Source organism: Lithobates pipiens, unplaced genomic scaffold, assembly GCF_037356315.1.
Source record: "Lithobates pipiens isolate NorthernLeopardFrog02 unplaced genomic scaffold, aLitPip1_a1.2 Scaffold_28, whole genome shotgun sequence".
NCBI classification, from domain to species: domain Eukaryota; kingdom Metazoa; phylum Chordata; class Amphibia; order Anura; family Ranidae; genus Lithobates; species Lithobates pipiens.
In genome coordinates this window covers 20,133,714-20,201,259 of record NW_027507789.1, presented here as the reverse complement: position 1 = coordinate 20,201,259, position 67,546 = coordinate 20,133,714, and the positions used below count along the sequence as shown (strand labels likewise).

General features: G+C 46.4%; 3 protein-coding genes across 5 annotated transcripts; 1 reads left to right on the top strand and 2 right to left on the bottom strand.

The window, feature by feature from the left end:
• Positions 1–635: 635 nt before the first annotated feature.
• NPB (neuropeptide B) lies at positions 636–10,753 on the bottom strand. The gene is made up of 2 exons (XM_077458857.1): positions 10,368–10,753; positions 636–933 (listed from the first exon to the last, which is right to left on the bottom strand). The coding sequence occupies exons 1-2, from the start codon at positions 10,647–10,649 to the stop codon at positions 805–807; spliced, it is 411 nt and encodes a 136-aa protein (XP_077314983.1). The 5' UTR covers positions 10,650–10,753; the 3' UTR covers positions 636–804.
• Positions 10,754–34,504: 23,751 nt separating this feature from the next.
• ANAPC11 (anaphase promoting complex subunit 11) lies at positions 34,505–67,184 on the bottom strand. 3 transcript variants are annotated; one of them, XM_077458856.1, is made up of 3 exons: positions 67,089–67,184; positions 40,724–40,842; positions 34,505–34,997 (listed from the first exon to the last, which is right to left on the bottom strand). In XM_077458856.1, the coding sequence occupies exons 2-3, from the start codon at positions 40,830–40,832 to the stop codon at positions 34,852–34,854; spliced, it is 255 nt and encodes an 84-aa protein (XP_077314982.1). In that variant the 5' UTR covers positions 40,833–40,842; positions 67,089–67,184; the 3' UTR covers positions 34,505–34,851. The 3 variants fall into 3 exon arrangements, with proteins under 3 accessions (XP_077314982.1, XP_077314980.1, XP_077314979.1); XM_077458854.1 differs by lacking the exon at positions 67,089–67,184 and adding an exon at positions 40,936–41,086 and having other exon boundaries at positions 40,724–40,839; XM_077458853.1 differs by lacking the exon at positions 67,089–67,184 and adding an exon at positions 40,936–41,084.
• Positions 54,835–64,560, top strand: ALYREF (Aly/REF export factor). The gene is made up of 5 exons (XM_077458851.1): positions 54,835–55,202; positions 60,296–60,427; positions 61,558–61,769; positions 61,860–62,034; positions 64,114–64,560. Exons 1-5 carry the CDS (start codon positions 54,957–54,959, stop codon positions 64,126–64,128), a joined length of 780 nt encoding a protein of 259 aa, XP_077314977.1. The 5' UTR covers positions 54,835–54,956; the 3' UTR covers positions 64,129–64,560.
• Positions 67,185–67,546: the final 362 nt, after the last annotated feature.

Genomic DNA, 67,546 nt, shown 5'->3' with positions numbered 1-67,546 from the left:
AATACTGCAGCTGCTGACTTTTAATAAATGGACACTCACCTGTCCCGGTGTCCAGCGATGCCGGCAGCCGAGGCCGATCGATCGCTCGGCTCTCGGCTGCTGCCGTCACCATTCTAGGTGAGGGAATCAGGAAGTGAAGCGAATCGGCTTCACTTCCCGGTTCCCTACGGCGGGAGTCGCGCAGCGCAATAGGAATTCTCTGCGCTGTCTCTGAGACCCGTGTGTGTCCCAGCAGACAGCGCGGCAGGACAGGATATGACATAGACTCCCACAGGAGTCTATGCCCGGAAGTGGGTGAAAATACCTGTCTTTAACAGGCATCTCCACCCCCCTCCCCCCTGAAAGGTGCCAATTGTGACACCGGAGGGGGGGAGGGTTCCGATCAGCGGAGGTTCCACTTTAGGGTGGAACCCCGCTTTAAGTATTGATATTGCATCGACAATTGTCATTTTGACCAATTTTTGACCTGTCTGCAAAAAAATTGTCTCTGTCAGTAAATTTTTCTGTGTTGTGTCAGTAAATTTTACTTCAGGAGGTTGGCAGCCCTGATCGTATGGGGTGTGGCCATTTTCAGTTTAGTACCACCCCCTCTCCCCCCCCCCCCCCCTCACATTGAAGCACACAAACACAGGAAAGCAAGTCAATCGGTTGTTTAGTTTTATTAAACGAACAAATATGTGTTCTAAAGCAGCAGATACAGGATTGAGTACAAATCTACACAAGTGTCTGGAGTAAACGTTGGTGGATCTGTGTTTTTTGGGGATGTGGGGGAAGGGGAGGGGGGCAGTGTCTCTGGGTCAGGGGTTACGGGGTGAGACAGTCCGTGCTGTCCAGTGATAGATAGATCTGAGCTTTGCACTGGAAGGTGCTGGATGTGTCCGGGATGAGCTCACAGCTGTGCAGGTTGGGAGAGACGTCTTTCACACACAGCGCCTGCAGGGGGAGAAAAAGAGATATAAATTTATACGGAATCAAACAAAAGCTGCATTAGAGGGCAGTGCATTTATTTATGAAAAATCATGCTTGCTGCAATTTTCAATGCGTTTTGGTAAAAACTGTTAACCATCAATGTGTAAAGAGAGTCGTGTTCTGCTGCAGGCTTTACCTTCTTCTCCAGCCAACCAGCATCAGAATGCTGGTTGGCATCTCCACTTACATCAGGCTCCACAGAGTTCCCCCTTACATCGGGGTCCACAGAGTTCCCCCTTACATCGGGGTCCACAGAGTTCCCCCTTACGTCAGGCTCCACAGAGTTCCCCCTTACGTCAGGCTCCACAGAGTTCCCCCCCTTACGTCAGGCTCCACAGAGTCCCCCCCCTTACGTCAGGCTCCACAGAGTCCCCCCCTTACGTCAGGCTCCACAGAGTCCCCCCCTTACGTCAGGCTCCACAGAGTCCCCCCCTTACGTCAGGCTCCACAGAGTCCCCCCCTTACGTCAGGCTCCACAGAGTCCCCCCCCCTTACGTCAGGCTCCACAGAGTCCCCCCCCTTACGTCAGGCTCCACAGAGTCCCCCCCTTACGTCAGGCTCCACAGAGTCCCCCCCCTTACGTCAGGCTCCACAGAGTCCCCCCCTTACGTCAGGCTCCACAGAGTCCCCCCCTTACGTCAGGCTCCACAGAGTCCCCCCCTTACGTCAGGCTCCACAGAGTCCCCCCCTTACGTCAGGCTCCACAGAGTCCCCCCCTTACGTCAGGCTCCACAGAGTCCCCCCCTTACGTCAGGCTCCACAGAGTCCCCCCCTTACGTCAGGCTCCACAGAGTCCCCCCCTTACGTCAGGCTCCACAGAGTCCCCCCCCTTACGTCAGGCTCCACAGAGTCCCCCCCTTACGTCAGGCTCCACAGAGTCCCCCCCTTACGTCAGGCTCCACAGAGTCCCCCCCTTACGTCAGGCTTCACAGAATCCCCCCCTTACATCAGGCTCCACAGAGTCCCCCCTTATGTCAGGGTCCACAGTGTTCCCCCCTTACATCAGGCTCCACAGAGTTCCCCCTTACGTCAGGCTCCACAGAGTTCCCCCTTACATCAGGCTCCACAGAGTTCCCCCTTACATCAGAATCCACAGAGAAGCACACCACATCCAACACATTGGACCTCAGAAGAAAAGGGGGAAGAAGCTGCTTACTGTGAAATCTGAGGTTGAAGCAAATGCATAGACAAGTCCACTAGGTACAACCAAGCCCAACGCGTTTCACTCTTAACTGGCACTTATTGTACAGACTTCAATTAAGCTCCAGTAGGCTCCAGTTAGGAGTGAAATGTCTAAGGGTCGGTTCACACTGGGACGACTTGTCAGGCGACTTATCCAGCTGACAAGTCGCGTCCCGTTCTGTACAATGGAACTGTTCTAATCGGAGCGACACAAGTCACTCCGACTTAGAAAAAGGTTCCTGTACGACTTCGGGGGCGACTTGAGGCGACTTGCATTGACTTCTATAGAGAAGTCGTTTTGCAGGACGCTGCAGCGGTCGTGTCCAGTCGCCTGAGGCAGTTGCGCTGCAAGTCGTGCTGCCTCAGTGTGAACCAACACTTTGAGTTGGTTGCACAGACAAATCCACCAGGGGCAACCAGCACCAATGCATTTCACTCCTAACTGGAGCTTGATTGTAGCATCTACGACTAGGCTCTAGTTGGAAGTGAAACACATTGGAGTTGCCTGCACAGTCGGTTGCACAGAAAAGTCCACCAGAGGCAACCAACACTATTACATTTCACTTCTAACTGGAGCTTGATCGTGTTGGAGTCGGTTGCACAGACAAATCCACCAGGTGCAACCAACTCCAACGCGTTTCACTTGCAACTGAAGCTTAAATGTAGAGACTACAATTAAGCTTCAGTTAGTAATGAAATGTGATAGAGCTGACTGGGGGGGCTTGTCTGTGCAACCATCCCCAACATGTTTCATTTCTAATCAGCTCCAGTTAGGAGTGAAACGCGCTGTAGTTGGTTGCACAGACAAGTCCACCAGCTGCAACCAACACTAATGCCTTTCACTTGTAACTGGAGCTTAATTGTAGAGTCTACGAATAGGCTACAGTGAGCTCCATTCAGGAGTGAAATGTGTTGGAGTTGGTTGCACGGTTGGTTGCATAGAGGGGTCCACCAGGTGCAACCAAGCTAATGCGTTTCATTCCTCATTCTTGCTTAATCGTAGCATCTACAACTAAGCTCTGGTTAGGAGTAAAATGTGTTAGCGTTTTTTTGCACAGACAAGTCTACCAGGTACAACCAATACTAAGGGGTTTCAATTCCACCTGCTGCTTGCTCATACCATCTGCAACTAGGCTCCAGTTGGGAGTGAAACACGTTGGACATCTTGTACAGATAAGTCCACCGGGTGCAACCAATCCCAACACATTTCACTCCTAACTGAAACATACTCGTAGCATCTACGATTACTCTCCAGTTAGGAGGAATGTGTTGGGGTTGCTTGCACAGACAAGTCCACCAGGTACAACCAATGCTTACGCGTTTCATTCTTAATTGGTGCTTCAGCGTAACATCTACAACTAGGCTACAGTTAGAAATGAAATGTGTTAAAATTGGGTTGCATGACTGGCTGCACAGTCAAGTTCCCCAGGTGCCAATAATCCAACGCAGTTCATTCCTAATTGGCACTTAATTGTAGCAGCTACAACTAGACTCCAGTTGGGAGTGAAACTCCAAGGTTTACGTTTTCACTTCTGACTGAAGCTTAGTGGGGCTTACTTAATCATAGACTCTACAATTAAGCTCCAGATAGGAGTGAAATGCGTTGGTGTTGGTTGCACCTGGTGGTCACACACACCAACGCGTTTCACTCCTATCTGAAGCTTAATTGTAGAGTCTATGATTAAGTAAGCCCCATTAAGCTTCAGTCAGTATTCAAAAAAGTAACCTTGGATTTTGCGATGAGTGGTGTTGGTAAAAAAAAAAAAAAAAAAAAAAAAATTACAATATATTCAATGGCAACGTATGGGGGGAAAATAAAAACTGTAAAAACTCACTAAAAAATAATATTCATTTTAAATTTTCATTTTAATTAATGTGTTTTCCAAAAAAAAAACACACACGCCCCTCATAATGGAAATTTTGCGTTACATTTAAACGCAATGCATTACAAAAAAAATGTAAAAAAAATGTAAAAAAAATGAATTTGCATGGGCTGCCCCACCAGCGAAAAATGCTTCAAAAAAGTCCCCGACTCCGCCCAGCTAAAGAAGAACATCCACTCCAGGCTTTACAAATGCCGAGGTCTCGCTGCTTCGATTTGCCTGTGTGGCAAAGAATAAGCCCCTCCCCCTCCTCTGCTGCGTTCAAAGTGAATGGGGCCCCGACGCAGCCAGCTTCAGCTGTGTGTAATGCAACCTACAGCAACAGTTTGACCTTTCAGAGTCAAAACATTCAGTAAGGAGGTGACAAAGCACTTATCAACCAACTGCCAGAGTCCCCATCAGAGTCCCCTTACATCAGAGTTTCCCCTTACACAAGAGTCCCTATCAGAGTCCTCATCAAAGTCTCCATTTCATTAGCATTTATAGCAGAATCCCCATCAAAGTCTCTTACATTAGAGTCCCTATCAGAGCCCTCTTATATTACAGTTCCCCTTACATTGGAGTTCCTATTAGATCAGGGTCCCCCTCACGCATCAGAGCCCCCTTTTATAAGAGTCCCTATCAAAGCCACCCTTACATCAGAGTCCCCATCAGAGCCCCATTTTATCAGAATCCCCATAAAAGCCCCCCTTACCTCAGAGTTCCCCTTATATGAGAGTCCCCATCAGAGTCCTCCTCACATCAGTCCCTCGTAAGAGTCTCCATCAGATCAGTCTCATATCAGAGTCCACATCAAAGTCTCCCTTACATCAGAGTCCCTATCAGTGGCTCCTTTGATCAGAGTCCAAATCAAACTCTCCTTGACATTAGAATTCCCACCACAGTACCATTATATCACAGTTCCATCAAAGTCTCTGTTATATCATCAGAGTCCCCCAATATCACAGTTCCCATCAAAGCCCCCCTTACATGAGAGTCCCTCCCTGTAAGAGTCCCCATCAGAGCCCTCCTATATCAGAGCACCCTTATATCAAAGTTCCCCTTACATTATAGTCCCCCTTACACATCAGAGCCCCCTTTTATTAGAGCCCCCCCTTACATCAGTGTGCCTCCCCGTAAGAGTCCCCATCAGTGCCCTCCTATATCAGACTCCCCCTCATAGTCTCCCTTACATCAGGGTCCCTATCAGAGCGCCCTTATACCAAAGTTCCCCTTACATTGGAGTTCCTTTTACATCAGAGTCCCCCTTACACATCAGAGCCCCCTTTTATTAGAGTCCCCCTTACATCAGAGCCCCCCTTGCATCAGAGTCCCTCCCCGTAAGAGTCCCCATCAGTGCCCTCCTATATCAGAGTCCCCCTCATAGTCTCCCTTACATCAGAGTCCCTACCAGAGCCCCCTTATATCAAATTTCCCCTTACATTGGAGTTCCTATTACATCAGAGTCCCCCATACACATCAGAGTCCCCTTACATCAGAGTCCCTCCCCGTAAGATTTTTCATCAGAGCCCTCCTATATCAGAATTCCCATCAACATCTCCCTTACATCAGAGCCCTCATTACGTCAAAGCCCTCCTTACATTAGAGTCTCCAAAGTCCCCCCATTACATCAGAGCTTTCCCTTACACAAGAGCCCCTATCAGAGTCCCCATCAAAGTCTCATCAAAGATTTCATCTGCATTTCCATCAGAGTCCCCTTATATCACAGTTCCCATCAAAGCCCCCCTTACATTAAGGCCTCGTACACACGATACGAAAATTGGATGAAAAATTTCGTAGGACGAGCTGTCTGCCGGATCGTTAGTACGGTGCTTTCGACAGCCGGTTTTGCTTTTTCATCAGACAAAAGCTGGATGTGCAGACTATAACATGTCGTACGTGAGCTCAACATCCGATTCTCGTTTCATTAGTACGGTTTTCGTCTGGAAAAAATCGTAAGAGCAAGACTAGGCATGCTCAGAAATAAAAGAATACAAACTATTCAATGCGTTACGTCACTTCTGACATTGTATTCTGTCATACGAGAATTTTCGTATTGTTGGTAACCTCTTCACTTTCGACACGTGACTAGCATGCCACAAAAAACGGACGTTCGGTCCTCCGAAAATCTGATCGTGTGTACGAAGCTTTAGAGTTTCCCTTACATGAGGGTCCCCTTTAGAGCCCCCCCATATCAGAATCCCCATCAAAGCTTCTCATAAAGTGGAGTCCCTATCAGAGCCCCCTTATATTCCCCTTACATTTAAGTTCCTTTTACATCATAGTCCCCCTTTACACATTAGACTCCCCAGCAAAGTCCCACTTACACACGAGTCCCTATCAGTGTCTCCCTTACATGATGTTCCCCATTAGAATCCCCCTTACATGATGTTCCTCATTAGAATTCCCCCTTACATGATGTTCCCCATTAGAATCCCCCTTACATGATGTTCCCCATTAGAATCCCCCTTACATGATGTTCCTCATTAGAATTCCCCCTTACATGATGTTCCCCATTAGAATCCCCCTTACATGATGTTCCCCATTAGAATCCCCCTTACATGATGTTCCCCATTAGAATCCCCCTTACATGATGTTCCCCATTAGAATCCCCCTTACATGATGTTCCCCATTAGAATCCCCCTTACATCAGGTTCCCCATTAGAATCCCCCTTACATGATGTTCCCCATTAGAATCCCCCTTACATGATGTTCCCCATTAGAATCCCCCTTACATGATGTTCCCCATTAGAATCCCCCTTACATGATGTTCCCCATTAGAATCCCCCTTACATCAGGTTCCCCATTAGAATCCCCCTTACATCACGTTCCCCATTACAATCCGCTTTACATCAGGGTCCTCTTATATTAGAGTCCCCATCAAAGCCCCCCTTAAATTTGAGTCCCCCTTACCCAAGAGTCCCTCCTGACCTAAGAGTCTGTCCTTACATCAGGCTCCCTATCAAAGTCCTGCTTACATCGAACGACCATATAAAATCTTGCAGCAGACCAGATTAGGCCCACAGGCCATAGTCTGGAGACCCCCTGCTCTCCTTTATTAAGGTGGTCATACACATAGTGATTTGCGATCGATCTTGATATGGGTGATCGCAACAAACAAGTTCATTAAAAATCTAAACATTGAATGACGTAAAACATATGTTATCAATGTAAAATATGATCTATTAGAAAAACGATTGAAAATGATCAAGGGCTCAATCTCCTCTGATAGGAATAATCGATCTGTGACCAAAAACTGATACTTGATCGATATGTCATACATGGGGGGGGGGAGGGAGTCAGTTTTATAACTTATGTTCGCAAGTTATTGATCACGTTTCTGTTTCTACCATGCAATATCATAATCAAAATACCATCATATTTAGAAACAAAAGTATTTCACCCATTGATGCAAAAAAAGATCGATCATTTTATGCCCTGCACGATGGGCTCGCTTTGTTCAAATCCGATTGAAATCGAGTCGAAATCGATCAGAAAAGGGGAATTATGGCTATTATATTGTTTTCAGATTTGATCATTTTAACACCGCTTGCTGACCTGCCGCTGTACTTTTCACGTACATGTACGATCGAGGCTTTCCTTTCTGGGGACCCAGAAAACTGTGCTGCCATTCGCTGCAGCACAAGCTGATAGACAGGCTCTGGCCAATGAGAGCTCTGTGCCGTTTTTTTTTTTCTCCCTGCAAAGGGATTACAAACCGGCAGATTGCACCACACATTGCATGTGGTTGGGCACACAGTTAACTCTTTGCCCCTGATGTTAACCCCTTCCCAGCCAGTGTCATTGGTACAGTGACAGTGCATATTATCACTGATCACTGTATTAGTGTCACTTGAGATGTCAGTGCCAGTTAGTCAGTCCCCCCAGCGTCAGTTAGTATCAGTTTGTCTGCTGCACTATTACAGTACCATTATAAGTCGCTGCCCATTACTAATATTTAAAAAATTAAAAAATTTAATAAAAATTCCAGTATATATATATCTCATAGTTTGTAGACGCTATAACTCATGTACAAACCAATCAATATACAATTATTGGGATTTTTTTTATCATAAACATGTAGAAGAATACATATTGGTCAAAAATGTGATTTTTAAAAAAAAAATTATTGGATGTTTTATAGCGAAAAGTAGAATTTTTTTTTTTTCTTTTGTGTCTTTTTCATTTATATCGCAAAAAAATAAAAAATAAAACAGATGTGATCAAATACCACCAAAAAGCAAGTTCTATTGCTGTGATAAAAATTATATAAATGTAATTTGGGTACAGCGTTGCACGACCGCACAGTCGCCATGTAAAATAGCCAAAAAAGGGTCTGGTTACGGGGGGGGGTAAAATCTTCCGGAGCTGAAGTGGTTAAACAAATTGCACATCAATTGACTGAAAAAAAATCAAATAAAAAATCAAAGCATGTATGGCCACCATAAATTGATGTGTTATTCGATTGTTTGCAAAGCCTATCAATTTAATCGAATTGCATATCAATCAGGTGATAAAAATCGAAGTGCCACCATTAGAAAGAGTTCCCCCTTTTATCCCAGTGATACGCATATCGATATGATCATTCAATCGATCAGTTGATGCCATTTGGGCTTTATTCACACCTAGGTGACTTGAATCGCGGGAAGCGTTTGCGGTGCCACTACTTCTTAATGGCACCCTAAACACAATTGTTCCACAATAAATCACCCTAAACGCGCTTGCGGTGCCTAAACACGGTGCGATTTTTTTTTTTGGCCATGGTTGTTGCGAGCTAAATCGCGCTGCAATCGTGGCAAATTGCAGTGTGCAGCAGAAGCTTCTTTTTTTTTGGGGGGGGGGGGGGCGACAGCGCTATGATTTCCCACTTTGCAACCGCGGCAAAACAAAATCGCACCGCGTTCCCTCTAATGGCATCGCAAACGCATTTAGGGTGATTTATCGCTTGGCAAAAATTGCACTGTGTTTAGGGTGCAATTAAGAAGTAGTGGCACCGCAAGAGCGTTTCCCCCCCCCCCCCCGTTTTGTCGCGATTTGGAATTTGCGGGCAAAATTGCGCCCATTCTACCCGCAATTCAAATCACCTAGGTGTGAATGGAGCCTTATGGTAGCCATACACACTTTGATTTTATCATCCGATCGATGTGCGGTTTGAATTAAAGCAATCGCATCTGCAAAAGAATTGAAAAGCCATCGTGTTCCTTCCGATCAGCTTAAACCCCCCCCCATTTCGATTGAATTTGTTCAGACCGAGTTGATCGGAATATTATCAATCATTATGCATCGATTGGCAGCACTGAGATACTTTGTTCATAAATAGGACTGTGTTTCAATTGATCAGATTATGAGATTACAACGGTGAAATACAGGAGGTACGATCGATAAATCCTGCATATTAGTAATAATATTAATAGTTTGCAGCCATAAGTTGCGATCGTATTTAAACCACCAATCAAAATCCACTTGTGTGGGCATATTGATCAAACAGGGTGTCGATTTTAAGATTGATTATTCCCATTGGAAGTTTTTACCCTCTTCCTGACCAGAGCACTTTTTTGCGATTCGGCACTGCGTCGCTTTAACTGACAATTGCGCGGTCGTGCGTCGCTGCACCCAAACAAAATTGAAAAGTTGTGATCGTATTTAAACCACCAATCAAAATCCACTTGTGCGGGCATATTGATCAAAAAGGGTGTCGATTTTTAGATTGATTATTCCCATTGGAAGAGATCGATTGGTAAAAAGGAAAAAAAAAAAAATAATATTAATAGTTTGCAGCAATAAGTTGCGATCGTATTTAAACCACCAATCAAAATCCACTTGTGCGGGCATATTGATCAAACAGGGTGTCGATTTTAAGATTGATTATTCCCATTGGAAGTTTTTACCCCCTTCCTGACCAGAGCACTTTTTTGCGATTCGGCACTGCGTCGCTTTAACTGACAATTGCGCGGTCGTGCGTCGCTGCACCCAAACAAAATTGAAAAGTTGTGATCGTATTTAAACCACCAATCAAAATCTACTTGTGTGGGCATATTGATCAAAAAGGGTGTCGATTTTTAGATTGATTATTCCCATTGGGAAAAAATAAAAATAAAAGTCGATTATTTATCAAAGCACGTATGGCCACCATAACAGAGCAGTAAAAACCTGACAGGGGTTATAATCCTTCCATACATAACTGAACACACACACACACACAGTCTCCCCAACCCAAAAATCGATCATTTATCAAAGCATGTATGGCCACCATAACAGAGCAGTAAAAACCTGACAGGGGTTCCAATCCTTCCATACATAACTGAACACACACACACACACAGTCTCCCCAACCCACCCCTGTTGCATACTCACCATGTTCTTGAGCACGGCTCCCTGCCGCTGGCTCCCGAAGGCGCTCAGGAAACTGTCGTCGGCGGCGTCGGCGCCCTCCACCGCGTTCTCGGGCTCGGAGCGGCGTATGTCGGGCGACCGCCGGATGCCGGAGAGCAGCCCGGACGCCCTGCCCACGGAGTAGTAGCTGGGGCCGGTGGACTGCTTGTACCAGGCGGCGGTGCGCTGGCAGGAGAGCAGGAGAGCCAGGGCGCTGCACAGCAGGGTGAGTCGCAGGGAGGAACGGGGGCTCACACACGCCATGGCGAAGGTACTGCAAGCCACGGGTTCTTGTTAATGAGATCTGGAGGAGAGAACGGCAGGCTGGCTTATAAAGAGCAGAGAGAGCAGGGGGGGGGGCATGCTGGGCTCAGGAGGGGAAGATGGAGAGGGGCTGTAGGTGGGTGGTGATGATGGGGGTGGGGGGGGGGATGTTATGATGTTATATCTCCTATTAAACCGGTGACAGCTCCCGAATCACTAAATCAACGCAGAACCCCGGAGCAAAGTATATGGAGATATCTAACCGAGTGACAGATAAATTGACTGCTTAGCAAGTGATAAAGAATGCGAAATTCTGATTACACGGTGACAACTGACCCGAAAAACGCAGAGATGCCCCCCCCCCCCCGTGGCTCCCAGCTACCGACCGCCGATACAAATCTCAGAGTGTTTCCATGTTTCAGACTTTGATATCTAAATCTGTGAAATGTTCTAAAAATTGGAGAAAAAAAAAAAAAAAAAAATCAATAAAAAAAAAAAAAATCAAAAGAGTCACTTAAAGGGGGAATCCACCCGCAGCTGAAGTTGAATCCGCTTATATTTTGCCTTCCCTGGTTCCTCTTTCCCACCACCCCCCCCCCTCTACATGATAATAAATTGTTAAATATTATTATTATTATTTAACCGCTTCATCCCCCGGAAGATTTTACCCCCTTCCTGACCAGAGCACTTTTTGCGAATTCGGCACTGCGTCGCTTTAACTGACAATTGCGCGGTCGTGCGACGTTGCACCCAAACAAAATTGACGTCCTTTTTTTACCCCACAAATAGAGCTTTCTTTTGGTGGTATTTGATCGCCTCTGCAGTTTTTTTTTTTTTTTGCGCTATAAACAAAAAAAAAGAGCGACAATTTTGAAAAAAAATAAATAAATACATTTTTTTACTTTTTTGCTATAATAAATATCCCCCAAAAATATATAAAAAAAAAATTTATTCCACAGTTTAGGCCGATATGTATTCTTCCACATATTTTTGCTAAAAAAACAAACAAAAAAACGCAATAAGCGTATATTGATTGGTTTGTGCAAAAGTTATGGCGTCTACAAAATAGGGGGTAGATTTATGGCATTTTTATTATACATTATTTTAATTAGTAATGGCGGCGATCTGCGATTTTTATCAGGACTGCGACATTATGGGGGACACATCGGAGACTTTTGATACTACTTTGGGACCATTTATTATTATTCATTTATACAGAGATCAGCACACTGCACTGATTACTGTGTAAATTACACTGGCAGGGAAGGGGTTAAACACTATGGGACGATGAAGGGGTTAAATGTGTCCTAGGGAGTGATTCTAACTGTGGCGGGGGGGGGGGGGGGGGCTATGTGTGACGGGACACTGATCCAATTTAGACAGAAGCCAATTCACCTCCCAGCATGTCTGGAGTGTGGGAGGAAACCGGAGTACCCGGAGGAAACCCACACAGGCACAGGGAGAACATGCAAACTCCAAGCAGGTAGTGTCGTGGTTGGGATTCTAACCAGCGACCCTTTTTGCTGCTAGGGAAGAGCCTTTCCTTGTTACTTACCTTACTTTAAAGCCAGTGATGCCACCACTGGGTCTCTGTGTGTCTCTATGCAGTGCAGGCAGATCGTGGCTGGTGGGAGGTGTGGACTTGTGGCTGGTGGGAGGGACCAGATCATGGCTGGTGGGAGGGGCTGGCAGGGTGCTGTACATAGCTTCCAGAAAACATCCCAGTGCTTCCTTTAAAAGGTTATCTGAAGGTTCATTTGTTTAAACAAACATGTCATACTTACCTCCTCTGTGCAGTTGGCCCCCGGTCCTCCTCTTCTGGGGTCCCTCGTCGGTGCTCCTGGCTCCTCCTCTTCTCTAGTGCCCCATTGGGGGAGCTGCTCTCCCTTTGGGCCACTTGTGCGGATGCGCTCCTATGTCCTGCTGCTGCATTCATTGACACAGACAGCAGGACTCGGCCCCCGCCCCCCACATTACTGAATTCGATTGACAGCCAATGACTGCGCTGCTATCAATCAGGAAACGAGACACTGGATGGAGCTGGCGTGCTCGTCCCCGTCACTGGAAAGACCGGGTTCAGGGAAGTAAAAGGGGGGAAGCTGCACTACAAGAGGTTTTTCACCCTAATGCATAGAATGTATTAAGGTGAAAAAACACGAGAGTTTACAATCCCTTTAAAACCCCTTGCCACCCAGGCCAATTCTGACACTTCTCTCCTACATGTAAAAATTATAATTTTTTTCCTTGAAAATTACTCAGAACCCCCAAACATATATGTGTGTTTTTTTTTTTTTTTAGCAGAGCATCAGGACCTCTGATGTGATGGAGAGACCTCTGATGTGATGGAGAGACCTCTGATGTGATGGAAGGACCTCTGATGTGGTGGGGGGACCTCTGAAGTGATGAGGAGCCTCTGATGTGATGGGGGGACCTCTGATGTGATGGAGAGACCTCTGATGTGATGGGGGGACCTCTGATGTGATGGAGAGACCTCTGATGTGATGGGGAGACCTCTGATGTGATGGGGGGACCTCTGATGTGATGGAGAGACCTCTGAAGTGATGAGGAGCCTCTGATGTGATGGGGGGACCTCTGATGTGATGGAGAGACCTCTGATGTGATGGAGAGACCTCTGATGTGATGGGGGACCTCTGATGTGATGGAGAGACCTCTGATGTGATGGAGAGACCTCTGATGTGATGGAGAGACCTCTGATGTGATGGAGAGACCTCTGATGTGATGGGAGGACCTCTGATGTGATGGGAGGACCTCTGAAGTGATGAGGAGCCTCTGATGTGATGGGAGGACCTCTGTTGTGATGGAAGGACCTCTGATGTGATGAGGAGCCTCTGATGTGATGGGGGGACCTCTGATGTGATGGGAGGACCTCTGATGTGATGGGAGGACCTCTGTTGTGATGGGGGGACCTCTGATGTGATGGAGAGACCTCTGATGTGATGGGAGGACCTCTGATGTGATGGGGGGACCTCTGATGTGATGAGGAGCCTCTGATGTGATGGGGGGACCTCTGTTGTGATGGAAGGACTGGGGAGCCTCTGATGTGATGGAAGGACCTCTGTTGTGATGGAAGGACCTCTGATGTGATGGGAGGACCTCTGATGTGATGGGGGGACCTCTGATGTGATGAGGAGCCTCTGATGTGATGGGAGGACCTCTGTTGTGATGGAAGGACCTCTGATGTGATGGGAGGACCTCTGATGTGATGGGAGGACCTCTGATGTGATGGGAGGACCTCTGATGTGATGGGAGGACCTCTGTTGTGATGAAAGGACCTCTGTTGTGATGGGAGGACGTCTGATGTTTTGGAGGGATCTCTTATGTGATGAGGAGCCTCTGGTGTGATGGGAGGACCTCTGATGTGATGGGAGGACCTCTGATGTGATGGGGTGCCTCTGATGTGATGGAGGACCTCTGAAGAGATGGAGGGACCTCTGAAGAGATGGAGGGACCTCTGAAGAGATGGAGGGACCTCTGATGTGATGGGGGGACCTCTGATGTGATGGGGGGACCTCTGATGTGATGGGGGGACCTCTGATGTGATGGGGGGACCTCTGATGTGATGGAAGGACCTCTGATGAGATGGAAGGACCTCTGATGAGATGGAGGATCTCTGATGTGATGGAAGGACCTCTGATGAGATGGAGGATCTCTGGTGTGATGGGAGGACCTCTGATGTGATGGGAGGACCTCTGATGTGATGGGGGGACCTCTGATGTGATGGGGGGACCTCTGATGTGATGGGAGGACCTCTGATGTGATGGAAGGACCTCTGATGAGATGGAGGATCTCTGATGTGATGGGAGGACCTCTGATGTGATGGGAGGACCTCTGATGTGATGGGGGGACCTCTGATGTGATGGGGGGACCTCTGATGTGATGGGAGGACCTCTGATGTGATGGGAGGACCTCTGATGTGATGGAAGGACCTCTGATGTGATGGAAGGACCTCTGATGAGATGGAGGATCTCTGATGTGATGGGAGGACCTCTGATGTGATGGGAGGACCTCTGATGTGATGGGGGGACCTCTGATGTGATGGGAGGACCTCTGATGTGATGGAAGGACCTCTGATGTGATGGAAGGACCTCTGATGTGATGGAAGGACCTCTGATGTGATGGGGGGACCTCTGATGTGATGGGGGGACCTCTGATGTGATGGGGTGCCTCTGATGTGATGGAGGACCTCTGAAGAGATGGAGGGACCTCTGAAGAGATGGAGGGACCTCTGAAGAGATGGAGGGACCTCTGATGTGATGGGGGGACCTCTGATGTGATGGGGGGACCTCTGATGTGATGGGGGGACCTCTGATGTGATGGGGGGACCTCTGATGTGATGGAAGGACCTCTGATGAGATGGAAGGACCTCTGATGAGATGGAGGATCTCTGATGTGATGGAAGGACCTCTGATGAGATGGAGGATCTCTGGTGTGATGGGAGGACCTCTGATGTGATGGGAGGACCTCTGATGTGATGGGGGGACCTCTGATGTGATGGGGGGACCTCTGATGTGATGGGAGGACCTCTGATGTGATGGAAGGACCTCTGATGAGATGGAGGATCTCTGATGTGATGGGAGGACCTCTGATGTGATGGGAGGACCTCTGATGTGATGGGGGGACCTCTGATGTGATGGGGGGACCTCTGATGTGATGGGAGGACCTCTGATGTGATGGGAGGACCTCTGATGTGATGGAAGGACCTCTGATGTGATGGAAGGACCTCTGATGAGATGGAGGATCTCTGATGTGATGGGAGGACCTCTGATGTGATGGGAGGACCTCTGATGTGATGGGGGGACCTCTGATGTGATGGGAGGACCTCTGATGTGATGGAAGGACCTCTGATGTGATGGAAGGACCTCTGATGTGATGGAAGGACCTCTGATGTGATGGGGGGACCTCTGATGAGATGGAGGACCTCTGATGTGATGGGAGGACCTCTGATGTGATGGAAGGACCTCTGATGAGATGGAGGACCTCTGATGTGATGGGGGGACCTCTGATGTGATGGAAGGACCTCTGATGTGATGGGAGGACCTCTGATGTGATGGGAGGACCTCTGATGTGATGGGAGGACCTCTGATGTGATGGGGGGACCTCTGATGTGATGGGAGGACCTCTGATGTGATGGAAGGACCTCTGATGTGATGGAAGGACCTCTGATGAGATGGAGGACCTCTGATGTGATGGTAGGACCTCTGATGTGATGGAAGGACCTCTGATGAGATGGAGGACCTCTGATGTGATGGAAGGACCTCTGATGAGATGGAGGACCTCTGATGTGATGGGAGGACCTCTGATGAGATGGAGGATCTCTGATGTGATGGGAGGACCTCTGATGTGATGGAAGGACCTCTGATGAGATGGAGGACCTCTGATGTGATGGGAGGACCTCTGATGTGATGGAAGGACCTCTGATGAGATGGAGGACCTCTGATGTGATGGAAGGACCTCTGATGAGATGGAGGACCTCTGATGTGATGGGAGGACCTCTGATGTGATGGAAGGACCTCTGATGAGATGGAGGATCTCTGATGTGATGGGAGGACCTCTGATGTGATGGAAGGACCTCTGATGAGATGGAGGACCTCTGATGTGATGGGAGGACCTCTGATGTGATGGAAGGACCTCTGATGAGATGGAGGACCTCTGATGTGATGGGAGGACCTCTGATGTGATGGGAGGACCTCTGATGTGATGGAAGGACCTCTGATGAGATGGAGGATCTCTGATGTGATGGGAGGACCTCTGATGTGGTGGAGGGACAGCTGAAGAGATGGAGAGACCTCTAAAGTCATGGAGGGACCTCTGGAGCGATGGAGGGACCTCTGATGTGAAAAGAGGCTTCTGGCTAAGTCAATTTCAGTCAACAGACGGTTGTGTGCATTGTCCCAGGCTCAGGTATTTCACTGATAAGGAACATTTACGTTTCATACATCTTGGTCAGGGATGCCTCCAGATTTTGATTATTTGAATAGGGTAGTAGAGTGTTGGGACTGAAAGAAAAAGGTCAAGTAAAATGGGTCTAGATCAGTGATGGCGAAGCTTGTCTCCCCAGAAGTTTTGGAACTACATTTCCCATGATGCTCACCTACACTGCAAAGTGCATGAGAATCATAGGAAATGTAGTTGCAAAACATCTGGGGTGCCAAGGTTTGCCATCACTGGTCTAGATGATGATGTGCTCTTACTATGGACGGCTCTGTGATCTTGAATGAAGGTGAATAAAAAAAAATGAACATATAAGGACAGATTTAATTACAGACACACCTCTCGATTAAATTAAATGAATTGGTTGCAATCTGATGCACATAAATGTATCTAAATCACGGATGGTTTGAACTCTTACTCGCCTTTTTCTTTTTCCATCCCAAAGACACAACAAGAGGAAATCTCTCTAATAAAAGGGAAAATCCTCTTTGTTGCAAGATCAAGTGTCCCCGTTAGAAGATCTCCCCTCTATTCCTGTCACAGTGACAACAAATACATCTTGAATGTCCCATCCCTCTCTCTTCTGGTGACAATGGTGACCACTCACTTTGCTCAGCTACGTGAGTCACCTTCGGGACTTCTAAATATTCATGCTGGGGGGGGGGGGGGGAGGGGGGGTCCGGTGTTGTCAGTCACATTAACTGTCGTGCGTGGGAACATCCCAGGGAACATCCCACCTCTTATCATTTCCAATATCTGGTGACCAAGCTGTGACACTTCCAGTTAAGCCGACATCTAATTCATCGATTGCCTCTTATCTCAGGGAGCGTGCTGCGGTGGGCTGTCAGGATCGGGGTGACTCACAAGTCTTTGTGCCCCCTCCATACACAGGCAGCCTATGGCTCATCCCATACCGGGAACTACAAGGCTCAGAATACAAGTAGCCAGGGAGCCATTGCCCACTGGAAGGGACACTGATTGGAGGACAGCTCAGTGGTCTGTTAGCCTAAAGCAGTGATGGCAAACCTTGGCACCCCAGATGTTTTTGGAACTACATTTCCCATGATGCTCCACTACACTGCAGAGTGCATGAGCATCATGGGAAATGTAGTTCCAAAACATCTGGGGTGCCAAGGTTCGCCTTCACTGGCCTAAAGCAAGGATGGACAACCTTGGCCCCCAAGATGTTTTGGAACTACGTTTCCCATGATGCTCATGCACTCTGCAGTGTAGTGGAGCATCATGGGAAATGTAGTTCCAAAACATCTGGGGTGCCAAGGTATGCCATCACTGGCCTAAAGGGTCTTGCGGTTCTGGGGGCACTTCCCTCCAGGGGTGCTCGCTGTATAGAATGCCCATCATTATTTGTACTTCCTCCTACAATCAATAAACATGCATCCAAGCTGGCTCCAGAAAATGCATCCCTTTAGCTGCCGGAAGGAGATAAGTCGGTCCCGTTGGGAACTGATGCCAATTGTGAAGCACTACATAATAGACAACAGATCATTGGGCCTTCTTATAAAGGTGGGCGGGCTATGGAGAGATCCAGGGCCTGCCTATTGGGTGTTATTTTTCACTTGCTGCATGCTTGAGAAGTGACGAGTGTTTTCGGGAGCCCACCTATCTCCCTTCACTGGTTTTCATTAAAAGGGAATTTGCACTTCCGGAGGTGAAGAGCAAAACAGTGAGTTGGCTTTAAAGGGGAGCTCCAGTTTCAACGATTATAAAAAAATAAAATGGGAATGGACAGGCCCTCCCCACAGCACATACTTACCTATCCTTCACTCCTCTATGGCTACCTTTAACTGCCAGGAGAAAAGACATCTACCCACATCAATTGACCCACTCCCCTTTCTGCCATGGCACAGTGCTGGTGGCGTGGTAATGTTGGGTGTCACACCGGGGTGGGAAAAGTCTCCAAACTGTGGCCCCTTGCTTGCCTTCATCTGGCTCTTAGGACACTATTCCCCCCAATGACAGCAAGGATGGGGCACCATGACACCAATGATGGGGCACTATTCCTTTCATTAACACCAACAATGGGCACTATTCCTCCCACAGACACCAACGATGGGGCACTATTCCTCCCATTGACACCAACGATGGGGCACTATTCCTCCCATTGACACCAACGATGGGGCACTATTCCTCCCATTGACACCAACGATGGGGCACTATTCCTCCCATTGACACCAACGATGGGGCACTATTCCTCCCACTGACACCAATGATGGGGCACTATTCCTCCCACTGACACCAATGATGGGGCACTATTCCTTTCATTAAAACCAACAATGGGCACTATTTCTCCCACTGACACCAACGATGGGGCACTATTCTTCCCACTGACACCAATGATGGGGCACTATTCCTCCCACTGACACCAACGATGGGGCACTATTCCTCCCACTGACACCAACGATGGGGCACTATTCCTCCCACTGACACCAACGATGGGGCACTATTCCTCCCACTGACACCAATGATGGGGCACTATTCCTCCCACTGACACCAATGATGGGGCACTATTCCTCCCATTGACACCAACGATGGGGCACTATTCCTCCCACTGACACCAATGATGGGGCACTATTCCTTTCATTAAAACCAACAATGGGCACTATTCCTCCCACAGACACCAACGATGGGGCACTATTCCTCCCACTGACACCAACGATGGGGCACTATTCCTCCCACTGACACCAATGATGGGGCACTATTCCTTCCACTGACACCAACGATGGGGCACTATTCCTCCTACTGACACTAATGATGGGACACTATTCCTCCCACTGACACCAACAATGGGGCACTATTCATACCAATGATGGGGCACTATTCATACCAATGATGGGGCACTATTCCTCCCACTGGCACCAATGATGGGGCACTATTCCTCCCACTGGCACCAACAATGGGGCACTATTCCTCCCACTGGCACCAACAATGGGGCACTATTCCTCCTATTCATTTTCACCCTATAGATGAAAATAATGGGGCACTAGTTCTCCCACTGATATCAATGATGGGGCACTATTCCTCCCACTGACCCCAACAATGGGGCACTATTCCTCCAGCTGACACCATTGATAAGGAACTATTTTTCTCAATGATACCAATGATGGGGCACTATTCCTCCCACTGACCAATGATGGGGAACTGTTCCTCCCACTGACACCAATGATGGGACACTATTCCTTCCACTGACACCAACAATGGGGCACTATTCCTCATATTCATACCAATGATGGGGCACTATTTCTCCTACTTACTGACACTATTGACTTTCCATTGAAAACAAAACGGCCGGCATAGCGCCACTGTAGTGGCGCTATGTGGGTGGTTTTAACCCTTTTTCGGCCGCTAGCGGGGCGGTTTTAATAGCGCCGCTAACATGACGGTAAATCAGTGCTAAAGCGCTACTTTACCGGCGGCGCCCACCCACCCCAGTGTGGAAGTAGCCTTATGACCTGTACACACAGTCTGACTTTCCGACAAAAAAAACCGCGCAATCGGATCTTGTTGGAAAATCCGATCGTGTGTGGGCTCCATCTGACTTTTTCCGTCGGAATTTCCAACACACAAAGTTTGAGAGCTGGATCTAAAATTTTACGACGACAAAATCCGATCATTTAAATTTGGATCGTGTAGACAATTCCGACGGACAAAGTGCTACGCCTGCTCAGAATAAATTACGAGACAAAAGCCATTGGCTACTGCCCTCTTTATATTCCCGTCGTACGTCACCGTGTTCTGAACGATTGGATTTTCTGACAACTTTGTGCGACCGCGTGTATGCAAGACAAGTTTGGGCCAAAATCCTTTGGAAAACGGATTTTGTCGTTGGAATGTCCGACCGTGTGTACAGGGCATTAGAGTGGAGACTGTGAGCCAGGCCTTCTCATCCACATCAGTGCCTGGCCTCACAAATGCGCTTCTGGAAGAATGGTCAAACATTCCCATAGACACCCTCCTAAACCTTGTGGACGGCCTTCCCAGAAGAGTTGAAGCTGTTATAGCCGCAAAGGGTGGTGAACTCAATATTGAACCCTACGGACTAAGACTGGGATGCCATTAAAGTTCATGTGGGTGTAATGGCAGGCGTCCCAATACTTTTGGTAATATATGATAGTATGTCAGCTTTTAAACCTTAAAAAAGGGGGAGTTTGACCCCTGAAACGCGTTGGTGGTCTCCTGGTCGCTTATATGATGTTCAGTTGCACACAGGTAGATTTTCAATTCTGGGTCACCCTCCCGCCTCCATAGGTGACCCCATTTTCTGGAGAACAGCTCTTGTGTCCAGTATTCATTTATCCGATAGGCAGAAGGTTTATACCCAGCGCCCGGTATTCACCACTAAACCCAGCAGTTCCATCACAGCGCCCAATATCTGCACATCTACACCTGAAATATTAATGAGTTCCCCGCACAGATGGCACGGCGCCCCCTCCCTCCTCGGAGGGGGACCACAGCTGTGTCTCATGAACATTTAAAGTAATGAGTAGCGCTGATCTCATTTCACGCTGCTCGGAAAACGCGCCCCCTTTACGACACCGCCAGGAACGCTTCAATCAGCATGTGTTTATAATCAATTCTTACCCATAACCATTATATGACCAGCACAGAACCGCCCGTCTCATACCGAGGGGCGCATACACACAACAGACGCTCAGCGGAGGACTGATCACCGATTAGTGTAATGGGAACGCTGACAGTCATCCTAAATGCCAAGAGAGGCGCTAAAGGATGATCAAGTTCCTGTGTGCTATGACATCATAATGTACAGAACTGGGGTAAAGCGCCTCTAAATTAGAGATGCGCCGAAAAGGAAAATTCAGGATCAAAACCGAGAATTCGGGATGCACTTGGCTGGAAACCAAAACCAAAACCGACAGTTTAAAAAAAAAAAAAAAAAAAAAAGTTTTAAATGTATTTAATGTGGCTGCCGTCTTTGCATTGAAGTCAATAGGGGGCGTTTTTTTGCATTGAAGCCAGTGGGACGCGATTTGGCAATGCAGTCAATGGGACAAGATTTTGCGTTTAAGTCAATAAGGGGAGTTTTTGCACTGAAGTCAATAGGGTGTAAAATTTGAATCCAAGTCAATGGGACACGATTCTGCATTGAAGTCAATAGGGGGCGTTTTTGCATAGAATTCAATAAAACCTGATTTTGCATTGAAGTCAATGAGACGCGATTTTGTATCAAAGTCAATGAGACGCGATTTTGTATCAAAGTCAATGAGACGCGATTTTGTATCAAAGTCAATGAGACGCGATTTTGTATCAAAGTCAATGAGACGCGATTTTGTATCAAAGTCAATGAGACGCGATTTTGTATCAAAGTCAATGAGACGCGATTTTGTATCAAAGTCAATGAGACGCGATTTTGTATCAAAGTCAATGAGACGCGATTTTGTATCGATGACAGTGGGATGCAATTTTGCATCGATGTCAGTGGGATGCAATTTTACATTGATGTCAGTGGGATGCAAATTTGCATTGATGTCAGTGGGATGCAATTTTGCATTGATGTCAGTGGGACGCAGCATGCCATTATGGGCACTTATTCTTCCCCTATCGGCAAAACGGCAATAACCCTACCTGTGGGTCAATAGGGGATGTTTTCTCATTGAAATAAATGGGAAGCAATTTTGTATTCAAGTCAATAAGGGGAGTTTTTGCATTGAAGCCAGTGGGACGCGATTTGGCAATGCAGTCAATGGGACAAGATTTTGCATTAAAGTCAATAAGGAGAGTTTTTGCACTGAAGTGAATAGGACATGAATTTGCATCCAAGTCATTGGGACGCGATTCTGCATTGAATCAATAGGAGGCGTTTTTGCATAGAATTCAATAAAACAAGATTTTGCATTGAAGTCAATGGGACACGATTTTGTATTAAAGTCAATGGGATGCTATTTTACATTAAAGTCAATGAGATTCAATTTTGCATTGAAGTCAGTGGGACACAGCATGCCATTATGGGCACTTTTTTTTTTTCCTATCAGCAAAACGCCAATAACCCTATCTGAGGGTCAATAGGGGATGTTTTTGCATTGAAATCAATGGGAAGCAATTTTGCATTGAAGTCAACAAGGGGAGTTTTTGCATTGAAGTCAATAGGATGTGAATTTCCATCCAAGTCAATGGGACATGATTCTGCATTGAAGTCAATAGGTGGCATTCCATACTGGGGGATTTCCAGCATTCCTCTCCTACATGTAAAAATCATAATTTTTTGCTAGAAAATTACCCAGAACCCACAAACCGCCATTTTATTCCCTAGGGTCTCTGAAAAAAAAATAATTATATAATTATTTTTAGCAGAGACTCTAGGGAATAAAATGGCAGTCATTGCAATTTTTTATGTCACACAGTATTTGCACGGCAATTTGTCAAACGCGTTTTTTTGGGGGAAAAAAAAAAACACTTGTCACATAAATAAAAAAAAACAAAAAAAAAACAACAGTTAGCCCTTATATTTTTGTATAATATAACAGATGATGTTACGCAGAGTAAATAGATAACTAACATGTTATGCTTTAAAATTGCACACGCTTGTGGAATGGCGCCAAATTTCGGTGCTCGAGGGAGTGGGGCGCTTACATTTTTTATTTTTATTGGGATTTTTTGTTTTTTTACACTTTCTTTTTAATTTGCTTTGATCATTTTTATTGCTATTATAAGGAATGTAAACATCCTTTGTAATGGGAATAGTGCTTGATCTGTCCCGTTTATGGAGAGAGGTGGGGTTCATAAGACAAATAGAGCTTTCTCTTGGAGGTATTTAATCACCGCTGTGGGTTTTATCTTTTGCTTAACAAACTAAAAAACACTGAACATCTATAAAAATAAAATAATAATAATAATAATAATAATAAAAAAAAAAAAGTTTTCTTTGTTATAAAATTTAGCAAATAAGTAATTGTTCTTCACTGATTTGCTTTGAATAGGTGGAACCAATAGGCTGCACTGATGGACAGTGATTGGCACTGATGGGCTGCACTGATGGACAGTGATGGGCACCGATAGTCTGTACTGATGGACAGTGATGGGCACCGATAGTCTGTACTGATGGACAGTGATGGGCACCGATAGTCTGTACTGATGGACAGTGATGGGCACCGATAGGCTGCACTGATGGACAGTGATGGGCACCGATAGTCTGTACTGATGGACAGTGATGGGCACCGATAGTCTGTACTGATGGACAGTGATGGGCACCGATAGTCTGTACTGATGGACAGTGATGGGCACCGATAGTCTGTACTGATGGACAGTGATGGGCACCGATAGTCTGTACTGATGGACAGTGATGGGCACCGATAGTCTGTACTGATGGACAGTGATGGGCACCGATAGTCTGTACTGATGGACAGTGATGGGCACCGATAGTCTGTACTGATGGACAGTGATGGGCACCGATAGTCTGTACTGATGGACAGTGATGGGCACCGATAGTCTGTACTGATGGACAGTGATGGGCACCGATAGTCTGTACTGATGGACAGTGATGGGCACCGATAGTCTGTACTGATGGACAGTGATGGGCACCGATAGTCTGTACTGATGGACAGTGATGGGCACCGATAGTCTGTACTGATGGACAGTGATGGGCACCGATAGTCTGTACTGATGGACAGTGATGGGCACCGATAGGCTGCACTGATGGACAGTGATGGGCACCGATAGTCTGTACTGATGGACAGTGATGGGCACCGATAGTCTGTACTGATGGACAGTGATGGGCACCGATAGTCTGTACTGATGGACAGTGATGGGCACCGATAGTCTGTACTGATGGACAGTGATGGGCACCGATAGGCTGCACTGATGGACAGTGATGGGCACCGATAGTCTGTACTGATGGACAGTGATGGGCACCGATAGTCTGTACTGATGGACAGTGATGGGCACCGATAGTCTGTACTGATGGACAGTGATGGGCACCGATAGTCTGTACTGATGGACAGTGATGGGCACCGATAGTCTGTACTGATGGACAGTGATGGGCACCGATAGGCTGCACTGATGGACAGTGATGGGCACCGATAGGCTGCACTGATGGACAGTGATGGGCACCGATAGGCTGCACTGATGGACAGTGATGGGCACCGATAGGCTGCACTGATGGACAGTGATGGGCACCGATAGGCTGCACTGATGGGCACCGATGGACTGCACTAATGGACAGTGATGGGCACCGATAGTCTGTACTGATGGACAGTGATGGGCACCGATAGTCTGTACTGATGGACAGTGATGGGCACCGATAGGCTGCACTGATGGGCACCGATGGACTGCACTAATGGACAGTGATGGGCACCGATAGTCTGTACTGATGGACAGTGATGGGCACCGATAGTCTGTACTGATGGACAGTGATGGGCACCGATAGGCTGCACTGATGGGCACCGATGGACTGCACTAATGGACAGTGATGGGCACCGATAATCTGTACTGATGGACAGTGATGGGCACCGATAGTCTGTACTGATGGACAGTGATGGGCACCGATAGTCTGTACTGATGGACAGTGATGGGCACCGATAGTCTGTACTGATGGACAGTGATGGGCACCGATAGTCTGTACTGATGGACAGTGATGGGCACCGATAGTCTGTACTGATGGACAGTGATGGGCACCGATAGGCTGCACTGATGGACAGTGATGGGCAACGATAGGCTGCACTGATGGACAGTGATGGGCAACGATAGGCTGCACTGATGGACAGTGATGGGCAACGATAGTCTGTACTGATGGACAGTGATGGGCAACGATAGTCTGTACTCATTGGGCAACGATAGTCTGTACTCATTGGGCAACGATAGTCTGTACTGATGGACAGTGATGGGCAACGATAGTCTGTACTGATGGACAGTGATGGGCAACGATAGTCTGTACTGATGGACAGTGATGGGCAACGATAGTCTGTACTGATGGACAGGGATGGGCACCGATGGACTGCACTAATGGACAGTGATGGGCACCGATAGTCTGTACTGATGGACAGTGATGGGCACCGATAGTCTGTACTGATGGACAGTGATGGGCACCGATAGTCTGTACTGATGGACAGTGATTGGCACCGATAGGCTGCACTGATGGACAGTGATTGGCACCGATAGGCTGCACTGATGGACAGTGATGGGCAACGATAGGCTGCACTGATGGACAGTGATGGGCAACGATAGGCTGCACTGATGGGCAACGATAGTCTGTACTGATGGACAGTGATGGGCAACGATAGTCTGTACTGATGGACAGTGATGGGCAACGATAGTCTGTACTGATGGACAGTGATGGGCAACGATAGTCTGTACTGATGGACAGGGATGGGCACCGATGGACTGCACTGATGGACAGTGATGGACACCGATAGGCTGCACTGATGGACAGTGATGGGCACCGATAGGCTGCACTGATGGACAGTGATGGGCACCGATAGGCTGCACTGATGGACAGTGATGGGCACCGATAGGCTGCACTGATGGGAACCAATAAGCTGCACTGATGGACAGTCTGGGGACTTGTAGTTTTGCAGCTGGAGGTCTGCTAATTGCATCTCTCTGCCATAGGTGCTCAACCTGTGGCCCTACAGGTGTTGTGGCACTACAAGTTCCATCATGTCTCTGCCTTTTGGAGCCATACTTGTAATTGTCAGCCTTGCAATGCCTCATGGGACTTGTAGTTCCACAAAAGCTGGAGGGCCACAGGTTGAGCACCCATGCCTTAGGCCTTGTTCGCATGAGCATACAAAAGTGTATACCTGTGTGAGGCCACTTTTACCCACACAGGGGCACATACAGGGCAGGACTTAGGGTGGTGGGGGCCCCTGGGCTTGAGTCACTTTTGGGCCCTACCTTCTATACATTACCGTATTTATGGGCATATAACATGCACCCCAAGTTTAGGAGGGAAGTTTAAGGAAAAAAAACTTAAATTTAAACGCCCATCAATGCAGCCTTGTCCAGTGTAATTTGCAGCCTTGAAGTTTAAAAATGGCGCAGCCGAGATACAGAGTCCTGTGTATCTTGGCGGCTCTCCTGTCCTCTTGGCGGCTCTCGGGTCCTCTCGGCGGCTCTCGGGGCCTCTCGGCGGCTCTCACAGTCCCAAACGGAGCTGAGAGTAGCCGAGTGTACTCAGCTCGGCTCAGAGTTACGCCCATTCCCTTTGTTATGTCCATCATAGGGTGGGACTGGGCGTGACTGTGAGCGGAGCCGAGTACACTCAACTATGTATCTCGGCGGGGCCCCCTATTGGGCGGGGCCCATGAGCTTGAGCCCAGTCAAGCCCAATGGTAAGTCCTGCCCTGGGCACATAGGTGCTCCAGATAGTCCCATTCATGTCAGTTGAGATGCCTCTCCTGCCCCCCCCCCCATTTGACAACTGTGTGGGTGCAGGGCCCCCAAATGCACACAGACTCTGATTAGGGCCATGCATGCGCACTGATGTCAAATTAGGAGCGGCAGCCAAGTCCTAATTGTCATGAATGGGGCTGCCTGCAGGGGGGATGCATGAAACACCTGTGTGCCCCCATGTGGGTAGACACAGCCCTCACATGGGGGTACCCTGTAGTACGCCTGTATGAACGGGGCCCGTGCATGGTTGGTAAGGAGTTAATAAGACTACGGGTTCAATTAAGCGGTTGACTTTAGGAACAGCTCTTTGCTGATCAATGGAAACAAGGTAATCTTGACACATTTGGTCTCCCTGTCAATAAGCAGCTCCCCGGCCACGTGAGCGGAATACGCCGGCGTGATTTATTGAATTTACCCCTGAGAATTGTTCTTCTGTTCTGCAAGAAGAAGAAAAAAAAAAACTATTTTAATTTAAAAACCAATCTGGTAAATAGACAGGAAGAAGGGATACGAGGAGAATAGTGGAGAAGCCTCAGGAAGATGGAAAATAAAATAAGAGGAACACCAGAGATTATTTCTAGAAATCAGAGCTTTGGGAAATGATATTGTCCATCGCAAGAAAAATACGTTCATCTGAAAGCTGGAAACCTCCACCTCACTTCTCTGTATGTGTCACAAATACACCCCGGAGCCCCGATTTATTTAAAGTGTAAGCTCGGCCTTACATGAAAAGCACAGCGCTGCCCCATATGGGTATAGTAGTAGAGCGAGCTAAACCTACCCACCAGCCTGGGCTCCCTTACCGTTTAACCACTTGCCACCCAGGGCACGGTTTTAATTGGGGGAATCTAGGATGGAAAAGGACCTGGGGGTCCTAGTAGATGACAGGCTCAGCAATGGCATGCAATGCCAAGCTGCTGCTAACAAAGCAAACAGAATATTGACATTAAAAAGGGGATTCATTCCAGAGATAAAACGATAATTCTCCCGCTCTACAAGACTCTGGTCCGGCCGCACCTGGAGTATGCTGTCCAATTCTGGGCACCAGTCCTCAGGAAGGATGTACTGGAAATGGAGCGATGTACAAAGAAGGGCAACAAAGCTAACAAAGGGTCTGGAGGATATTAGTTATGAGGAAAGGTTGGGAGCACTGAACTTATTCTCTTTGGAGAAGAGACGCCTCAGAGGGGATATGATTTCAATATACAAATACCATACTGGTGACCTCACAATAGGGAGAAAACTTTTTCGCAAAAGGGAGTTTAACAACTAGCCACTCATTAAAATTAGAAGAAAGGTTTAACCTTAAACTAGGTAGAGGGTTCTTTACTGAAAGAGCGGCAAGGATGTGGAATTCCCTTCCACAGGCGGTGGTCTCAGCGGGGGGCCATCGATAGTTTCAAAAAAACTATTAGATTAGCACCTGAACGACCGCAACATACAGGGATATACAATGTAATACTGACATATAATCACACACATAGGTTGTATTTGATGGACTTGTCTTTTTTTCAATCTCACCTACTACGTAACTATATTAAGAAAAATTACTTTTTAGTAATGTAGATTTAGTAGTATAGATGTTCAGAAGTTTACAGTACAGATTTTCTGAGAGCAGAGGGCCAGTAGATTAAAACGGTGGCGGTTGCATTTTTTGCAACGGTCAGCAGTTATCAATGGATGAGCAAGAGCGGAAGGAGCAATGGGTGAGCAACGGCTGGCAGGTATCAATAGGCAAGCAACTAGCATCAAAGAGCAACGGCCGGCAGGTATCAATGGGCTAGCAACGGGCAGCAAAGAGCAACGGCCAGCAGGTATCAATGGGCGAGCAACAGGCAGCAAAGAGCAACGGTCGGCAGGTATCAATGGGCGAGCAACGGGCAGCAAAGAGAAACGGCCGGCAGGTATCAATGGGCGAGCAACGGGCAGCAAAGAGCAACGGCCGGCAGGTATCAATGGGCGAGCAACGGGCAGCAAAGAGCAACGGCCGGCAGGTATCAATGGGCGAGCAACTGGCAGCAAAGAGCAACGGCCGGCAGGTATCAATGGGCGAGCAACTGGCAGCAAAGAGCAACGGCCGGCAGGTATCAATGGGCGAGCAACGGGCAGCAAAGAGCAACGGCCGGCAGGTATCAATGGGCGAGCAACGGGCAGCAAAGAGCAACGGCCGGCAGGTATCAATGGGCGAGCAACGGACAGCAAAGAGCAACGGCCGGCAGGTATCAATGGGCGAGCAACGGGCAGCAAAGAGCAACGGCCGGCAGGTATCAATGGGCGAGCAACGGGCAGCAAAGAGCAACGGCTGGCAGGTATCAATGGGCGAGCAACGGGCAGCAAAGAGCAACAGGCGGCAGGTATCAATGGGCTAGCAACGGGCAGCAAAGAGCAACGGCCGACAGGTATCAATGGGCGAGCAACGGGCAGCAAAGAGCAACGGCCGGCAGGTATCAATGGGCGAGCAACGGGCAGCAAAGAGCAACGGGCAGCAGCTATCATTGGCGAGCAAAGGCCAGCATCAATGGGCAGCACAATGGCTAATGGGTTAGCACTTCCACATAGATACAAACAAACCCAAGGATGAACCGAGGAAAAAAACCAAGCTTTGCTTACCACCAGCCCACAGACAACCAATTAACCTGTCTAACAATATGCGTTAAAAACAGGGGTTTAGTCTGCACACATTTGCAAATGCATGCGTAAGCCACAGAGCCCCGCCAAGGCACCCCGATATCTGTGGTACCTAACACTGACTTATGAGTGTCCCCACAATGGAGGCACATGCATTTTAATGGATAGGTGAGAGCAGGTGGACTGAAGGGGAGCCACCCCTCCTTAAAAGGTACATGAGCACACTGAACACCCAGCACAATGGCAACACAGGTGTCAGTAGGATGTTTTTAACGCATATTGTTAGACAGGTTAATTGGTTGTCTGTGGGCTGGTGGTAAGCAAAGCTTGTTTTTTTCCTCGGTTCATCCTTGGGTTTGTTTGTATCTATTGTTAGCCTTCCAAGTTTCTTCCTGCGATAGCCAGCTATAGGTGAGAGCGGGTGGCGTCTTTTTTCGTCACTGGTCGTGTTTTTAGCACTTCCACATAGCAGCACTAGGGTCGCTGGTTCAAATCCCAACCCGGACACTACCTGTCTAGAGTTTGCCATGCTTGGGGTTCTTCCCACACTCTGGGATGCTGGTAAGTTAATTGGCTCCTGTCTAAATTGGACCTAGTATGTGAATGGATGAATGTGAGTCAGGGACCTTAGATTGTAAGCTCCATGGGGGGCAGGGACTGTTGTGAGTGTATAATATACTGTATATGTAAACCACTGTGTAAATGACAGCGCTTTAGACAATGGATATTAAAAAAAAAACCTACACACTCCTGTTAAAATGTCAGGTTTCTGTGATGTAAAAATAAATAAGACAAAAAAAAAAACCTCTGAAATTATTTATCTTTAAGTAAAATTTAAAAAAATAAAATAATGTGATTGCATAAGTGTGCACACCCTCTTATAACTTTCGATGTAGCTGTGTTCAGAATTAAGCAATCGCATTCAAACTCATGTTAAATAGGAGTCAGTACTTAGATGCCATCATTTAAAGTTCCTCTGATTAACCCCAAATAAAAAGTTCAGCTGTTCTAGTAGGTCTTTCCTGACATTTTCTTAGTCGCATCCTACAGCAAAATCCATGGTCCTCAGAGAGCTTCCACAGCATCAGAGGGATCTCATTATTAAACGGTATCAGTCAGGAGAAGGTATCAAAAGAATGTCCAAGGCATTAGATATACCATGGAACACAGTGAAGACCGTCATCATCATCAAGTGGAGAAAATATGGCACAACAGTGACATCACCGAGAACTGGACGTCCCTCCAAGATTGATGAAAAGACGAGAAGAAAACTGATCAGGGAGGCGGCCAAGAGGTCTACAGCAACATTAAAGGAGCTGCAGGAATATCTGGCAAGTACTGGATGTGCGGTACACGTGACAACAATGTCCCGGATTCTTCATATGTCTGGGCTATGGGGTAGAGTGGGAAGCCTTTTCTTACAAATAAAAAAACATCCAATCCCGGCTAAATTTTGCACAAACACATCTGATGTCTCCCAAAAGCACGTGGGAAAATATGTTCTGGTCTAATGAAACCAAGGCTGAACTTTTTGGCTTTAATTCCAAAAGATATGTTTGGTGCAAAAACAACAGTGCACATCACCAAAAGAATACCATACCTACTGTGAAACACGGTGGTGGCAGCATCATGCTTCTGAGCTGTTTTTTTTTCAGCTGGAACAGGGGACCTTAGTGAAGGTAGAGGGAATTATGAACAGTTCCAAATACCAGTCAATATTGGCATAAAACCTTCAGGCTTCTGCTAGAAAGGTGAACATGAAAAGCAACTTCATCTTTCAACATTAGGACCCAAAACATACATCCAAATCATGGGTCTTCAAACTACGGCCCTCCAGTTGTTTAGGAACTACAATTCCCATCGTGCCTGGTCATGTCTGTGAATGTCAGAGTTTTACAATGCCTCATGGGATGTGTAGTTTCACAACAGCTGGAGGGACGTAGTTTGAGGATCCCTGATCTAAAAATCAACAAAGGAATGGCTGCACCAGAAGAAGAAAGTTTTGGAATGGCCCAGCCAGAGCCCAGACCTGAATCCCATTGAAAATCTGCGGGGTGATCTGCAGAGAGCTGTGCACAGGAGATGCCCTCATAATCTGACAAATTTGGAGTGTTTTTGCAGCAAATGCTGGAGTCATGCATTGCTTTGTGAATGGTCCCGTTGTTTTCTGGGACACACACACGTACCAGAAGGCAACGGGTCTGCTCACCAAAGAGGAGGACGCGCCACGGAATAGGAAGAGGTAGATTAGGAAGACTGCCTAGCAACAGTGTTGCAGGTAAGTGAAAAAATTATTAATTTTATTTTTTTTATTAATGCTTTTTTTTGGTTGGCCCTCCACTTTAACCACTTAAGCCCCGGACCAAGCCCATTTTTGCGCTTCGGCGCTGCGTCGCTTTGACAATTGCACGGACGTGCAACGTGGCTCCCAAACAAAATTTGCGTCCTTTTTTTCCCCCACAAATAGAGCTTTCTTTTGGTGGTATTTGATCACCCCTGCGGTTTTTATTTTTTGCGCTATAAACAAAAATAGAGCGACAATTTTGAAAAAAAATTCAATATTTTTTACTCTTTGCTATAATAAATAGCCCCAAAAAATATCTAAAAAAAAAAACTTTTTTTTCCTCAGTTTAGGCCGATACCTATTCTTCTACATTTTTTTTTTTTTTTTTTAACCAAAAATATCGCAATTAGCGATTATTGATTGGTTTGTGCAAAAGTTATAGCGTTCACAAAACAGGGGATAGTTTTATAGCATTTTTGTTAATATATTTTTTTTTTTTTACTAGTAATGGCGGCGATCAGCGATTTTTATTGTGACTGTGACATTACGGCGGACACATCGGACATTTTTGGGACCATTGTCATTTATACAGCAATCAATGCTATTTAAATGCACGGATTCCTGTGTAAATGACACTGGCAGTGAAGGAGTTAACCACAAGGGGGCAGTGTAGTGTTATGTATGACGTTACATGTTTTTTTTTTTTATATTGTAGGGGGGGCGTGGCCTGACGTGATGTCACTGATCGTCCTTCCCTATAAAAAGGGAAGAGACGATCGGTGACAGCCACACAGGGAAGCACGGGGAGAGGTTTGTTTACACAGACCTCTCCTCGTTCTTCAGCTCTGTGACCCGATCGCTGGACACCAGCGGCGATTGGGTCCGCGCTGGTCCCGCGGCCACGGAGCACAGGACCGGGTCGGGAGCGCGCTGCCCGACCCACGGCTGGGCACTTAAAGAATCACGTACAGTTACGTGACTGTGCCCAGCTGTGCCATTCTGCAAAAGTACTGGAGCCAGGACAGCCAGGCAACTAGCATTCTCAGACCTCATCAGTGGCAATCTCCAGGTTTCTTCAATTGACTCCAACTACTGAAGGTGTAAATTAAATGGTCATATACTTGAGGCAGTTAAAATGCAGTGGATACAGGCCAAATAAAAGGTGTAGTATTCGACATGGATTGCATCTCCCCTCTCCCAGTCTGAGTGCTGCTATACAGAAGATAAGAAAAAAAGCACACACCAGCAGAATTAAAAATTAAATTAATGAATAAATTATTATATTTATTCAAATCTGCCCGGAACTCACAAACCAACGACATGCCACATGAAGTGAAGCCAAACTTTTTTTTTTTTTTTTTGTGTTTTGATAAAGTGGGGGAGGAGTTAGAAGCCCCGTCAGGTGTCTGTGCCAAACAAGGAAGATCCGCCCACCTTCTGTGGAACAGAAAGCGAGGGGAGATCTGAAGGTTTAGAGTTGTCACAGGAACAAGGAGGTGAAGGGAAATCTTCCACTGGGGACAACTCTTCCAGAAGAACCTATCTTAGGCCTTATGTACACATGGTGCACTCTGAAGAGCGATCTTCATTGCTATCGCTCTTCAGAAGGCATTTGGCAGGCAGTGAGGAGGCGTTCTATCGCCTCCTAACCACCTGTTTTTACCCTGCACTACCATGTGCATTGCACAAGTTTGCAGGGCACCCCCTCATTCAGGTGAATGGGTTACATTCAGCGGGCGAGGCCGTTTACAGAACGCTATAGGGGGGGGGGGGTCGTTTTTGCCACAAAACATTGCATTGTGGCTGTAAAATATGTACACCCCCCCCCCCCCCCCCTGCTGCTTTTGCAGCTTATAGGAGAGCAGTAAAAACATGTCTCAACCACGTGTTTTACCTGCCACCCAACCAGAAGGGTAACAACGAGGCCCAAGAGGGGATTTTTCCTTTACTTTGTTATGCTTTGCTTTCACTTCCTGTTGCGTTTCTGGGACAGGAAGTGCATAGAAAGAAACCAGTAAAAGTTTGGCAGGGTTGGTTTTACTCCATCGTGGCTCTTTCCAAAGTCAAAACAAACTCAAGTTGTCACCAGAACAGGAATAGTGAAATCTTCCAATGGGGACACTAGTTTTGGTGACAACTGTCTACTAGGGGATTCCCCTCATTTTGGAGACAAACTCTCTGTTGTGTAGCCGTGAGGCGGGAAGTAAAGGGAAATTGCAGCAGATAAACAATACCCAAGCAAAACTGCAAGTTCAGCTTCTGATGACTGAAGACTGGTGCTCTGGCTATAGTGCCCCGCAGTATGACAAACAGATCCTTAGAATATTGAAGCCGGCAACTGTGTGCAGTCTGTAAAATCCAAAATTTTTATTGGCAACATGCTGAAACATACTGGTAACCACTAACGCGTTTTGGCTGTAATAGACAAAGACACGTTAGTCCTTACCAGTGTTCTTCAGCATGTAGCCAATAAAGATTCAGATTTTACAGACTACAGAGTTTCCTGCTTCAGTTTACTACACAAGTAAAGGGAAATCTCTTAAAAAGGGACATAGATGGTAAAACCGACAGGAGTTTTAACTCTGCCCAACTCAAAATAAAAAGACATTTTGGAGAGGAGAACTTCCAATTCTTTAAGAACTTCCACGTGGCTTTATTGTCACAATGTCGCATGCTTGGAGCTGTCCTGCCATTAACAAAAAGAAGACCACATGTCCAAACTATTGTAATGTGTTACCCAAGTGGTCACATGACATTACAAACGCTCACCTGCAGGTGGCACTGCAGGTACCACACTTTACAGTCCCAGCAAGTCCAGGTTTATACTGGAAATGAATTGCAAATTGGTCAACATGGAAATGTGACGGTCTCCGGAAACTTTTAGGTCTACAGATTACCCAATCTCTGAATCCAAGATTAGGCAGGCCAAGAAACGTCCTATGACATCTACACGGGTGAGGAAGGGAAAGCGGTAATCTACTCCTTGAACTTCCACTCCTGGCGGCACATCGGGCAGTGCTGCTGGACTTGCTGGGAGTTCAGCCACTTGAGGATGCAGTGCATGTGGAAGCAGTGTGAACAGTGACCCCAAACCAACGGGCAATCGTCTCCTGGAACCTTACCTGTAAAGGGTTAAAGAAAATGAAAATGCATTAAAACATAAAAAAGCCTGTAATGTACACTAGAGCTGCAACTAACGATTCATTTGTCTGTCGACTAATCTATCGATTAGTCAACGACTATCCGATTATTTTTTTATGAATCTTGTGTTTTTTTGATTAGCTAATTAATCCTTTGGATAACCTTGAGAGTATTGTAGAATATTGTATTGCATTGCAGAGTATTGGCGGGCAGAGTATTGCATTGCAGAGTATCGGGCTGGCAGAGTATGGAGGGATGGCTGCTTCCATCCGACCTCTCCCCTCCACAGATCAGTACAGAGAGGGGAGAGAGAAACCGTGGGAGCGATCACATTGTAAACGCCTGGGTGTAAAAAGATGGCCGCCGCTTCGGAGCTAGGCCGAAGCCGCGGCCTCTCCTAAGGCCGAGACCGCGGAGCGCTCCGCCGGTCGCGGCATGTGCGCACGGATCGGTGACGATCCGTTGCACCCCTAGGGACGGCGGCACAGAGGGGGAGAAGAGAGGGGGGCGGCGGCATGGAGGGCAGCGGTAGATACTAAGCACTGCCACCACTGTGACGCAGCGACGCCCTGCACGCAGTCGATTACGTAGACGCGTCGTGGCAGCTCTAATGTACACCATATGGATTTTTAGCAAATGCCAATTCTTACCTGTTTTTGTACTCCCGATACAGGGACAGACCACTACAGCAAGAGATTGCAGGGTCGGTCACACACACACACACACACACACACACACACTTCCTATATAACTCCTCCACCTCTATCTCCATCTCTCCTCTACCCCTACCCCACATCTATCCATCCTCCACCCCTACCCCACTTCTATCCTACCCCTACTGCTCACCCAACTGCTCCACCTCTACCCCACCTCTATCCCTTCTCCACTTCTACCCCACCTCCACCCCCATCTCTCCTTCACACCTCCAACCCTCCTCCACCCGTACCCCTCCTCTACCCCCTACCCTGACCTACATCCCTCCTCTACCCCCTAACCCACATCAATCCCTCCTCCACCCCATCTCTACTCTAACCCTACCCCACCTCTAACTCTCCTCTACCCCTACCTTGACCTATAACCCTCCTCCACCCCTACACCACTTCAATCCCTCCTCCACCCCTATCTCTACTCTAACCCTACCCCACCTCTATCCCTTCTCCACTTCTACCCCACCTCCACCCCTATCTCTCCTTCACACTTACCCCACCTCCAACCCTCCTCCACCCCTACCTCTCCATTACCCAATATCTACCCCTTTTCTACCACTACACTCACCCAACATCTACCCCACCTCTGTCCTACTCTACTCTTTCCCTACCCCATCTCCACACCTATCCTACCCACACCTTTATTCCTACTCTGCCTCTACTGCACCTTTAGTAGCTAATCTACACATCTCTACATAGATAATGTTGTACAATAAAATATAGAAGAGGAGATAAAAAAAACTAAAACAAAAAAAAAACAAATTTTACACAAAATATGGAAGATCAAGCATGTACCAATGTTGTCACATGAATAATTTAAAGATAAAACATGCAATAACTAAAATACATGTTCAATAAAAATACATGAATATACATCCATTGCGTTTGTTGTTGTTCCTCCTGGCAAAACTACAACCCGACAGAATATATGAAACCTTATTAGGTGCGGGAGGAGAAATTCCCTTTATGGATGCCGAAGCCGAGAGATTATAAGTCAGAGGGGACGGGGAATATAAAACAAATTATTTAACGCATATTACCATGTGCCGGTATTATAGGAGTGCGGAACAGCTGTGTGCGGAGATCATGGGATGTAAATCTACATCAATGGCATGCATGGAATTCCCCGCGGTCATAACCGTTTAACAACATTGTGTAATAAGAAATGTCTTTACATGCGATTAGGCTGAATACGGCGCTCTGTACACACACTTTGATACAGAGATCACCTATGGCAACCAGGAAATATTAAAACGGGTTACAGTTACAGAGGAGGTCTTTTGCTAGAATTATTGCTCTCGCTCTAACAATTGCGGAGATACCTCACATGTGGGATTTGAACACCGTTTACATATGTATGCAGGCGCCACTTACGCACGAGTTTTCTTTGCTGCGCGAGTTTGTGGGGATAGGGGCGCTTAAAAAAAAAAAAAATGGATTCATTAATTTTTTACATGGTCACTTACCTGGCTGATCCTCGTAAAACTGACAACGGTTTATCATGGCTGCTGAGCCCCGACACCATGGTCAGTTTATGTACTTCCATCATCCGCAGCTCTCCGCTCCCCCCCCCCCCTGAATTAAATAATGTGTCCCCGTGTATGTGGTTTTGTAAAAATGAGCTGTTCTATACCTTTTTGTTATAGCACCACTCATGTGACTGGCCACCTATCTCCTCCCCTCCTCCTGGATGACATCAGTGGGGCTGGAGCTGTCAGACTGGGAAAGGAAAGAGGCGGCCGGTCACTTGAGCACCATGCGGTGCTATAAACTAAAGCAGTGGTTCTCAACCTCAGTTCTCAAGCAACCCCAACAGGCCATGTTTGCAGGTTTACCCTTTATCTTGCACAGGTGCTTAAAATCAGAGTCAATGGCTTGGTATTTTGTATTTTATCTAAGAGAAATTCCCAAGACATGGCCTGTTGGAGGCGTGCTTGAGGACTGATGTTGAGAACCACTGAACTAAGGTATAGAATGGTTTAATTTTACAAAAAACACACACACTAGATGTTAGAGATGCACTGAATGGAAATTTTGGCGCAGAAACCGAAAATGCAGGATGCACTTGGCCAAAAACCAAAAATTGTATTTTAATTTTTTTGAAAAACTGTCATTTTTGGTTTTTGGCCAAGTGCATCCTGCATTTTTGGTTTTGGTGCCGAAATTTCCATTCAGTGCACCTCTAATATCTACTGTATGCGTTTACATTTACATTTTATTAATCACCACTCTGTGCTCTGCCCCTCCAGCCCTCACTGGAGCGCCGGAGCCAGGAGGGGCAATATGGCTGACTCAGGCTCTCAGGAGCGCACTGAGAGGCTGAGCCAGCTGCTGGTCAAGCATTTGTGCAGATCCTGACATTAACCACTTAAGCCCTGGACCAAATTTGCAGCCAAAGGACCAGGCCCCTTTTTTGCGATTCGGCACTGCGTCGATTTAACTGACAATTGCGCGGTTGTGCGACATGGCTCCCAAACAAAATTGGCGTCCTTCTCTCCCCCCCCACAAACAGAGCTTTCTTTTGGTGGTATTTGGTCACCTCTGCGGTTTTTATTTTTTGCGCGATAAACAAAAATAGAGCGACAATTTTGAAAAAGAAAATGTATACTTTTTGCTATAATAAATATCCCCAAAAAAATATATAAAAAAAAATTTTCTTTCAGTTTAGGCCGATACGTATTCTTCTACATATTTAAAAAAAAAAAAAAAAAAAAAAATAATTAAAAAAAAGTGTTTACAAAATAGGGGATAGTTTTATAGCATTTTTATTAATATTTTACTAGTAATGGCGGTTTTTAGTACTAATAATTGCGGTTTTACTAGTAAAAGTGATTTTTATTGTGACTGCGACATTATGGCGGACACATCGGACATTTTTGGGACCATTATTTATACAGCGATCAGTACTATTTAAATGCACTGATTCCTGTGTAAATGACACTGGCGGTGAAGAAGTTAACCACTAGGGGGCAGTCTAGGTGTTATGTATGATGTGATGGTTTTTTTTTTTTTTTATTGTAAGGGGGCGTGGCCTGGCTTGTGACATCACTCATCGTCCTTCCCTATAAAAAAGGGAAGAGACGATCAGTGACAGCCACACAGGGAAGCACGGGAAGAGGTTTGTTTACATAGACCTCTCCTCGCTCTTCAGGTCTGTGACCCGATCACGGGACAGCAGCGGCAATCGAGTCCGCTGATCCCGCGGCCGCGGTCACAGAGCACAGGACAGGACCAGGTTGGGAGCGCGTGCCGCCGGTGCGCTCCCGACCCGCGGCTGGGCACTTAAAGAATCACGTACCGGTATGCGATTGTGCCCAGCTGTGCCATTCTGCCGACGTATATCGGCGTGAGGCGGTCCTTAAGTAATTAACTGTCTGGATCCCTGCAGAGCCTGGACTGTGCCATCAGGTGACAGCAGGCTTTAGTTGGCCGAATATATGGGTGGCAGGAGTGCACAACTAAGTGACCCAGGAGGAGAAGTAAAAAAAGAGCTTTGCCCAAATTTTTCCTTTAATGTACTATTGGTTGCAGTCGCGTGCTCGCCCAATCCACATATAATGCAAGGTACTATAAAGTACTTAAAATCCAGAGTAACGAATGAGCATTTAACCCTTGCAGTGCCATATTTATCTGTGCAGGCAGTCTCATCGCTGTCATTTGGGATGCAGCGGCTGTATGGACACAGCCGCTGCTCCAACTGTGAAATGTGTACGGGAGCACAGCTCTGAAGCGCAGGATGGATAACTTTTTTTTTTTTGGGTTCCAAGTAATTTTCTAGTAAAAAAATACTGATGACTTTACCTTGGAAACACCAAGTGTCAAAAAAGATTAAGGCCCCTTTCACGCGGGCGCTCCGATCAGGTCCACCTATCAATTTTTCCTGGTGGACCTGATCGAATGCTCTATTCAGTAACACACCAACTGGTGTATATTATGGTCAGGGAATGCACTGTACACCTTTGCTGTCACTGTGCTCTTGCTGGGTGTCCAGTGTGCTCCTGGTCCTTTAAGGGGGATTGGGCTTCCTCCATGGTCCACCTGCCACTCATCTATCCATTTAATGCATGTGCTTCCATTGTGGAGACGCTTATACACATAAATTCATTAGCGTTAGGACTGCAAGCATACACAGGGTGCCGTGAAGAGGCCTTGCAGCTTATGCATACGTTTGCAAACATGTGCTAACTAAACCCTTGTTTTTAAACGCAGACTGTTGGGACAGGTTAATTCGGTCAGCAGACTGGTTGGTGAGCTGAGCTAAGGTATGTTCGGTCTTTGTTTTGCTCTACTCAGCCCTATGGAGCGGCGGATGTCAGTGGTACCATCTCCGCTGACACCTGCCGCTATCAAATCCTGTCCGCGAAATCCAGAGGGATGGAAACCCTAATTTTCCATCCTTCTGGCGGATTGGATGAGAACGGACAGGCGGATCAGTTTTCACCCAATCTCCCCATAGAGGAGAGGCGGGGCTCTGTCAGGTCGGTCTCTGCACGGTGGAGCGGACACGGACCTGTCACCCACCTGATCAACGGGGGGGGGAGAAGAGAGGTCACCTGATCAATCCCCCTCCTCCGCTGAGCAAAACAGAGTTCAATGGGCAGAAAACCTGTGTGAAAGACCTCTCACTGGGAGGAGAGATCTCTCTCTCTCGGAGAGAGGGAGAGAGAGAGAGGGAGGGGGAGAGAGAGAGAGAGAGAGAGAGAGAGAGAGAGAGAGAGAGAGAGAGAGGAGAGAGAGAGAGAGAGAGAGAGAGAGAGAGAGAGAGAGAGAGAGAGAGAGAGAGAGAGAGAGAGAGAGAGAGAGAGAGAGAGAGAGAGAGAGAGAGAGAGAGAGAGAGAGAGAGATCTGTTTGTTTACATGGACAGATCTCCATTCTGGAGATGGCGGGGGACCAGCGGGGGAGGGGGGACAGATACCAATAAATGATACAAATATTCATCAACACCCCCCCCCAGAATAAAATATAGAATAGTGAATCCGCGCCCCCCTCCTGTACTCACAGTCTGGACAGCAGCCATTGAAGGCCATCCGACAGATGCCACAGTTGTCATCATTGGCCACCCACAGCCAGGAGGCCACCCCATTCCAGGACTTGATATGAACCTTCATAGCTGCTCTGCTGGAAGGAAGGAAGAAAAAAAAAAAAACCTATGAGAACCATTCACTATAAACACACTGCCAGGTCTGATCTCCCTGACAACACAGACATTACCTTCCTCCTCATACATCTACCATCGACTACCACCGCCTTCGTCTCCCACCCCTTCCTGGTGAAGCTCAGCACTCGGCTACTTGTGTCTAACTGGGCGTGGGGACGCGCCGTGCGGCCGCTGAGGAGAGCGTATGGGCAGCGAGGGTGTGAATTGTAATAACAGACGCTCCGGCGGCCATATTTGTTATGGGCAGGGTGCGTAGACCAATGGAGTTGTAACGACATATTCGTCGACCCATTGCAGTTTGCTACGGAAGTGAGGTGGGGTGTAGCGAGACGGCGGTGTAGTGTCACAGTTTGATGCCTGTCACAGGATGGTGCGGAAGTGACGTTGTTGCGTACTGCGCATGCGCGATGCGCTCCAAACGCTCGCGCCGTGCGTTCCAACATAGTTTCGGCAATACAGTTCAGCGAAACCATCACATAATGTTACGGAAGTGATGTTACACACAACACAAACACGGGCCACGTTGTTGCGTACTGCGCATGCGCGATGCGTTCCAAACACTTGCGCCGTGCGTTCCAACATAGTTTCGGCAATACAGTTCAGCGAAACCATCACATAATGTTACGGAAGTGAAGTTACACACAACACAAACACTGGGCCGTTCGTTACAACACTAATACTTCCCTTGTTACCTAGTAGGTTTTGCATTGCTGGGACTTGTAGTGCCTATCCTGAGCTACATGCTTCAATGTTCAGTGTCCTCATCCCTATCCCCATGCTTCAATGTTCAGTGTCCATCCTTATCCCCGTGCTTCAATGTTCAGTGTCCTCATCCTTATCCCCGAGCTTCAATGTTCAGTGTCCATCCTTATCCCCGTGCTTCAATGTTCAGTGTCCTCATCCCTATCCGCGAGCTTCAATGTTCAGTGTCCTCATCCTTATCCCTGTGCTTCAATGTTCAGTGTCCTCATCCCTATCCCCATGCTTCAATGTTCAGTGTCCTCATCCCTATCCGCGAGCTTCAATGTTCAGTGTCCTCATCCTTATCCCTGTGCTTCAATGTTCAGTGTCCTCATCCCTATCCCCATGCTTCAATGTTCAGTGTCCTCATCCCTATCCGCGAGCTTCAATGTTCAGTGTCCTCATCCTTATCCCTGTGCTTCAATGTTCAGTGTCCTCATCCCTATCCCCATGCTTCAATGTTCAGTGTCCTCATCCCGATCCGCAAGCTTCAATGTTCAGTGTCCTCATCCTTATCCCTGTGCTTCAATGTTCAGTGTCCTCATCCCTATCCGCAAGCTTTAAATGTTCAGTGTCCTCATCCTTATCCCTGTGCTTCAATGTTCAGTGTCCTCATCCTTATCCCTGAGCTTCAATGTTCAGTGTCCTCATCCCTATCCCCCTGCTTCAATGTTCAGTGTCCTCATCCCTATCCGCGAGCTTCAATGTTCAGTGTCCTCATCCTTATCCCCCTGCTTCAATGTTCAGGGTCCTCATCCTTATCCCCGAGCTTCAATGTTCAGTGTCCTCATCCCTATCCCCCTGCTTCAATGTTCAGTGTCCTCATCCCTATCCGCGAGCTTCAATGTTCAGTGTCCTCATCCTTATCCCCCTGCTTCAATGTTCAGGGTCCTCATCCTTATCCCCGAGCTTCAATGTTCAGTGTCCTCATCCCTATCCCCCTGCTTCAATGTTCAGTGTCCTCATCCCTATCCGCGAGCTTCAATGTTCAGTGTCCTCATCCTTATCCCCCTGCTTCAATGTTCAGGGTCCTCATCCTTATCCCCGAGCTTCAATGTTCAGTGTCCTCATCCCTATCCCCCTGCTTCAATGTTCAGTGTCCTCATCCCTATCCGCGAGCTTCAATGTTCAGTGTCCTCATCCTTATCCCCCTGCTTCAATGTTCAGGGTCCTCATCCTTATCCCCGAGCTTCAATGTTCAGTGTCCTCATCCCTATCCCCCTGCTTCAATGTTCAGTGTCCTCATCCCTATCCGCGAGCTTCAATGTTCAGTGTCCTCATCCTTATCCCCCTGCTTCAATGTTCAGGGTCCTCATCCTTATCCCCGAGCTTCAATGTTCAGTGTCCTCATCCCTATCCCCCTGCTTCAATGTTCAGTGTCCTCATCCCTATCCGCGAGCTTCAATGTTCAGTGTCCTCATCCCTATCCGCGAGCTTCAATGTTCAGTGTCCTCATCCTTATCCCCGAGCTTCAATGTTCAGTGTCCTCATCCCTATCCCCCTGCTTCAATGTTCAGTGTCCTCATCCTTATCCCCCTGCTTCGATGAGGACACTGAACATCGAAGCATGGGGATAAGGATGAGGACACTGAACATTGAAGCTTGCGGATAGGGATGAGGACACTGAACATTGAAGCACAGGGATAAGGATGGACACTGAACATTGAAGCTCGGGGATAGGGATGAGGACACTGAACATTGAAGCAGGGGGATAGGGATGAGGACACTGAACATTGAAGCTCGGGGATAAGGATGAGGACCCTGAACATTGAAGCAGGGGGATAAGGATGAGGACACTGAACATTGAAGCTCGCGGATAGGGATGAGGACACTGAACATTGAAGCTCGGGGATAGGGATGAGGACACTGTACATTGAAGCTCGGGGATAGGGATGAGGACACTGAACATTGAAGCATGGGGATAGGGATGAGGACACTGAACATTGAAGCTCGGGGATAGGGATGAGGACACTGAACATTGAAGCAGGGGGATAGGGATGAGGACACTGAACATTGAAGCAGGGGGATAGGGATGAGGACACTGAACATTGAAGCTCGGGGATAAGGATGAGGACACTGAACATTGAAGCTCGCGGATAGGGATGAGGACACTGAACATTGAAGCAGGGGGATAGGGATGAGGACACTGAACATTGAAGCTCAGGGATAAGGATGAGGACACTGAACATTGAAGCACAGGGATAAGGATGAGGACACTGAACATTTAAAGCTTGCGGATAGGGATGAGGACACTGAACATTGAAGCACAGGGATAAGGATGAGGACACTGAACATTGAAGCTTGCGGATCGGGATGAGGACACTGAACATTGAAGCATGGGGATAGGGATGAGGACACTGAACATTGAAGCACAGGGATAAGGATGAGGACACTGAACATTGAAGCTCGCGGATAGGGATGAGGACACTGAACATTGAAGCATGGGGATAAGGATGAGGACACTGAACATTGAAGCTTGCGGATAGGGATGAGGACACTGAACATTGAAGCACGGGGATAAGGATGGACACTGAACATTGAAGCTCGGGGATAAGGATGAGGACACTGAACATTGAAGCACGGGGATAAGGATGGACACTGAACATTGAAGCATGGGGATAGGGATGAGGACACTGAACATTGAAGCATGTAGCTCAGGATAGGCACTACAAGTCCCAGCAATGCAAAACCTACTAGGTAACAAGGGAAGTATTAGTGTTGTAACGAACGGCCCAGTGTTTGTGTTGTGTGTAACTTCACTTCCGTAACATTATGTGATGGTTTCGCTGAACTGTATTGCCGAAACTATGTTGGAACGCACGGCGCAAGTGTTTGGAACGCATCGCGCATGCGCAGTACGCAACAACGTGGCCCGTGTTTGTGTTGTGTGTAACATCACTTCCGTAACATTATGTGATGGTTTCGCTGAACTGTATTGCCGAAACTATGTTGGAACGCACGGCGCGAGCGTTTGGAGCGCATCGCGCATGCGCAGTACGCAACAACGTCACTTCCGCACCATCCTGTGATAGGCATCAAACTGTGACACTACACCGGCGACGGAACGTCACTTCCGTAACAAACTGCGATGGGTCACCGACTATGTCGTAGCGTAACTACTGGCGTAATAGGACCTGCAACGGCCATGTTTGTTATGGGCTTATGAGTGCTTATGACCATTGGCGTTGTTCTATCAGAATACAGCGGCGCTTTGTGTTGTGGGCGATGTGTATGGGTACTGGTGTGAAAGAACTGCTGAGGCCATGTTTGTTATGGGCACATTGTACGACTACTGCACACCTCCCAACTTTTTGAGATGGGAATTGGGAATGAGGGACACCTATGGGCAAAATTATGCAGGCATAGGACACACCCCTTGCCACACCCCTTAAAGGAATTGTAAAAAAACAAAAAACAAGATTGGTTAAACCCCCAAGTGATTTATTTTTACCACTGCTATTCCTTTATATTGGCTTTTGGAATTTAATAATGAAGCAATTTAGAAATCAGAAGAAAGGTTTAGTGCTGGAAAACACTTTTTGATAGATAAAAAGTGCATTTTATATACATCTATATAGATCAGACCAAAATGAGGGACGAATGAGGAGGAAAGTGGGACAGAGGGACATTGCTCCAAATCAGTGACAGTCCCTCCAAATCAGGGACTGTTGCGAGCTATGTTACTGGTGTAAAAGAACTGCGGAGGCCATGTTTGTTATGGGCAGAGGGCTTATGACTACTGGGGTAACAGTGGCGATTTTTGTTATGGGTGTTCCGTCAGATTAGGCAACCCGTCAGAATAGGCAACAGAAGTGACGTTCCTTCGCTGCCATCTTGCTACACCCCGCACTCCTCCAAAGTAACAATACACAGAGAAGGGGGCAAGCAGACATCTTGTTACACCCATCAGAGTTTTGCATTTCACACTTATTTTTAACAGGACACAGAGCATATATGCTGAAATACAGTATTTGGAAATCCATCGGACTGTTTACATGTTGAATTATAAAATCAGTGGTGTTCTGTCACATTAGCAAACCTGTGAGATCAGCAGGTTTTCCGCTGCTTTTAAATTCAACATGTAAACAGTCCGATGGATTTCCAAATACTGTATTTCACCATATATGCTCCGTGTCCTGTTAAAAAATAAGTGTGAAATGCAAAACTCCAGTGGGCGTAACAAGATGACCCCTTCTCTGTGTATCGTTACTGTGGAGGAGTGAGGGGTGTAGCAAGATGGCAGCTATGGAACGCCATTTCCGTTACTAATTCTGCCAGGTCGCCATATCTGACGGAACATGGGCAACGTGTATGGGTACTAAGGATGAGCTCAGGCGTGTTCGCATGGACCACATGCAGAGCCCGCCAGGAAGTCGGCGCTGCGCTTATCACAGGCAATGAGACGTTGCCCCGATGTGCGGCTGCAGAGATCGGGCAATGTCTCACTGCCTGTGATTAGCGCAGCGCCGACTTCCTGACGGGCTCTGCATGTGGTCCATGCGAACACGCCTGAGCTCATCCCTAATGGGTACTGTTGAAATATGTGCTGCAGCGGCCATGTTTGTTATGGTCTCATTGTTCTATAGCTACTGGCGTGAAAACCTGAATTAACGAAAATCTTCAAAACCTAATGCCGCGTACTGTATGGCGTACTTAGTCCGTCATACAATCCGACGGACAGTCCATCATACTTTCGACTGAACGGACTTGACCACACATGGATGCACAAACAGTCCGTCGAAAGCTTGCGCGATGACGTGTACAGCACGTACGACGGGACTAGAAATAGGAAGTCCAATACACAGCAAAGCACCCTTCCGCCGTATAAATCCTTTCTGAGCATGCGCCATTCTTAGTCTGTCGAACTAGCCTACTGACGAGCGGATTGTCCGCTGAAACCAAAGTATGACGGACAGAATTTCGAAAAATCCGAAATACTTAGTACGCCAGACTGCACGCTGAAAAAGTCAGCTGAAGCCCACACACGAGCGGACTGTCCGCTGAAATGTGTTTTGACGAACTAAGTACGCCATACAGTCCGCCCGTGTGTACGTGGCATAAGACTGACCCCGGGAAAGGGGAGAGGTTTTCAAATAAGTGTGGCCCTGGGTTGGCAGCCAGCAGATCCAAGTAACCATGGCATAAAAATGAATGCTGGTATTAGAACAGCTTTTCTCAACCTTTGTACCCCAGTGGAACCCTTGAAAGATTTTCCAAGTCTCAAGGAACCCATGGCAAAAACAATTCATTGGGGGGTGAGTGGGAAAAATGTCTGTTACATTGGTGATCCTTTGGAAGAATGTCGCCGTTACGGACAGCTAAAAAAGATCTCATGCTGCTGGCTGTGATATGTGGCATTGGGCTCTGGAACTATGTAGGCAACCGCAGATGTGAGGTCAATCAGCCACAACTCAAGGAACACCAAGCAACGTTTGGAGAAACCCTAGGGTTCCACGGAGCTCTGGGTGAGAATGGCTGACTCAGAATATAGATTTATGTACTAAGCAGATTTTAGATTGTAAGCTCTAAGTAGCGAGACCCTCTGATTCCTTCTGTATCGAATTGTATTGTAACTGTACTGTCTGCCCTCAAGTTGTAAAGTGCTGCACAGAATGTCTGTTGGTGCTATTTAAATCCTGTATAAGATAAATATTAATAAGCACTGTGGGGTGGCAGGTGACAATCGGTCAGGAAAATTCCTCTAAGGCAGCCTTTCTCAACCTTTTTACCTAAGAGGAACCCTTGAAATAATGTTCAGGTCTCATTGGGAAAAAGCCCTTTATATTGGTGGCCAGTGGGAAAAACGCTCCCCTTAGAGTGGTGGTCAGAATGACCCCCTTCCAGGCAGCTAAAAATATCACTGGTGTCCTGGGACTGCCAAGTGGCACTAAACCCAGAACTATGCAGGCACCATCAGATGGGAGGTCAATCAACCACAACTCAAGAACCCCAAGCAACCTCTGGAGAAAACCTTAGGGTTCCAAAAAATCTTTGTTGAGAATGGGTGCTTTAGGCAGGCCTGGGCAGCTTGGGGGTGTTCTCAAGGGACCCATAACTTTGCAGGCACCATCAAATGGGAGGTCAGTCAACCACAGCTCAACAAGTGGAACTCTAGGGTTCTACGGAATTTTGGTTGAGAACGGCTGCTTTAGGCAAGACTGGGCAGCTAGAGGGTGGGTGTCCTCAAGGGGGCAGCAAAATGCCCAGAAATATGCAATCCTTTCCTTTTGGCCATGTTTGTGGTTGTTTCGCTCCTTAGTAGATAAAAACATGATCCAATAATGTATTTTTACTCTAAGCCCTTGTACACACGGTCGGAGATTCCGACAACCAAATCCATCGGAGTAATTCCAACTGATTAATTCCAGAAGAGGTCCAGAAGTGATGTTGCATACACACGGCCGGACTAAGTTGTCGGAAAATCCGATTGTACATAACGTGATGACGTTATTTCGTTATGATGGGACTATGTTCAGGCTAATAGCCAATAGCTTTGGTCTAGGAATTTGATCTGAGCATGCGTGGCACTTTGTCCATCGGAGTAGAATCTACTGAGCAGATGGAATGTTTGTTGCTGGTTTGGGTATCCTGTACCCTCAACCCTCTATTCCATAGACTAGACTTTCTCAACCTTTTCAACACAGAGGAACCCTTGAAATAACTTTCTAGACTCAGGGAACCCCTAGTAAAAATGACTGGTTATTGGGAAGAATTCCCCCCATTACAGATAGCTAAAAAGATCAAGGGTGTCAGTTTAAAAGTATCTGAGAGGCAAAAATTGCTTATTGCTCAAGGAAACCCTAGCAACGTCTGGAGGAACCCTAGGGTGCCACGGAACTCTGGTTGAGAAACCCTGCCCTAGACCATCTTTTCTCAGCAGGCTTGCCCCCAGGGAAACCACTGAAATCATTTTCAGATGTCAGGGAACTCCTGTTAAGATTAGTCCATAAGGGTGGCCATTAGGAAAATGCCCTCTACATTGATGATCAGTCGCCTGAATGCCACCCTTACAGTCAGATAAAAAGATAATTTTCATGCTACTGGCTCTACCAAATAGGGATGGACCTGGAACTATGAAGGTATCATCACTTGGGAGGTCAATTAGCCACAGCTCAAGGAACCCCTAGTAACCTGTGGAGAGTTACATAGAACCCTGGCTGGGAATGGCTGCCCCAGACATATGTGCCAATAAAGAATCAAAAATGTGATTACTGAAGCAGAAGTCTGTTGGTCACGGTTGGATGGTAAATAAGTGTCTGGCTGCAGATACAGGGGAAATCACTGGCAGAAAAACTAGGTGGGCCCATCAAATCTCATAAGGGGTCTTTGTTATGTACCAATTGGTATTTAGACTGGATGCTAAATTCACGCCTCTGGCCACCCTATTGTGTTGCAAAAACTGCTTGTAGTAAGTGTTGTTTTTGCACAGCTTAGTACATGCATTGTTTGCACAATTGCAGCACTTGCAATTCAATGAAGGAATAACAATTCAATGATCTGCCTCTCACTCTCACTATTTGACACATTCGTCCTTGCACATAGGCCATCACCTTGTCCTCGACCTCAAAACACTACATACTATACACTTACAATGACTGCTTACAAGGGGTACTGTACACATAGCACCTTGTTAAAAGAAAGCATCAGAAAGTGGGGAAAAAGCCCCCAAAACATTTTTTTTAATCTGGGGCTCTACTTTATTCTCAGTCATTGAGTTACATAGCAAAAAAATCGACTTCTTTTTCTTGATTTAGAGGGGTTTTTATTTTTTTTGTGTATTAAGCGTAGTTTATTTTATTTTATTTTGTTTGTTTTTTTGTTTTTTTTGTATATCATTGCTTTACATGTTTTATTTGACTTTTGAACATCCTTTCTTTCTGTAAAAAATAAATAAAACCTAAAATAATGAAGCTAACAAGTGGATGTTAGGGACACTAGAACATGCCCAGGATAGTCTGAAGGAGCTTCTGTAATCCTCAGGAGCCATTAATGTCCATTGCACCTTTAAGAACCACCATAATGTTGCCAAAATGGTGACTTTGCACCAAAATCTGTTATTTGCTGAACTTTCGAGTTAATAAAAAATTCCCAATCCTGCTCGGTAATTCTGGTCCTCAGAAATTTGCTGGGTTGGTGATTTTCAAAAGTATTGCAGTCCGATAATAAGTATTTTCAGAGGAAGAGGTCATCAGCCCCCATCTTTCACTGAATATACATTTTGGGTGGACTCAAACTCAGTAAAAAGGTTTGGGCGTTGGCATCTAGTTTACACAATACAGCGAATGACAATGGCTCTGGCTGTATGGTATTGTTATGTCTACATTTCTGAATAGTGTATGATGTCTCGGTGGGGTGATCATTTAATCTCTTTAGTCCCTGGGAGAAAACAATAACATTCTATACAATACAGCTGGGCCTTCAAGTTCGCCCAAACCTTCCAGAGTGATAGGATTATCCTGCACTTTTATTGTACTGATTTATGCACAGTGTCCCAATGTTTGTCTTGTCATTCCAAGGGGAAGTATTGGGACCTTCATCTTTTCATTCCAAAGGGTGGTATAGGATCCCCCATTTTGTCATTCTAATGGGAGGCAGGGGGACCCTATCTTGTCATTTCAAAGGGAGGTAAGGGGATCCCCATCATGTCATTCCAAAGAAGGTATACAGCCACACATCGTGTCCTTCTAATGGGAGGTAGGGGAACCCCATCTTGTCATTTAAAGAGGTGGTATGGGGACCTCCATATTGTCATTCCAAGGGAAGGTATGGGGACCTCTTTCTTTTAGTTCCTGTGGGAGATAAGGGGACTCCCCTCTTGTCATTCCAATGAGAAGTAAGGGGACCCCAATTTTTTTAATTTCAATGAAAGGTATAGTGACCCTCATCTTGTCATTGCAAAGGGTGGTATAGGATCCAGAATTTTGTCACTCCAACAGGAAGCATAGGATCCCCCATCTTGTCAGTCTAGTGGGAGCTAAGGGGGGTCCATGTTGTCATTTCATGAGAAGATAAGGGGATCCCCATTATGTCATTGCAAATAAGGTATATGGACCCCTATATTGTCCTTCTGAGGGGAGGTGAGGGCACCCTCATCTTGTCATTTCAAGGGGATGTATGAGGACCTCCATATTGCCATTCCAATGGGAGGTATGGGGACCCCTATCTTTCCGTTCCATTGGGAGGTAAGGGGACCCCCCTCTGGTCATTCCAAGAAAAAGTAAGGAGACCCCCGTCTTGTAATTTCAACGGAAGGTATGGGGACCCTTCCTCGTCTCATTCCAAGGGGTGGTATAGGATCCTCCATCTTAACACTCCAACAAGTGGTATAGGATCCCCCATCTTGTAATTTTAGTGGGAGGTGAGGGGAATCCATCTTGTCATTTCAAGAGAAGGTAAGGCGGATCCTCATTATGTCATTGCAAAAAAAGGTATACAGACCCCCATATTGTCCTTCCAAGGGGAGGTGAGGGCACCCTCATCTTGTCATTTCAAGGGGAGGGATGGGGACATCAATTTTGTCATTCCAAGGGGAGGTATGGGGACCCCCATCTTTTCATCCCAATGGTAGATAAGGGGACTCCCCTTTTGTAATCTCAAGGGAAGGCAAGGGGATCCCATCTTGTCATGTTAGGCAGAGGTATGGGATCTGCCATCTTATCTCTCTAACAGGAGGTATCGGATTCCCCATCTTGTCATTGTAATGGGAGGTAAAGGGACCCCATCTTATCATTTCAAGGGAAGGTAAGAGGATCCCTATTATGTCATTAAAAGTAAGGTGGTATATGGACTTCCATATGGTCCTTCTAAGGGGAGATAAGGGCACCCCTTGCTTGTCATTTCAAGGGGCGGTATGGGGACCTCCATATTGTCATCCCAATGGGAGGCATGGGGACCCCTATATTTTCATTCCAGCGGGAAATAAGGGCACACCCCCTCTTGTCTTTCCAAGGGGAAGTAAGGGGACTCCCATCTTGTCATTTTAATGGAAGGTAAGGTGATCTTGTCATGGGGGGGGGGGGGGGGGTATGGGAAACTCTATCTTGTTATTCCAAGGTGAGTGAAGGGGACTCTCATCTTGTCATTCCAAGGAGTGGCATAAGGACCACCATCTTGTCATTCCAATGGGAGCTAAGAGAGATAAGCTTGATCTAGCCGACACTGACACTAAAATGTCAGTGCCGGCTAGATGTCATATGTGATTGCTGCACTGATTTGGTTCAAGGTACTCTTTTAGCACTAATGGATGTGAAGTGCATGGCTGACGTAAAGCAAATGTATGTTTTGGCCATGCAAGGAATGCGTCTCCTCTCCAACAGCAAAGGCCTTTCTTACATTCACCCGCCACTCCATTCAGCCAGCTGAGAGTAAAAAGGGAACGACCTGCATACAGTAAGCTCTGGGTCAATCTAGTTGGAGCTTACACGGGGCAAAAGATTCTTTCCCATGTGACGGTTGTGGACCAATCACCAATTCTGTTAAATGGAGTGAGTCACGTGCTGCTTTTCACCAAAATGATGACATTTCACCTAAATTCGATTTTTGCTTCAGCTGTTCAAAAAGTTTTGCAGTCTGATAGTTAGAAGATGGAGTCATCGGCTCCCATCTTTCCCTCAATTCAGGTTTTGGGTGGACTGCGATTTATTAAACACGCCATTGACATCTCGTTTACACAAAACAGTGACTGACAATGGCTCCGGCTCTATGGTATTGTTATTTCTACCTTTCTGATTAGCATATCGTCCCAACTTTTTGAGATGAGAATGAGGGACACCTGTTAGCAAAAGTATGTGGGCAAAGGACACCCCCCCCCCGCCCTGCCACGCTCCCTCCTGAAAGGAGAATTAAACAAAAACATTCTTAGTTAAACCCACAAGTCCTTATTTTTCACCACTACTATTCCTTTATATTGTCTTTTGAAATGTACAAATGCAGCAATTTAGAAATCGGAAGAAAGGTTTAGCGCTGGGGAACACTTTTTAAAATATAAAAATTGCATTTTATATACAACTATATAGATCAGACCAAAATGAGGGACAAATGAGGAGGAAAGAGGGACAGAGGGACATTGCTCCAAATCAGGGAAAGTCCCTTGAAATCAGGGACAGTTGGGGGCTATGGATTAGTGTATGATGTCTCGGTGGGAGATCATTGCCATCTCTTTAGTCCCGTGGAGAGAATAATAACACTCTATACAATACAGCTGAGCTTTTCCGTCCGAACCTTCCAGATGACCCTGCACTTTTATTGTACTGGTTTAGGCACAAACATTGTGTCCCAATTTATTGTCACCAGAATTAGTGTCCCCATTGGAAATGCAGTCATCTCAAATCTCCCAGAAGTGATTGGCGGGAGACAGCTGTGATCACTGATCTCCTTTGTATCGATTTTTAGCTGACAGCCGCTTCTCCCCTCCCTCCTGCGGCTGTCAGCTAAAAAGCTATACAAGGAGATCGGTGATCACAGCTGTCCCTCCAGCCGCCCCAATCATTCCCAGCTACTCTGTGTGCTCCCCCCCCCGGGCCCCCCTCCGTGTCCTTCTCCACCCCCTTCTCCGCCCCCTCTGTTCTCCTCCACCCCCCGTTCTCCTCTGCCCCCCCTGTTCTCCTCCACCCCCCATCCTCCTCCGTCCCCCCTTGCCCCCCGCAGCCGGCTCCCCTCCTCTCCTCTCCCACCGGAAGCGGGGGGGAAATAGTAATTGGACACAGTAAGCGAGATCGCTCCTGTGTCCTGTGTAGGGTTGCCACCTGTTCGGGATTCACCCGGACAGCTCAGGTTTGGAATCACGCATCCGGGTTTCAGACTGTCTGAGACCCAGACACATTAATCGGACTAAGTCTCCCCCCTTCTCTCTCCTGCCTCTAAGTGAGTACGCTAAGATAAATCAGGGTTCTCAGAGCACTCATTACATCAGAGCTCCCTTTAGATCAGAGTCCTCTTTGTACACCAGAGCATGCCTTATGTTAGAGTCCCCAGAGTTCTCCCTTACATCAGAGTCTGCAGAGTCCTCCTTTACAGTGAAAGGGAACTCTGTGGAGTCTGATGTAAAGGGGAACTCTGTGGACTCTGATGTAAATGGGGACTCTTGTGAACTTCATATAATTAGAAATATTATTTAATAGCAACATCTCTGCATACTATGACCCTAGTCCTGTGATTAATGAGCAGAGTAAACTGTGTTTACTCCTCTCAGTTTATGAATGAATAAGAGCCTCTGTCTCCTGTTCATTCATCTTTAGTGCTGAGAAAGGGACTGGGGAATCTGTGTCCTCAGTCTCTTTGTCTCAAATGGGAGATGTCAGGGGTCTGTTTAGACCCCTGACATCTCACCAAAGCCCACCAAAAAATATATAAAAAAAAAAATTCTAAAACATGAAAAAGTGTAGAAAAATAAAATAAAAAACTACTGACATCGCTCTCCTGGACACTGTCCACTGCCCCTCCCCCAAAAAGCATTGTGGAAAAAAAAAATTAAAAACAAATTAAATTGTAAAAAATCATTTAAAAAAAAAAAACTACTAACACCGTCCACAAACACCCCCCCCCCTTCCCCAGAAAAGATATTGAAAAAGTTATTTAAATAAATATAAATCAATATTAAATAAATATTTTGCCGCCGGGGGGGCGGACGTTTGCGGGCGCGAATCGATACCTCCCTTAAATGAGTTTCTGCAGGTTGGGATGTCTGGAAATGTTCCCCTCCATTGTCTGGGGACAACCCAAAATGTGGGATTTTGTGATAAAGGTAAAATAGAGAATGTGAATTTCCCCAATGGGGGGGGGGGGGGCACAGACAGCAATAAAAACCTAATAGGTAGAAATATAGAAAAGTGATGGCAGAAAAAGGCTGAGTAGTCCAACGGGTTTGCGATTCTTTTATGTTTTTTTTTGTAGTTTTTTTTCCATTAACTTTTTTGTCTGAGTATACATCTATGTTTGTCCCAAGCATAGGTGTTCTAATCCCTCTCCACTCTATACAAAAAAAAAAGAAAACGTTTTGCCCTTAGTTATACTTGTGATAGCACAGATTGATGGCTGGCGCAGTCTCCAGTGGTGGTTAGTTTCCTTCCAGCAGGTGGTGCTGTGGGACAGTTGCAACCTTGACGCGTACTATCTCCTCCAGCAGGTGGCGCTCGAGCCCGGAGGCCTTAGTCCCTGGCGCGCGCGAGGCGCGTAACGCACACGCCTTTCTTCTTCCCCGCCGGAAGTGACGTCGTGCCCGCGGCTTGCTCTGAGGGCGGAGCTATATAAGCGCGGCTGTGTCTGGTCGTTGTATTGTTAGAGCGGAAGCCGCGCCCGGACACGTGATTCCCGGACTCCCGACGCCACCACCGTCATGGGGGACAAGATGGACATGTCCCTGGACGATATCATCAAGATGAACCGGAGTCAGAGGCCGGCGAGCCGAGGGGGCCGGGGAGGAAGAGGCGCCCGCGGGGGAGCCGGAGTAGGCCGCGTGCTCGGAGGCGGCCGGGGAGGAGGTGGAGGCGGTGGAGGAGGAGGCGGCCCCGGGCCTGGCCCGCTCAGGACGAGACCCATGCTGAGCCGAGGAGCGAGGAACCGGCCGGCCCCATACAACAGGGTAAGGCGGGAGTTGAGGGGCCTTCGTGCGGGGGTTGCCATGGGCAACGGGGGGTCACGTGGCGGGCTGTGATTGGACGGGTGCTGATCACAGGAGGGGGGATGAGATGGATTCTTTAATTTTGTTGTATCTCCTGTATTTAGGGTGAGGACCCCTCTTTAGTTCTGATGCTAGAGACACCCCTTCCTCCCCAACCCAGGGCTGTTCAGGAGCCATTGGTGACGTCTGAGCTCCCCTCCTATCCCCGGCCTATGGAGACCGTTATCCTGGTGGTGGCGCTGTACTAAGAGAAGTTCTCCATTGCCAGCCAATCAGCATGGGGGTCTATAGCCCCCTTGTAAGCCACGACTCTGGCCATTGGTGGATCTGTCCCGTGTGTTCATTTTATTGTATCTGATAACTGAAGGTGATCTGGGCTGGGGACCCCCATTATTTCTGATGGAGACACCCCCCCCAACCAGGACTGGTCAGGAGCCGTTGGTGACATCGGAGTTCCCAAGTCCTCATACACACGGCCGCTGGTAAGCAAATGTTTAGGAGCAGTTGTGAGTTTTTCAGCGGCTCCTGAACTCTCTTATATCGATCGGTCCATGTACATCAGGACTTGTAGTCCTTTCTAGACACTTGTGTTTTATAGGACTTTTTTTGGAAAGAAAAAAATTGATGCCGAGTTTAGAAGATTTTTGTCGCTCAAAATGCCTGTAATCGCGCCGACTTGCGTTTAGCTGCATTTCATTTTTGGCTTTTTCAAAAGTGTTTTTTAAAGTGGGTTACTATGTGTCAGGTTAAATTGTTCAGGAAAGGTTGTAAAAATATCCCGTGGAGGTCCATGCAAAAATGGAACTTGCGGTTTTCGGAATCCTGCCCCCTCCAGTGTCACATTTTTGTACCTTTTTTTTTTTTTTTTTTTTTTTTTATTATTTTTTTTCTTCTTCAGGGGGCTGCAGATACCTGTATATGCACCCATAGACTCATGCGGGAGCTACCCTCCTGTCTGCTGGGAGACACAAGTCCCAGAAATGGGAACTATTCGAGTTGCGCTGCGTGACTCATGTATGCTAGGGAACCAGGAAGTGAAGCCACAAGGATTTACTTCCTGATTCCCTTACCGAAGATGGTGGCAGCATCCACAGACCAAGGGATGGTTCAGCCTTGGGTGCTGACATCACAGGCGCCCCTGGACAGATGTGTCCCTATTTTAAAAGTCAGCGCCACACCCCCCCCCCCAAGTGGATCCATTCTCTACCCAATACGGCAACAGTAAAGCCATAATGTGCTAGTATGCAGTGCATACTAGCACATTATGTAAAGCTTGGCTGAAAACAAAGCCTTACAGTGATGCGTTGTCCATTCTTTCTGGGTCCACAGAGCCCAGCTGTGTGACTGGCCAGAGCCACAACTATGTCACACACCCGTTTATGGTACAGGATTCTGAAGGAACGGCCAGGGCACCTGTCCTTCAGGCTTGGTTCACACAGGGCCGACTTGTCCAGGCGTCACCTGACAAGTCGCGCTCCGTTCTGTACTATGGAACCGTTCTAATAGGAGCGACTCAAGTCGCTCCGACTTAGAAAAAAGGTTCCTGTACTACTTTTGGGGCGACTTCAGGCGACTTGCATTGACTTCTATACAGAAGTCGTTTTGCAAGTCGCCGCTGAAGTCGTTTGCAGGTCACGTCTGTGAGTCGTGCTGCCCCTGTGTGAACCGAGCCTTGGAGCGCATGCACTGATGAGGACATCATCTGCATTTACAGTAAATTATTTCCTAAATGAAGCATGTTTAAGAGATATTTACCTACCTATAGGTTAGCCCAGTGTTTCTCGACTCCAGTCCTCAGGGTGCCCCAACAGGTCATGTTTTCAGGAATTCTCTCAGATGAAACGGCTGTGGTAATTACTAAAGCAGTGAAACTGGTCCAATCACCTGTGCAAAATAATGGAGAGCCTGAAAACATGACCTGTTGGGGCGCCTTGAGGACTGGAGTTGCAAAACACTGGATTAACCAATAAGGCTTACCTATAGGAACAAGTCAGATGGGAATTTACTCCCAATTTAAAAAAACTTTATGTAAAATTCATCTTTGGTGCTGAAATAAATGTGTAAATAACCGCACTCAAATGTAAAACTTTTTTGTTTTATGGTTCTGTACTCATCTCTTTACACGGCTGTGTGCACGGTTCCATAGACTACATTGTGTCTATTCAGAAAAGTTGCTTTCTTTACTCCCATGTGCAAATGTCCAGAAGGCCATTTGCACATGGGAGTAAAGTGACTTCTGTTTGTTTGTTTTTTTTTGTTTATGCCTTTTGCGTGTTTGGCAGTTGTTGTCATGCGGGTGAAACCCTGCAAAAAATGGTCTGAAATCGCATCATGCAGGAATGTACATGCCATTGCTGTGAACTGACCCTTAAACCACGTGGGTTGCCAGGGAGAGCCTTCAAAGGTTGGTTTAGAGTTGTTGAACACCTTGTACCCTTTACGTCTTTATTTTGTTCTGTCCCAGCCGTGAGATTTTCTTGTTTATCTTGGCAGGAAGTTGCTGGAACAGGAGTCTCCATTGTGGATTCTTTAGGTTGCTTTGTGACAGCTGTAAAAAGTTTGCTGTATGATTTACAGAGGTCCCCAGGACCAATAGAGGGGTCACTCTACCCAGAAGGGGGAGGGGGGGAATAGTACTGGCGGCAGCCATCTTTGTGTAGCTGGCTGCCGTTTTTGTAAAAACATTCCAATTTGGGGGAGTCGACAACCCCCCCAAAAAATCCTGGGGTTTTAATCGGACGAGCTCCGATCAGGACAAGGGTGCCCAAATCTGGATTGTCCTGGGAGAATCGGGAGACTGGGCAAGTATGGATTACTATTAAGTACAGAGCATACACTATTGACGATGCCCAGGGACAGGTTTTAGAACCTGAACCTCTTGCTAACCATGTAGCTTGTATTAAGCGGAGTGGGTAGGCATTAATACCCAAATTCTGGACATGTGCCCGTGGCGGCTGAGGTTCCTGTGCGGAGTACACTCAAAGCGCACTGACAAAGCAGTCACCGACAGGTCCTGGTCTCTAGTTGTGATGGAGAGCTGTTAGGACGAGCTCCTGATCATGTGACCATTGCCTGCCAATCGTGATGCCACCTGAGCAGCAAGTCCTTACAGCCCCTGCTAACTTTAAGACCTCATTAAAAGGCTGCCGAGGACAGGAAAGGGGTTAAAGGTGATTCAGTAGTGACTTCAATAATAAAATGGCGGTGTGAATAAAACGTGGATGTAAAAATGGCCTGCGGGCCCCTCTAGGCTTCATGACTGCACTCTGCAGGTGAGATGAGGTAGAATTACCAAAGGCTGACCTTTTATCTGTAATATTAGATGTCAGGTGACTGTTGTGCACCTGCTGCACAATCGCTTCTCCATTTAGGTAGAGAATGGGAAGAATTTTTCACCTTTTAAACAATTCTGACCCAGACAGCTGTGTAGCAGCTACACTTTTCTTTGGTGATTTGGGACTGGCTGTAGCGTTGTGACCCGATGCATTGTTTGTACAGATCACTTCATCAGCTGCATTTAATGTGATCCGGTTGGATTTGGCGATAGAAATGGCTAGTCCTTCACCCCACCGCCTGTCCTCTTTGCTCGGTTAGGATATTCGGCTTTATTTTTTTTATTTATATCTATCAATTGCAGGAGGATTGGATGCTCACACCTTTCACCCATCGTTACAGGACCCAGGGGTGTCTGACACAGATCAGTGGAGTGCATTAGAACTGTCCCGTGGGGTACATGAACTACAGGCCCTCAGCTGCTGTTGGGTGGCATTGTGGGTAATCCAGCACAGATTGGGTAAAATGGGGTAGCTTTTGCAGTATCTTTGGGTTACCACAGAAACACAACGCCAAGATTCACCTGTGTAGAGGTCTGCAGAAGACCCATTTTTGCCAACCATGGGGCACAGGTATGGATCTGAAGTAATGCAGAGTGTATACATCCATAGCTAGAAGATATTGACTTTATAGAAATGAGGCATTGGGGTGTGAAAACTAAAGGCAGTATATACTGCTCCGGGTTTTATCTACTCAGTCAGTGCCAGAAGATTCAACATCTGCCCGTTCTCACCAAGACCACAAATCTCAACCTTTATCTGTCTGCTGGTGTATAGGGGTTTGCCCTCTGTGCCAGTTTCCCTGTTGATTGTAGTTAAAGCAGGCAGAGTTTAGCTAGAATTGCATCCCATGAGGTTTTGCAGTACATGGCTGGTCTTGCTATGTGTGTGATTTTTCTTTTTAATAGTATCGCAGGAGAAAAGTTGGCATATGGATCTCTTTTCAAAGGAATCCTCAATAGACTGCTGGCTTTCTTTATAAACAGCTCCTTGTATTTCTATAGCAACAAGTCAACATTGGTGAGAAGTTTTTAACCATGTGCAGAACATGCTGTACAAAGACTTGGGTGGACCTCCACTCGGTATTGTGTTGCTGTGGCATGATGCATGTGGTTCCTTGCATAAAGAATTACGTTTTGAAAGGGGAGGGGATCTCTTTGGTACAATGGATCTGTGCTGGAACGGTGTTGGTACCAGCTGGCCTACTCCTGGGTTGTAGGTGGTACAGTACTGGAGGTCAGACTTGTATGAACACTCCTTGTGTGGTGACCGGAGACCATTGAGACATTGAAACCGTGTTCTTTTCTGAACGCCCCTTTCACACTGGGGCAGGAGGTGCATCAGCGGTAAAGCGCCTCCATTTTTAGCGGTGATTTACAGCACTATTTGGTTGCTGGGGGGGGGGGGGGGGGGCTTTACCCCTGCTAGCAGCCGAGAGGGTTAAATATTTGTCGGTATAGCCGCGCTGCCCCATGATTTCAATGGGCAGGAGCGTTATACACACCACTCCAAAGATGCTGCTAGCAGGACTTTTCTACTGTCCTGCCAGCGCACCGATCCAGTGGGAAAGCCCTTGGCGTTTTCACATTGGAGACAAAGCAGCGTCTGTTTCAGGGCGCTTTGCAGGCGCTGTTTTTAGTACTGTAGCGCCTGCAAAGCACCCCAGTGTGAAAGGGGTCTAAGTGTATAGAATCCATCCTAATAACTTGCTTTCTTTTTCAGCCCAAGCAGCTTCCAGACAAGTGGCAGCATGACCTGTTTGACAGCGGATTTGGTGGTGGTGCTGGAGTGGAGACCGGAGGAAAACTGCTTGTGTCCAATCTGGACTTTGGGGTTTCAGATGCAGATATCCAGGTAAATGCCTTATTTATTTTTTATTTTTTATTTTTTTGTGTGGTTTAACTTCCCTGGCGGTATTATTTCAGATTTTAGGTGCTGAAAGTGGTACAATTATTTTGCATGGAAATTTAGCGTTTTTATATTGTAGGCCTGTAATTCTTAGGAATAACTCGCTTAAATCTGCCCAAACCAGTCTAGCCATCCCAGGTATGATGAAGTTTGAAAAATCATAATATAATTATACCAAAGATAATATAAAAATTATTCAATAATGTAATCAAATGAAAAATCATGATCAATATTTGACAGATCTCCCCACAAATGGCTATCGCTCAATTTCTAGCTGGTCTAAAACCTCTTTTGATGTAAAGGGACAGTTTTGGTTGCTATGGACTATCTCCAATTTCCAGGCATAAAGAACAATAGTTATAATATAAACCTGCATTCAGGACACTGGACAGATCACTAGGGACAAAGGGGATGTTAAATGCATACAGTACATTATACTGTATGTGGGGTGTTTTTAGAATTTGGTGACGTTCTCCATCCTCTGTGCATCGCAACGGAGCCTGGCGATGTGGTGAATCGAGCGGTGGACGAGCCGCTCACACTGCAGGGAGACATCGTTGGAACCAGGGGATAAGGTAAGTAAACTCGTCCTGGATCCAACGATGCGATCTGCCTCGGTTACCGCTTTTGGTTCTGAATTTTTACCCAGTCAAACTCGGGAATAACACCGGGGGGGGGGGGGGGGGTTAAAGTGACAAATGCAAGCAGTAACCCATAGCAACAGGACAGCGTGTGTGTACATGGAACACAGACGTTTGCTTGTTTACAAGAGTTTTTTTAGGGGGTGCTCTGAATTCAGTCATGATTTTCTAGGCCAATTACCCCACTATAGACAGTGAGCCTGTTTCGCAGGACTCATGCTTTAAGTGTAGGTAACCACCGAGGGACAGGATGTCTTCATGTTACCAGGTGAAAATGAAAGGGGGACCTGGAAATAGTCCTAGGTGCAATATTTTTGTTTTTGGTGAAATTATTTTTAAGCAGTTGGCAGAGCTGATGGCATCTGTCATTCATTGTTACTATGTTATACAGTTTCTTTTATAGTAAAGGTGTAATCTATTATTTTTTATCTTCAGGAACTGTTTGCAGAATTTGGTACACTGAAGAAAGCGGCTGTACACTACGACAGGTCTGGCAGGAGCTTGGGGACGGCTGATGTACACTTTGAAAGAAAAGCTGATGCACTAAAAGCAATGAAGCAGTATAATGGGGTACCACTTGATGGTCGCCCCATGAACATCCAGTTGGTCACATCACAGATTGAATCACAGAGGAGACCTATACAAACGTAAGTAGGATCTCATGATCTATTTATAAGCAGTTTCTCCCCAATTCGTAACTACAACTAACTTGCTGCTCTACTTGCTGATCTTTACAGGTCTCCTAGGGGTGGATTGACTAGGCCACGAGGTGCTATTAGCTTTAGTGCTGGTGGTGGAAACAGGAGAGGTGGCAGAGGAAACCGGGGTCGTGGACGGGGTGCAGGAAGAAACACAAAGCAGCAGTTATCGGCAGAGGAGCTGGATGCACAGCTTGATGCCTACAATGCTCGGGTAAGTACCAGTTGGCTCATGTAAATCTGTTCACCTACTTGCAGTGTTCATTGCCATGGGAGATGCTGTGTGGGGGTGTTTTTATTTATTTTTTTGAGGCTTTTCAATCCTGATTTGAGTAGCTTTAAACAGCCCAAGTTTGGATACCTGCATAGGAAACTATTAGTATAATTTGGTCATGCAGTCAAGACTTCAGCAATGAGTGGAGTAGCAGTGACTTGACACTTGTGTCCGGTAAAACATGAGCTCCCATGTGTATAGCTATATGCATCTCTCAATATATATCAAAGAATTGCAGTTCTAGTTGTGCTGCAATGTGTATCCTCTCTAGAAATTGCTGTACAGGACCTCTGATGTTTGATCCTACTGTCGTCCTAGTACTGTGTGCCTCAGGGTGTCAACTAGAATTCTGAAGCTGACTGTTTTGGCAAGTGCAGTTGCTTAAAAAGCCTGCATGCTTATTTACTACATGCAAATCTACAATGCCTGTCTATATAAAGAATAGTACACATGGGGTGCATTTTAACCCTTTCACGACTAAGCCTATTTTTGACATTTGGTGTTTACAAGTTAAAATCCGTATATTTGTTTGCTAGAAAACTACTTGGAACCCCCAAACATTTTGTTTGCAATATTTTGTCACATGGTATTTGTGCAGCGGTGTTTTAAACACAACTTTTTGGGGAAAGGGACACATGAATTAAAAAGACAGTAAAGTTAGCACAATTTTTTTGTATGTGAAAGATGTTACGCTGAGTAAATGGATACCAAACATGTCACGCTTTATAATTGCATGCACTCGTGGAATGATGGCAAACTACGGTACCAAAAAAATCTCCATAGGCGACGATGTAAAACATTTTTTACGGTTACCAGGTTGGAGTTGCAGAGGAGCACGACTTCCATCTGCGTTTTCTTTGCTGCTTGAGCTCACGGCGACAGGGGCACTTTATAAAACATTGTTTTAAAATATATATATTTAAACTTTGATCACTTTTATTGACACAAGGAATGTAAACATCCCTTGTGACAGTAATAGGTGGTGACAGGTACTCTTTATGGAGGGATAAGGGTTCTAAGTCCTCAAATCCCTCCTTTGCACTTCAAAGTATTCAGATCGCCATTTTCAGCAATTCTGATTACTGTGGGTTTTTTTTTTTTTTTTAATTGGCAGCTGAGTAAACGGGAAGTGACATCGCTTTCCCTCACGCTCCTCCAGTATAACAGCCATGCGGCTTTTAGCTGCATTGGTTGTTTATATCTGGAAAGCTGATCGCCGGCTCTAAAAACAGTACTGGGATGCCTGCGGCTGCAGACATCATCCCGGTATAACCCCTGAAAGCTGAGTATGCACATCTGCATACACTCTGTGGCAAGGGGTTAAAGGAAAATATATCTATACAGTCCCAGCAGAACCCTAGTTTTAGCCGGTCTGTTTCTGCAATGCCAAGGAGCATGCTGACGGCTCATCAATTCTTTTTTTTTTTTCACTGTCCAATCACAGGCTGGGGCAGGGACAAGACCTGTAAGTGTTTAAAGTGGCACTAAAGTTGAGGAAATTGTGACCAGGCAGTCTTTATTGCAGAAGCAACACTTGCATGGCAATAATTCTTACCTGGCTATCAGCTGCCCCTTGTAGAAAATACACTGCACAGCTCCTGTTTACATTGTGGCATTCCCCGTGTGCCAGGATGACTGCACGGGCCTTGCCACAGCAGGTGGAAATTTACTAAAACTGGTGCAGCTCTTGAGTGCACCAGTGTTAAATCTGTCAAAAAAGGGCAACTTAAAGTGCCCACCACCTACCTTCCCTTATGGAATCTGACATGACTAATACTTTTACTAACTTCAGAAAATTTGAAAGGGTCGGTGTGTGTGATCATTCAGTACTCCGTACTCGCTGGTCCAATTTTTGTTGGTTTAAGCCAACCTGCCCAACCCCCAAGCTGTGTAAGTTGACAATTGTGTAGCTGCAGCTGTTCTTTTGCCTGTTGGCATGTGATGTGTATATAACAGCTGTGTAAAGTGACTGCAGCCTTTCCTGCCTCTAACGTGGATTTTTGTTTTTTCCTTTTACAGATGGATACAAGTTAATCCAGTCCCTTTTTTGTTTTTCCTGTGATGTTACGGCTCCGGAAGTCCTTTCTATACAAATCGTTTTTGCTTTTATTTCTAATAAATTTTAAACTCATGTGTTGTTTTTTTTTTTTTTTTTTTTTTTTTATTGCGCAGACCTATAATTTTTTTTGTACTGAGGGTTTTTTGTTTGTTCTGGGGTCAATTTTACTGGTTGAGTGTCATGGGTGAAGTTAAAACATGCGCCTAAAAAAAAAAATACAAGTGTTTGTTATATTTGTTCCTCTTCTTTGGACATTGCACACCATGTGCTTTCAGCTGGACAGGTGGGAGATTTCTCCTGCGGTTTTTCTCTATGCCAATGTAAAATGCTCTTTTTATGAACGGTCTGCTACGAGGCAGGCACAACAAGTATTGTAACTATTCTATTAAACACCTGTTCGGTCTGCATATTCTGATCTCTGTACTCATTATTTATGGTGATATAAATATGGAAATGGAATAGAGGCCACAAAGTCAAACATCCACACCTGTATTTTATGGGGATATATGTAATGATTGTATATCATGCTTGCTAAATTTTTGTAGTTTCATCTAAAAACACGTTGTAGGGTTTGATAAAACCTCTAAAACACACCACAAGTGTAAACTGGGCTGAAAGGGCCAGAACTTTTCTGAGTGAAAGGCCTCATGAAAATGGGATGCTTTCCATGATGAAAAGTCCCTCCCTAGTGAGAAAATCCAGCACTTTCCCAAGGTGCTGCTTACAGCCACCAATACAAGTGAATGGCTGTGCCAGTAAGTTTACTGCTGTATGTGGGTAATGCTGATGCAGAAGCAATCTTCAGTAGGAGTGTGGCTGCAGTGCCGTTAACTTGGTAGCTGTTAAAGCTACACAATTCTAGATAAAATGAGAATCACAATTTTTTTATGCTTGTAATAAAGATCATGATTCTGAACTTTCTTTATATTAAAGATTTGCAACCCCCTGAACTATAAATTCTCAAACAAGATGGCAAAATAAGACCTAATATGCTTTGCTTCAATAAAATTTAAAGAAATATAACTTTTATTTTATTTTTTTGTACTCTGGTGCCTACCGCAACTTTTAACTTCAGCTGTTGGCAATGATACAAAGATGTGCCAAATGGTCTATCTGTATTTTTTTTTTTCGATAAGGGAAAAGGGTGCCAAAAACGTTTTTGTTGTTTTCCACGATATTACCAGTGCTTATGGTATAGGGCTGCAACTAATTTTTATAATCTTGGTTTATCCAATTATTGGATAATAACCTTAAAGAGGAAGTAAACCCTGATGGGTGTTACTTCCTCTTTGATTCCCTGCAAAGGTAAAGCATAATGGACTACTATGCATTGTATAGTCCATTATGTGTCACTTACCTGACACAGGAGCCAGCAAAGTCACCGCTGTCCCCTTGTGTATGGAGCATCCATCTTCTCAGTGGTTCTCGCTGCTCCTGCGCTGTCATTCGGCGAAGCCACGATGTCACTCCCATGCATGCGCACGGGAGATATTTCTTGGACCTACAGGTAAGCCTTAATCTAGGTTTACCTGTAGGTCAAAGTGGTTTGTAAGGGTTAACCACTTTAAGGCTCCGTTCACACGGGGCGACGCGAGGCGACACGACCCGTTCTGTACTACGGAACCGTTCTAAGAGGAGCGACTCGAGTCGCTCCGACTTAGAAAAAAAGGTTCCTGTACTACTTTTGGGCGACCTCGGGGCAACTTGCATTGACTTCTATACAGAAGTCATTTGCAAGTCGCCGCTGAGGTCGCGGTGAGGCAAGTCGTGTCGCCTCGCCCCCTGTGTGAACCGAGCCTAAGTGTGGTGTATAATATGAAAAGTTTAAAATTAAAAGGCAATTTATTCTTAATCTCTATGCAGTGGTAAATCTAAACCAACTATATGGTTGGGACAATCTCTAATCCACTGAGGATAAGATAGATTATCAACTATTGAAGGTTGAATCTGGTAAATATCACTCGGATCAATTAAAGACTTTGTTTTGTGGATGTTCAGACAAAACTGTAAGGCCCCTTTCACATGGGACGGATCTGCTTGCTCAGCGGGGATCGCTCAGTTTTATCCCAGCTGAGCCGGCGGATGACAGGGCTGTCAGACGGACGATAGTCATCCACAGACACCTGCTATCCCATAGGGATGTATGTCTGTATTTCATCTGCAAATGGATGTAATATGGACATAAGGTCCGCATGTGTGAAAGGTGCCTAGTTATGTATCTGACTACCTTGTCATAGGCAGATTGCTTGATTAAAGGCTACATGCACCTGCTGCCTCTAATGCTGGCCATGCAAAAACTGTCTTCCTTCAAGAACCTTTGTTCACTTTTTTTTTTTTTTCTAATTAGTGGGGTCAAATCAATCAATTTCAACCAGTGATTGGAAAATTCACTTGCGGTGTAGTATGGGGGGGGTTTGCGTTTTGGACAATTTGTTGGGCAGATTAAAAACGCAAATCGTGGCAATAATGCACTACATGCTTCTCCCTTGGAGTCTATTAAACCAAAAAAAGCCCTTGACCCTTTCCGTATACTACACAGCAGCTGAAAAATGTGAACCATAGGAAACCATGTTAAATGAACTGTAGTGCGTTTCTGCAAAAGACATTTGGCACCAGCATAAGTCTTTTACCTGTCCAAAAAATTGCCACTATAAGGGGTTCATTTATACTGTGATGGTAATTCCAGAAGTAGGATATATGGGCGTAGGAGTTAGACATGAATCCTATATGGAGATTGGAAGGGAGATGGAAATCTTTACTAATAAATTAGTACTACCCCCCCCCCACTTGAGGATTTGCAATATAATGCACAATACTGGTAAACTTTAAATGTAATTGTAATGCCTTTTATATTCCAGTCTATCAGCCTCCACCTTTTCTGGGTTCAGATGCTGATCTTCCCTGCACAGTCTTTAAAGTTTGGAGAAAAAGTTACCTGCTTTGTAATGGTTTTGCATAGTACAGTGGGTGATTCACTGACGCTTCTGGCTCCTTCCGAGTGTCCCCATAGCAAGCTGTATAGAGTGCCCCCCTATAGCAAGGTAAAAAGTCTGCTTTTAGAACCACTTATGTCCTGCCCAGGACTACATGTCCCATTGCTTCTTACACGTTCTCAGGCACTTGCTGACACATATGTACTGTGCTGTATGTGTGCTGCACTGTTTTTCCTGATATGTAAACAAATGATGCACGCTGGCCAATTTAATAGACTATGAAAATAGCTGACAACCATTTGCAGAATCAGTTGCCGCTTAATCGATTTTTAGTTTCGGCCCTATTGTGGTGTGTTTGTTTTTTTTTTTTTTCATAGGTCTTGTGACTCAAACTGCATCAAAAACATAACATGGTTGCACTAATGATGTGTTCTTGCTGCATTTGAACTGGGAGATATTT

Excerpts from the sequence above, each read along its gene's own strand:
- NPB (XM_077458857.1), bottom strand. The coding sequence starts at position 10,649 with ATGGCGTGTGTGAGCCCCCGTTCCTCCCTGCGACTCACCCTGCTGTGC. Across the intron at positions 934-10,367 it reads GAGCCGTGCTCAAGAACATG|GCGCTGTGTGTGAAAGACGT; the intron begins GTGAGTATGCAA and ends CTCCCCCTGCAG.
- ANAPC11 (XM_077458856.1), bottom strand. The coding sequence starts at position 40,832 with ATGAAGGTTCATATCAAGTCCTGGAATGGGGTGGCCTCCTGGCTGTGG. Across the intron at positions 34,998-40,723 it reads CAATGGCTGCTGTCCAGACT|GTAAGGTTCCAGGAGACGAT; the intron begins GTGAGTACAGGA and ends AACCCTTTACAG.
- ALYREF (XM_077458851.1), top strand. The coding sequence starts at position 54,957 with ATGGGGGACAAGATGGACATGTCCCTGGACGATATCATCAAGATGAAC. Across the intron at positions 60,428-61,557 it reads TTTCAGATGCAGATATCCAG|GAACTGTTTGCAGAATTTGG; the intron begins GTAAATGCCTTA and ends TTTTATCTTCAG. Across the intron at positions 61,770-61,859 it reads CAGAGGAGACCTATACAAAC|GTCTCCTAGGGGTGGATTGA; the intron begins GTAAGTAGGATC and ends TGATCTTTACAG.